The 72089-nt window shown below is 43.4% G+C and overlaps 1 protein-coding gene across 1 annotated transcript; it reads right to left on the reverse strand.

Moving 5' to 3' along the window:
* Positions 1 to 8777: 8777 nt before the first annotated feature.
* LOC309558739 (uncharacterized protein) lies at positions 8778 to 45027 on the reverse strand (the record flags this gene model as incomplete). The annotated part of the gene is made up of 3 exons (XM_082261786.1): positions 8778 to 8842; positions 14972 to 15503; positions 45010 to 45027. 3 exons carry the CDS (start codon positions 45025 to 45027, stop codon positions 8778 to 8780), a joined length of 615 nt encoding a protein of 204 aa, XP_082117912.1.
* Between the last annotated feature and the right edge of the window lie 27062 nt (positions 45028 to 72089).

Here is a 72089-nt window from a genome sequence, read left to right on the forward strand (position 1 = left end):
CCCAGAGGGCAGAATCTGCCTCAATGCATCCTTGGAGGTGATATAAGTCTGAGGGGAGCACATCTTTGGCGGGAAGCAGAGTCCCAGGAGGAGGGTGACAGCTGTCTCTCCTCCTGTCAGCAGGAGTGAAGGTTGAGCTGAGCTGCAGAGAGGGATCCAGCGTGCTGAGGACTGAGTGGAGCTGCTGGGGCAGAAGTTACCAGGAAAGCAGTGTCGTGAGTACTGTAAACTGCCCCGGGGTCTGCCTAGGATAGGGGCCCACTCCAGAAAGTCAGAGGGATCCAGGAGCCAGCTAACCAGTAGAGGGGGCTTGGAAAGGGGGTGCCAGTGCTTAAGCCCTGAAGATAAGTGTGTGTGAAAGAGGGTGCCGGCGCGGGCCCTGAAGTGTTAAGCAATGCAGCAGTCTTATAAGTAGCTAGCTCAGTGAAGAGGGGTAAAGGAAGCTTTAACTAGTACTTTGTGCCACATAAAAGTGTCAGAAGTCAGTTCAGCGTTAACAGACAGCAAGTCAGCGTTAACCAACCAGCGTCATCCGGTGTTGACCGGCATCCAGCCAGCGTCAAGTCAGCGCTAATAGGCGTTTTTCAGTTGCTCCACTAAAATTGTGCATAGTTGAGCCAGAGAAGTATCCCACTCATCCCTTCTCCCATCCAAGTTCCCAATAAACATAAAAAACCCAAAGATTCCGGACTGTTCCTTGTCTCAGTGCTCACACTTGGAGAACATACTTAAATGTGCTGTTGTTGTTAGCGGTAACCCTGGCGGACCCATAACCAGCAAAACGGCTGGGAATCTTGCTACATTTCTATTCATTATATTTTGATCAATGGGTATTCTTAAGATCTTGGACATGATCTTTATGTTTACAGACACAACTATGTGTTGTTTTTAACAAACCTTGCTTTTTTTTAATATATTTGTATAATATAGTTTTTTGATATTTGATTAATAATTTTTGGCTCATGGTGCCTTTAAAGTCCCATCCATAGTATGTTTCCCCTAATAACACATGTGCTTGTGTGCATTGTAATTGTGTGCTGCTGTTCACTGCAATATAGAGCTCCTATACCGAGCTCTATACCCACCATTGATCCAGAAGAAGGCAAATAACACCCTTAAAAAGCATGGTCCAGTTTGCTCCTGCAGGGGAATAAAAATCCTTTACAATCCGGTATGGCAATTAGATATTCGCTGGATCAACACAATGTAATTCTAAGTGCTGCATAGTAAAGAAATGCATCATGTCTAAATTTTCCCCAGAACACACCAACACAAAAGAAATATAGAAGAAAGTGACCGCACTCCGAAAGTTCAAATCAAAATAGCCATATGGCTATGAGTAAGCGACCCCTTTTGTCGTGAAATGCGTCAACCTCCTTTGTCCCATGTCTCACTTGTCTAATCTTTGATGTACGTGATGAAGAATAAAAAGAATAAAATTACTCCTATTTTGATTTGAACTTTCGGAGTGCGGTCACTTTCTTCTATATTTCATTATCTAACCGGATGATGGATCCGACCTGCACCTGAATTATACCTCACCTGGAAGCGGTCTCACCCATGTTTGGATTCCAACACCAACACGATGCTTTGGTGTGAACCTGGCACATAGACATTGAGCCTACATTGATCAATGGAGATCAATGTACCTAAACGTATATAGCTTTATGAGTCCTTAGTTTGCTCTCTTTCAGTGCTGAGTGGTCTATGCTCCATGTGCCATAACTGTCTTATACTCCGCTGCTTTTTCCGCTTCCTAATTTTCATTACACGGCCATCTTGGCAACTACTGATAATATTATTCATGCTTTTGTGCCCTGGAGTTACATTGCTCCCGCACCAGGTTCCATTTTCAGCACCTTACATGCTCCATTCTCAGCATCTTACAGATTCCATCCTCAGCATCTGACGAGCTTCATTCTCAGCATCTTACAGGCTCCATTCTTGAAATTTTACTGATTTCATCCTCAGAATTTAACAGGATCCATTCACAACATACAGTACTATGGTCTCCATTTTCAGCACCTTACATGCTCCATTCTCAGCGTCTTACAGATTCCATCCTCAGCATCTGACAAGCTTCACTCTCAGCGTCTTACAGATTCCATCCTCAGCATCTGACAAGCTTCATTCTCAGCATCTTACAGGCTCCATTCTTGACATTTTACAGATTTCATCCTCAGCATTTAACTGGCTCCATTCGCAACATACAATACTACAGTCTCCATTTTCAGCATCTTATAGGTGCCATTCTCAGCATCTTAGAGTCTCCATTCTTGGCATCATATAGTCTCCATTCTCAGCATATTATAGCCTCCATTCTCTGCATCCTATAGGATACATTCTCGGCATTCTATAGGCTCCATTCTCAGCATCTTACAGGTTACATTCTCAGCATCTTACAGGCTTCATTCTTGACATCTTACAGATTTCATCCTCAACATCTAACAGGCTCTATTCTCAACATACAGTGCTAAAGTCTCCATTCTCAGCGTCTCCGTACAGTCTCCATTCTTTGCATTTTATAGGCTCCATTCTCAGCATCTTACAGTGTCTGTTATTGGCATCTTAAATGCTCAATTCTCAGGATCTCACAAGTTCAACTTTAAACATCGTACAGGCTCCATTTTCAGCATCTTATAGGCTCCATTCTTGACATCTTGCAGATTTCAACATCTAACAGGCTCTATTTTCAACAAACAATATTACAGTCTCTATTCTCAGCATCTTACAATCTCTATTCTCTGCATTCTATAGGCTCCATTCTCAGCATCTTACAGGCACCATTCTCAGCGTCTTAAGGCCACCATTCTCAACATCCTACAGTCTCTATCATTTGTATCCAGAGACAATTGAGTACTGTCCGTGATACTTTTTTTATTTGCGCTAACATACAATTTTTCAGGACAAGCTTTCGGGGTATGTCCCCTTCTTCAAGATCCAAGCAGTCCTAAATGCTAAATTCTCAGCATCTCACAGACTGAACTTTTAGCATCTTACAAGCTCCATTCTTGGGCTCTTATAGGCTGTATTCTTGGCATCTGACAGACTCCATTCTCACCATCTCACATGTGCTATTCTCAGCATCTTCCAGGCTCCATTTCCAGCATCTTACAAGCTACCTTCTCGGCATCCTACAGGCTCCATTTTGAGAATTTTACAGGTGGCTCCATTCTCAGCATCTTATAGGCTGTAATCTTGGCATCTGACAAACTCCATTTTTACCGTCTTTTACAGGTGGCTCCATTCTCAGCATTCTGCAGACTCTATTCTCTGCATCTTACACAATATATTTTCAGCATTTTATGGACTTCATTATCAGCATCTTATATTCTCCATTCACAGCATTTTACATGCTCCATTTTCAGCATTTTACAGGCTCTGTTCCTAGCATCTTACAGGTTGTATCTCAAAAGCTCCATTCTTGGTAGGCATCATAGTGTACACCATAAAAAAAAAAAAAAGGTGAAAGTAGAATGAGTGTTACTTTCACGGAAAGGGAGAAGAGTGAAGTTTTTATTGCTATGTCCCCTTTGGAGAGAATAATCCTAATTTCCTGCCAGGAAGTAAGAAGAAATCTCTCCAGTAGAGACTTAGATATCAAATTGTTAAAACTACCATTATGTCATTATTTCTGTCTGAGTCTCCTTTGGGAGAATTTCATCACTTCCTTCACAAACAAGAGAGGGTGATTTTTCCATCAGGGATAAAGACCACATACACAGAGTTACAGAAACTAATACTCCCTCACTCTATTCAAAGTTTAAAGAAACATCTCTTTTTCCAAAAAACTTTCACCATACTTCTAGCAGTTTTTCTCTTAGAATGTTCAATGTACAGCACATTCCCCTTGCAGCATACTGTATGTCCTTTTCCACCCTCAGCACACCAACAACAGGCCTGGGTGCCACAAATAATTCAACTCTGGCACATGGCGAAAACGTACACACGGTGGAATTTGATTAAACTTTATGGTCACACTTTTCCACAGGACAGAAATCTTAATTTATATGTTTCACTTAGAGCTCCATCAGCTGGTAAAATCCAGTATTGCAACATGACCATAACAAATAATAGTTCTTTTTGGAAACCATTGTATTTCACTAGTTAGATTATGTTAAGTCAGCTGGGAATCCAGCACTTCCAATCTTCTGGTTCCCAACAGCTCTCATTGGTATCTCCTGCTGAACTTCTCATTACTATTCTATTCTGTAATTATTTGAGATCAACAGGAGGAACCAGTGAGCTGTGAGGGCTGTGGAGGACCAGAGATCTACTTCCAGAGGTGTGAGATTTTTAGCAGGCTTCACATGAAGATTTTTTTCAGGATCAGAGAAGGGCAGGCAGCAGGAAGGTAAGTATTTACACTGTTCTTTTACAAGAATGGCTTTATTTTAAAGGTTTAGTATAGCCACAGGGTCACTTTATTACAGTTATTTATATTATAGCACCAACAGTTTACATTGCACGTTACATACAGTATATCGTACATTTGCATCCATCCCTGTTTTCAAGGGGTTTACAATCTAAGGCCCCAACTTCAAACGCATACATAAACTAGGGTCAATGTAGACAGAAGGCAGTGTTGTGGTAGTGCAGGTAGTGTTTCTGTTGGGTTTTGAACTGAAATGCAGAAATACTAACCACTAAGCCACTGTACTGCCATTGTATGACTTGGTATAAGTCTCTTGAAATCCCTGTACAGAAGCAATCACATGATAGAGGGTCAGCACTGAGAGCCAATCAGGTGTACTACATGCAAATGTGCTGAAAAGAAACAAGTTGATAGGATAAGAGGGCAGAGTGAAGGATGGGCTCATCAGCTTGCTACTGCTCCTTTACTTTCCCATCACATTTTTTAATAGAGTGGTGAGGTGTTACAGCCCATGTCAAGTTTTTATCGTGTCTGTACCCCTGCTGAGGAATTTTAATCTCTCCGTTTGTCCTGACAGCTATTCTGAAAGGAACTGAATGAGAAAGCAAATTTTGAGTTGTCCCCAAAATTTTGAGTTGTCACCAAAAAAACTAGCAAGAAAATCTTCCAACGGTGGTATTTTTCCCAGTTACATAGTTTACATATATAGTGAGGTTGAAAAAAGATACCAGTCTATCCAATTCAACCTATGATGAGTGTGTGTATAAGTGTTTATGTCAATAGTACATTGTATGAAAAACAAGGTATGCAGCGCTTGATACGAACAATCAACAGAAATTAAGTAATGGTGATAGTCACTCCATGCAAAGATGGCGTCATGTGTTAAAAATATAAAAGTCCAAAGACAGAGGGGCCTCCAAAACCATCCCATACACCAGGTATTGCAGTGATGTTGAAACCTCCACCAGACACCAGTATGTGTGGCCTCTTACCAGCTGAAGTTGATCCTCATTACAAGGATCCACAAACGCTTCTTATAGGTAATCCTCACTACTGCAGATAGGTGGATGGATGGATGGTCCCTCCTGCTGATCAGACCTCAATGACCTCCAGGATAACAGACCCTCATAGGTGATAGCACAAAGATGCCATAGGTGCAGAGAAAGGAAAAAGTCTCATAGTGTAGTAAGTTTTGAACATGAAACTTTTATTGAATAAAAAGCAGATTCAATACTCACATTTTGCAAAAGATGAAACAGGCATCAATGAATAGAGTCCACCAGGGGTCCTCCAGGGGTGCATTCAGGCAGGTTGTGTGGATGCAGCAGCCAACAGCATCAGTCCTTGAAGAGGGAGACGCTGGGGGAGATGTGTATAGTGCGAGTGATATCGGTCCCCTACCGGTTTCATCATACCGGTTTCATATATACATTGTATAGCCCTGTATGTTGTGGTCGTTAATGTGCCCATCTAATAGTTTTTTTAAACTATCGATGCTCCCTGCTGACACCAATGCTTGTGAAAGAGAATTCCACATCCTTACTGCTTTGACGGTGTAGAACCCTTTACGCAATTTAAGGTTAAGCTGCTTTTCTTCTCATTTTAGCGAATGGCCGCGAGTCCTTTTATATTCCCTTTCGCTGAATAGTTTGTTCCCTATGCTAGGGTCGCCAGTACGGTATTTGTACATTGATATCATATCCCCTCTCAAGCGTCTCTTCTCCAGAGAGAATAAGTTCAATGCTTGTAGTCTTTCCTCATAGCTGAGATCCTCCAGTCCCTGTATTAGCTTTGTTGCCCTTCTCTGGACTCTCTCCAGTTCCAGCACATCCTTCCTGAGGACCGGTGCCCAGAACTGGACAGGATATTCGAGATGCGGCCGGACCAGAGTCTTGTAGAGTGCGAGAATTATCATTTTATCTCTGAAGTGAATCCCCTTTTTAATACATGCCAATATTCTGTTGGCTTTGCTTGCAGCAGTTTGACATTGCATGCCATTGCAGAGCTTGTTGTCTAGTAGGACCCCAGGTTCTTTTCCATCTTAGATTCCCCCAAAGGTTCTCCCCCTGGTGAGTAACTTGCATTCGTATTTCTGGCACCCAAAAGCATTACCTTACATTTTTTTTAACATTAAACCTCATTTGCCAGTGACATCTGTCTAAGAGAAGAACTACATTCATTTGAAGTGATCTCCTCTAACATCCTGTGGAGTCTTTGAGATAGGAAGTGAAGAAAAGTCTCCCCAAAGGAACACAGACATCGAAGAGAAAACCTGACCCACGTATTACCATTCCATGCTCTATCCAAAACAGAAAAAGACAGTTTTGACTTTATATACTGTAATTTAACTGCAGCAGAAAACAATCAGGTATCCTTTCGTGCCAGACAGGGATGTGCTGTGTGTCAGAGCTGTGTAAATTTCAGAATTGAATGCACAGATACACCAACTGTCATTGACCTGATTGAGGTCAAAATTAAAAGAAGGCTTCCCTTACACCTCTTGTCCCATTTCCCCTGAGGTTGATGACAGGTTATAACAGGACACAGAGTGGCATGGGTGCCTTTAGGAGATCCAGGTCGGAGCAGAAGAGGTACTGGACAGCAGGCAGAAATCAAGGTCAGGTCACCAGCCAAAGTCAGCCACAAGGGTTCAGAAACAAGCAGGGTCAAGAAGCTGGGTCAGGATATGGATATACACATGGGATCAGGTCACAGGTGGAAGGAGCTGAGGACCACTTAGAAATCATCATAAGTCTTCTAGGGCTTTAACCACTTTGCCGCTGCTCACTAGAGCTCTACTGCGGCAAAGTGGCTCGATAACGTCTGGCGACGTAGACCTACGTCGCCAGACATTCCCCTCTCTCGGCGGCGCGCGCGCCGCCGGAGGCTCGCTCCCGCTGTATTCAGTCACAGCAGGAGTCGGGCCAGGGGAGGAGCGGTGGCGATCGCCGCTGCTCTTCCCCGATCGTCTGGGAATCGAGTGTGGAGATCCGCCTGCTTGTGTAAACACAAGCGGGCGGATCTCCTAAGTGACAGGCAGGGTCAGATTGCAGGGTTCAGCATAGCTGAACCTGCGATCTGTCCTTGTGTCACATAGTCCCCTCCCCCCACACACGTCAGTAAGCACCAGGCATACATTAACCCCTTGATCACCAATAAAAATTAACCCCTTCCCTGCCAGTGTCATTTTTACAGTAACAGTGCATATTTATAGCACTGATTACTGTAGTAATGTCACTGGTACCCCCAAAAGTGTCAAAAATGTCAGTCAAGGGTCCGATCTGTTCGCCGCAATGTCGCAGTCCCGCAAAAAAAATTGCAGATCGCCGCCATTACTCGTTAAAAAAAAAAACACCAAAAATGACAGAAATCGTTCCCTTAGTTAGTAAACGCAATAACTTTTGCGCAAACCAATCAAAATACGCTTATTGCGATTTTTTTACCAAACATAGGTAGCAGAAAACAAAATTGGCCAAAAATTTAAAAAGATTTTGATTTTTACATTTTTTGGGGGAATTTCATATAAAAAATGTGAAAAATATTGTTATTTTTTCAAAATTTACGCTTTTTTTTTTGTTTATAGCGCAAAAAGTAAAAATCGCACAGGTGATCAAATACCACCAAATGAAAGCTGTGTTTGTGGGAAAAAAAGGACGTAAATTTCGTTTGGGTACGGCGTCGTACGACCACGCAATTGTCAGTTAAAGTCTCACAGTGCAGAATCACAAAAAGTGGCCCAGACGTAAGACAGCAAAATCCTCCAGTGGTAAAGTGGTTAAACAAACCACTGGGCACAAAAATCTATGCAAACATGCATGCTCCCATTTATGCTCATGAGCACGAGCTCATAATGCTCGTGTAGATGCAAGCAAGGTCCTATTTCTGTGCACAGTTCTGTGGACTGTTCTGCAAGCATGCAAATTTCTTTGATCACAGGTATGAGCTTGGTTTTCTTGACACAAATCCTTTGTCAGGTAAAACCTCCCATATACAGTATATATCTCACCTGTGTATTTCATGGTTTGTCTGGAGTTTAGCTTTATATATTGAAACTTTACTTTAAAAGTATTTTCTCTTAAATAAATCTTCCTAATGCCTATGATGCAAAACAATTAATACATCCTAGTGTGTGAAAGTATTTCAGAATAAACAGGAAAGCTGGTCAGAGTTAAGAAGTGATGATGGAACAGTATTTTGAATTTGATTTGGAAAATATTGAACATTCTTTACACGTATGCATTATTTTTCCAAGACAACAGTTTCTTTCCTATTCAGCAACTTCAGCATCAACGCAAACCTCTCTTCAGACTGCAAATATAGCAATTATACCAAGTTATGCTTTTCTCCCTGTTACCACAGGCAAGTAGCCACGGTGCATCAGCAGTCAAAATAACCCAGCAAGTTAACAAGTTTCCTGTTGATTCTGCAGAGCCATAAAGACAAAAGAATCAAACCTCCTCGGAGAAACTAAAAAAAAAAAACGAAATTAAAATATTGTTAGAGGGACTTTTTTTTCAATAGAGAAGTGGACCACAGGGCACCTGCATTCAGAATCCACTGATTAGTGTAAGGTGAGTGTGGTTGGTAAAGTATTCGTAAATCCAATTAATAAAATCTAATGTAAATGTAATTTAGGATATTTTCAAAGCTGAAGCTTTAATACCAGCCATAAAGGTATCTTTCATGTACTTCATCTTGAAGGCTTGCTTCTCAGCTCCCATAGTGTCAGTAGTCACACTCCCAGTGACTTCAGGGCTCTTCCAAATGTAAAGTGGTCAGAAACCAAAAATTGCAGCTTATGAAATTCTCTTCAAACAAAGGTACAGTCATTGGGAAACTCCTTTCCCTAGGAAAAGCCATCACAGACAATAAGCTGACTTCTTCTGGTTTCACTAAAATTACAGGACACCGGGACCCTAGACACCAAGCCACTTGCTTAGTTGCACAAAAGGGCTCACGCAAGGCAAAAATGTCCTTTTTACTGGGTAACTCAAGTGTTCTATTCGTTTTTCTGGTAGAGGAAACATTTAACCTGCCGGACTCTCCCAAAAAACTCTTTCTCCCATGTGGAGGACATCTTCTCCTAAGAGAGTACTGACATGTAGTTGTTTTGTGTATCAGGCAGGGGGCCAAAACCCAACACCAGTTCCATCAGTCCCAAAGTACATATACTGTACTATACAGGTTCCATTTCTATCCTATCATATCCTTTCATATCCTAGGCCTGGACGAGAATATCAGTACTTGTCATTACAAGGGCCTCTTAATACTGTGGTTACATGTACAGATCCCGTGAGGTCCCTACTCATTATTGTGGCCAGTGTAACATGGATGGCCAGATATCATGGCCCATGCACAAAATAAAACCTTTCCTGTCACCGCCGCCAACAAGCCACCATAATCAGCCACCACTACTCCTATTCTGAACTGGCTGCTATTCACTTTTATTCCACCAGATAGTGGCTGAACTAAGGTGTCCAATCAGTATGGCATAACTGCAGTATCTGACTGCCTGCTGTCTCTACACAATCGTCAAAACTTAAGCCCCGTACACACGCACAGATTGTTGGCCAACCGATCGGCCGTCTTTTGTCCAGTGTTGTTTGTTGGTTAAAATGTGCTCTAGACTTGCAGTGGACTTTTGTTGGCCAACAAAAACCAACTTCAGAAGTGATGTCATGTGATGGTTGACTTTCCGTGTGTTTTTTCTTCTCTGAGCATGCCCAGTCTTGCTCATCTGATTTTTGTCTGCCGAAATCTGTACTGACTGAGGAACAATCGGCCATTCTTTGTAGGCCAACAAAAATTTTATAGCATGCACACCAGATTTTTTTTGGCCGAAAATTGGCAGTTGGTTGTCGAAAGCATCATACTAACAAGCCTACAATCGGCAGATCGGAAGTTGGCCGACAATTTACGGCCAACAATCTGTGCGTGTGTACGGGCTTTACACCGAACATTAAAAGACAGTGAGGGTTGTTTTCTTCAACTGCTTTATGAAACAGTTTTAAGAAAACATGCTACAAAAAGAACATGGTGCAACACTCCATATTACAATCCATATAAATGGTTCATTCCAAATGATTGCTTATTTACAGTTCCAGAAAAGGATTATTCTTCAAAACTAACTTTAGACAGTTTGTTTGCACTTCGTCCCCAGTGACAGGTATCAGGATAGGGTGCTGCAGTGTATTGGTTCATACCAAGTCATGACAGTTAAGATTCCTCTGAGGGGTATGCTCCTTCTGCCGTACCTCTCCATCCTCTCTCCCCCCCCAAGCTCTCTGTATAGACTCAAGAAGATTCTCCCACCAATTGAGCATAAAAACCCCAAATGCACAGTAACCCCTTGCTACACATGAAACATTTTGCAGTCCCTTTTCAAACCCATTTCAACTGAGAACTCCTCTCCGCTCACTGTGCAGGTCAAACTCACCTGCCTTAGTTTCACGCACCTGTCTATTTATCTCCTCCAGGACCTAAAGTGACAAGCATGTTATCTGGCAACAAAAAAAAATGGGACTCCCCTAAAAGGGTCCTATACTCATAAAGCTATGACCCGTCTCCCAATTGTGCTGCGTTGTCACCCTGTTACATGGGCTTCCAAGGGGCACCATAGCTGTTTCAACAGGCATAGTGCACTGTTGTCACCTTCAGGAAACCCACCCTGAAAAGTATTATGCAGTCATCACTGGAATTGAAGTAGATGGGATGTCACTGCAAAATTGCTGCAGGTGATCAGATACAAGAAAGTGGGGAAAAAAGTGAAAACAAGTAGTTTATTCAAAATAAAACGCCAATACAAACTAAAAACTATAGTAGGAGATAACAGATGAAACATATACAAAATTGAAAGGAAACACCTGATCTGCAAGATGACAATATGCTGTGCCTGTCTTCTAATTGTCACCTTCTCACACATCTTCCAACAGGGACTACAAGTGACCCTTTTAACACACATTACACAGGCATGGTCTACTGTTGTCATCATCAGCAAACCCATACTGAGAAATGCCATAGGCCCATTAGTGGAGTGCATGTAGACTGCAAGTGGCATCAAAGCAGTAGTAATACCTACTGCTAAATGTTTTACTTCCCGCTGTAGCTGGGGGTCTGGTCTGTGATGAAATAAGGTGTCAAATTCTGACCAATCTGGTTGGGTTGTCTTCTCCTCGGTTTTCTCCTAGATAACCCTATGTAGCAGGATTTCCAGCCGTTTTACTGGATATGGGTCCTCCTGGGCCACCGGGTGCAACAAAAGTACCCTTGTGCATATTCCTCCAAGTGTGAGCACTGAGACAATGATCAGTCCAGTATCTTTGGGTTTTTAGGTTTATTTGAATGAGTGGGAAACTCCTTTGGCTCATCTATGCACAATTTGCCAGGGACAACTGAAAACGCTTCTTGGAGCTGACTTGACGCTGGCTAAATGCCAGGCAACGCCGGTTGATGCTGGTTAACGCTGGCTTGCTGCCTGTTAACTCCAAATTGACCATGGACTGCTCTCTTACATAACAAAGTCCTTTCTTTAGCTCCCTTAAGCACTCTTTGCTGAGGTAGCTACTTGTACTGCTGCTGCGCTGCTAAACACGTCAGGGCCCACCTGGCACCCTCTTTCTCTCACTTATCTTCAGGGCTTAAACATTGGCACCCCCTTTTGTCTACACCTTCTCCACAGGTTAGCTGGCTCTTGGATCCCCTTGACCTTCTGGAGTGGCCCCCTCTCCTAGGAAGACCCCTGGGCAGTCTCAAGTACGCACAATACTGTTTTCTCTGAAACCTCTGCCCAGCAGCTCCACTCGGTAAACAGCACTCTGGATCCCTCCTCTGCAGCTCAGCTCAACCTCCGTCCTGTAGGCCGACCACCCAGGACACTCTCACTTGTGCTGAAAGGAGGAGAGACAGCCATCACCCTCCTACTGGTACTCTGCTTCCCGCCAAAGACGCTTTGTCACATGCTCCCCTCAGACTTATAGCTCATCCCAGGGTGCATTGCAGCAAACTCCGCTCACTGAGATAGCCATAAGCCCTGGTGTGCTATTGGCTAGGTTTCCTCCACTGTCCAATAAGAGCCCTCATTGGAAACAGTGGGGAGACTCCCTAGACACAACAGGTCACACCTGGAAACATGTGACAGCCTAACTAAATGATAAGGCCCCCCTGATATGCAGACAGGGCCACCTATATACTTTTTCCTAGCACCTACCTAGGAGGGTGCTACACCTAGATAGTAGTGTTCAATCACTAGTCCCTTTGGCCGATCCTCATTGAAATCAAAGTATCTATGAACAACATTTTATGTGTACTTGATATGGTTATTGGAAGATCTTAACTATACTACATCTGTACTTTCTTTAGGCTCGGTTTCCACTAGTGCGACTTGCGGTGCGACTTGACACATGTCAAGTCGCATGACAAGTCAAAACCCATTGTTTTCAATATGGACCGTTTCCACTGCTGCGACTCAAGACGCAGCGTCTTCAAAATTGCTTCTTGCACTACTTTGGGCCGACTTTAGTGCGATATGTCCCTCATAGAAGGTAATGTAAGTCGCAACGAAGTCGCAGTACACGGTTTTGAACGCGACTTCGTTGCGATTTGCACGGAAGTTTACAGTAAATTTTTTTTATTGTTATGTTCCGCCCCAAATCACATGATCTCTGCACCTCCCAAGAACATCACTTCCCATAGTTAGCAGAGGAGAGGAGAGTGTTATATACAGCAAGCATGCCAAGATCCAGGAAGAATAAAAGAACTTCTCATGATAATGAGGAGATCATTCGTCTGGTCAGAGCTCGCCCCTCAATATACGACACCCGAGACCCCTTATATAAGGACCATGTGAGGAAGGAGAGAGCATGGCTGGAGATTGCAAGGATCTATTTTGAAAATTGGGACTGTCTTACAAGTACAGAATGGACTGAAAAATGTAAGTGTTTCATATATGCAATTTATCACATTGCTGCTTGCCCCCATATGTACAGTAAAGTACCGTTATTTTCTTTTTTTCAGTGCACTCCTTACAAACCAGATGGAGAAGCATAAAGGACTGCTATAACCGCTATCTCAGAAAATTACGAGAAGCAAGGAGTGGTTCTGGGTCCTCCAGAATTGTCCCTTATGCGCATGCCCAGGAGCTGGAATTTTTAAGGCCGGTGTTGGAGATGCGAGAGTAAGTTGTCAGCATTTTTTTAGATACTGTAGTTGACATATAAAATATATTAATATTCCTAAAATTTGAAATGTATTCATTATATTTCAGAACCCAAGCAAGCTGGCAAGACTCCTCACTTGGTTCTGAACAGCAGGAGGGGTCACAGGAGGCGGCAGCGGAGGAGGAGGAGGAGGAGGAGGAGGAGGGATGCCAAGACCCTGGTGACCCTGACCCTGATGGTGAGGAATCAGAGGGAGTAATATCAAGACCATTGTCCATTATTGATTCTCCTGCTGCGGTGGAGGCTGAACCAGGGCCTAGTACAGAACAAAGGCCTTCACGAAGATCTTCCTCAAGGTCTTCATCAAGGGCGAATCCTAGGGGTGGTAAACCCATGGAGGAGGTTCTGAAGGTGGTGAAGGAAATGAACGCACACATGAAGGAAAGCATGTGTGATGACACTGCTTTCATGACCGTGCTGTTGGGTATGTGCAAGCAGGTCCCCCCTGAGAAAAAGTATGCACTAAGGATGGCTCTCATGTCAACCGCCCAATCTTTTGTGGTTGGGGAGGCAAGCTCTACAGCATGTATGGAAACCCCTCCCCCCACCACACATATCCCCCCAATTACCAGTACCCACCACCACCACCACCACCAAGTTCACAGTATGGGCACCAAGTTAATCGCCCATACTACGATGAGTATGGCAACATGCCGAATATCTCCAGGCCCCGCATGTTGCACCCAATACCGCCCCCTATTGCCTCCACCCTTGGCACACCAAGACCTTACCAACCTGCTCCCATGCAGGTTACGCCTTTCCCGGAAAGGCAATACCGTCAGGGATCTGCAAGTGATTACCCAAGCCCATCTGGCCCATCAAATATTTCTCATTCTGGGTCCACTGAATCTCCAATTATATACCAGGATTTGTAATTTTTTTTGTTTTTGGTGTTGTTAACGTTTTACCTGTTAATTTATTTTTTCATTGTTTTGGTGCTGGTATCTCCAAAACATTGGTGATGTTGTTATAAAAAGTTTATTTTTTTCTAAATTTTGAAAAAAAAAAAAAATAAAAAAATTACCTTGTTACTCTACTCTGTGGTTTTTGTTTGGATTATTTTTGCTTCTATAGTACTGTCAATAATGTGTGTGTGCTATATAATTATATCTACAGTAGAAAACAGCAAAACAGAAGGTTAAGCAATGTATTTTTATTATAGCTAGAACTGGAACAATATGCAGACTTTGGTTATAATTGCACAGAAATATAAGGAAAACATAACAGAATTTTATTCAAAATTGGACTGTGTTGGAACGTGTGATACATTATGAAATAGCGTCCAGCTGCCAGGGGACAGAACCAGCAGCAGACATGAAAAAGGATGTGAATCCCTCACGCACAGTAGCACCATTGCTTGTGCCCCTACTGGCACTCAAACTTGCACCCTCCATGTCATTCATGCCACAATCTTCATGATTGTACCCATCACGAAGTGCAACATAGTTGTGAAGAACACATGCTGCTTTGACTGCACATATTGCATTATCCATTTTTAAATTGATAGATGTGTGCAGGAACCTCCACTTGTTAGCTAAAATTCCAAAGGCGCATTCAACAACTCGTCTTGCCCTGGTTAAGCGGTAGTTGAAAACTCTTTTTTCCACAGTCAGAGACCGATTTGAATAGGGCCTTAAGAGATGATGACTGAGAGCGAAAGCCTCATCTCCAACAAAAACAAATGGCTGTGGTGGTCCGTTTGTCCCTGGTAGTGGACAGTCCGGTGGCAGCTGAAGTCCATCTTCCCTCAACATTCTTCCGAATGTGGATCTCGCAAATATGCTCGAGTCTGAGCTGCTTCCATACGAACCTATGTCTACATAGCTAAAACAGTATTTGGCATCAGCCACTGCTAGTAAGACAAAAGAAAAGTATTTTTTGTAGTTGAAGAATTTACTTCCACTGCCAATGGGCTTCAATATTCTAATGTGTTTTCCGTCAATTGCACCAACACAATTTGGAAAATTGCAGTGGTCCCAGAAATATTCTGCTATCTTGCACCAGTCTTCTGTAGTGGGTTTCTTCAGGACCAAATCCTTAAGAACATTCCAGATGGCTCTGCAGGTATCATGGATAATATAGCTGGCAGTAGTTTTGCCAACCAAGAACTCATAATGTAAACTTGTAAAGGTATGTCCAGTTGCCAGGTACCTAAAAATAAAAAAATAATGTTAGAATGATGCATAAACTGGCTTGGACGAAGGTACCTGAGGAAATGAAGGAAGAAGATAGGCAGGAGAAAGACACTGTTGAAAAAAACATGGCAAACATAATCACAACCACTACTACATATATGTTACATGATAATTACATGATAATGTGTCTCTCCAAATGCCTCAGGAGGTAAGTAGGTTGGAAAATTTACCTCAATGTGATAATCAGTCTTTCTATGGGCGGAATACTCCTTCTGAATCTAGTGTTTTGTCTCTCTAGATGTGTGGAGAGCAGAGCCAACAATTCATCAAAACTGTAAAAAAAAAACATATATGGCATTTATCAACATTATCCATGTAAAAAATAACATACATAGAGACATATTTGAGTTGACATGAACATATGTTCTGACCTTTTAATTGACATCCCTGTGTAATTAAAGAATTTGTCTTCATGAGCACGGAGGTCATGATAAAGGATCCTGAACTGGCCTCTCTCTTCCCTTTGGGAGATGACAGGATGGATCCAGAAGCGATGCCTTCTCCTTCTCCGGTCCTCTTCTTCCTCATCAATAACAGCTGCTACAGCAGCCATAATTACTGCTGCTCCAACATACTGCATAGCCAACATGTTTCCTGCAACATACACTACTATTCCAAAACAGGAAATTACATCACTTGCAGGAAAAGGAATTACATCACTAGCAGGAAAAGGAATCTTTTATGTGCAAGTCGCATACATCAAAGTCGCAACAAGTCGTAGCCGCAACAAGTCGTTGTAAATTCGTACACAAGTCGCGCGTTTATCAAAGTACAAAGTCGCTATTGAAGACACGCGACTTTGAAGTCGCACTAGTGGAAACCCAGCCTAATACTCTGTACTTTGTACTATCTCCTATTATACAAACTTAAATAAAACACCTGAACCAAATAACGTGTCAAATAAAAACACATTTATGTTTTAAATACTGCAAAAAAGGAACAAATGAGTTATTTAAAGCATGTTTTTTGACTATTTCTACATTGGTCGGATAAATTAGTTATTTTGCCAAGTTAATTGACCCCACAGTGCATTATAAATTAAATATCATTCAACTATCGTTTACATCTATTTTACCGACATTTTTGGGGTCCCTTTCAACTGATTGGATATTTTAAAGGACTGGTCTAAATGGTGAGTATTTTCCAGGAAAAAATTACACTTACTGTACTTAATATGTACAAAATATAGCACTGTAATGCAATAAGAACTCCTGGGGTTGTTTTCTTGCTGACGTTACCCCAGAAGAATTGTAGATAATAAACAGTTGGAGATAATGAAGAAATCCCATCTCACCACTCTACAATCAGTAAAGCAATATCATAAACTGTATGTTCTTACAGAATAACTGTATATTCTAAACAAATTAGCTTTTTTAATATATCTAGAGCACCAAAAAAGTTTGAAAAGATATCCCATCACCCCTTTCCCTTTGTTTTGTTTTTTTCTTGTTGTGTGTAAGAACTACTATGAGATGACCAGAGTGAGCGTTGTTTTATATACATTTAAGGCTTGTACACACGTAGCGATTGTCGGCCGTAAATATTCGGCCACCGACCGATCGGCCGATTGTCGGCTTGTTAGTATGATGCTTCCGACAACCGACTGCGACTTTTCGGCCGAACAGAATCTGGCGTGCAGACTTTAAAATTTTTGTTGGCCAACACCAGAACGGCCGATTGTTCCCCAGTCAGTACAGAAATCGGCCGACAAACAGCAGATGAGCAAGACTGGGCATGCTCAGAGAAGAAAAAACACACGGAAAGTTAACCATCACATGACATCACTTCTGCAGTCGGCTGTTGTTGGCCGACAAAATTCGTGTGCAGTCTTTAGCACTTTTCAACCGACAGGACAGCACCGGACAAAAGACGGCCGATCGTACGGCCGACAATCGCTACATGTGTACGGGCCTTTAGCCTGTCTTCTGTCTGCACTAATCAGACGTACAGTGTAAAGTGCCACATGTCTGCAGAACAACATGCTAGGAATCTGCCCCACAGATCTGTGGGAGGGTGCTGTGTGTGCAGCTGCTGAGCGGAAAAATTGCTCTGGCAGGTGAAACCACAGAAAGTGAGGCAGCGATTTGCAGATCACCCGCTTACTTCCTGGTTAACTGCTTGAATAAATCACATGATCGCTGCTTACCTCTGGCACTAGGAGAACCTTGCAGAGGCCTGACGTGTTCTTTGCACTGGGCTCCAGATGGTTTTCTTAATCCCTCCCAATATTGGGGGCCATCATAAACTCAGTGAGTCTATATAGTCCCTGCTGGGTCATTTTGGTTTGATCTGCAGTGTAGAGAGTACACAGGCAGGAAGAAGATGCACACCAGCCAGGGAGAGACAGGCCTAGTGTATGGAAAGATTCATAAGGAGAAGGGACAGAATAGGGATGGTCCAAAAAAAGACCCTAGAGACTTCTTTAGTGTGGGGACGGACCTTTTTGCCCAACCTGTCACCTGGATTGGCCCCTCCTTGTGCTGTATACTGCCAAAAAATCACCCAACCCAAGAGGCCTGCTGTAACGGCTAGGGGAAATGTTTAAAGGTGTAATTCTCTAGAACACTACTGCATTAAGTTCTGCATAATTCAACTGAAACTGTGAAAGTGCCTTGTTGTCAATAATTTTACTTTGGAACACATTGTTTTACCATTTACTTTTTATTACATAAATAGGAATGTTCCTAAAGGACATCTTGCCTGGTCCCTTTAAATTACCAGCATAAAGTCAATGATTACATGGCGCTCTCTGATGGTGGGTGGCATACCATGTGGTAAAGAGGTAAAAATATAGAAAGTAAAAAAATGGGTAGAAAAATATAAAAGCTAGCAACGCCCATCTTTCCCTCCACCTCACAGGAAGTGATGTCGGGCTGACAGGAAGTAGGAAGTGGAGCCCCACAAAGAGTCCTCCACCACCACAGCAGCACCAGACAGGCTGCCAGACAACAGCCTCCACGCACCACCGGCACCCTGCACCCCTCCTTTCTGCAACTGTATCCAGGACAAGAAGACGGATGATCCCATTCACCTACCGTACCGGCCTTTACTTAACTAAGAGTAAGTCACTATGTGTTTTTTGTATTAATAAACCTTATGTTTCACTAAGCTGGCGCTGCTTTCTTTTTGTTGATTCCCTTTAAATTACTGCAGCACAGTTGCCCTGCCCGCATACCTGAATGATTCAATTGGGTTAATTAGATCTACATTAACCCATGTTAACCTTGAGCACCTAATCATGGGCAAAAGTAAAAAAAAATGCAATTTTCTTTGTATACATTTGGATGCAGTTTCAATGAGGTAAGAAGAGAAAAATGGTAAATGATCCTCAATGTCTTCATTACCTAGAACCATGGAGGTAAATAGGGGGCTTCTTCTGTATGAATGGAACCTCTGGATATCCTGGTTCTCTAGGCTACCATCGAAATGGACTAAGAACAACTGGAGGATGCACAGAGGGCCCTTAAGGAGCACTCAAAGAAGAAGAAGTAAACGCTAGAGAAATATAAATAGAAAGAGAGGCACTTCTAAGTGCAGTAGCACTAGTATTTATTAAATTAGCGTGGGGACGGACCTTTTTGCCCAACCTGTCACCTGGATTGGCACCTCCTTGTGCTGTATACTGCCAAAAAAGCGCCCAACCCAAGAGGCCTTCTGTAACAGCTAGGGGAAATGTTAAAAGGTGTAATTCTTGAGAACACTACTGCATGTAAGTTCTGCATAATTCAACTGAAACTGTGAAAGTGCCTTGTTGTCAATATTTTAATTTGGAACACATTGTTTTACCATTTACTATTCATTACATAAATAGGAATGTTCTTAAAGGACATCTTGCCTGGTCCCTTTAAATTACCACCACACAGTTGCCCTGCCCGCATACCTGAATGATTCAATTGGGTTAATTAGATCTACATTAACCCATGTTAACCTTGAGCACCTAATCATGGGCAAAGGTAAGAAAAATTGCAATTTTCTTTGTATACATTTGGATGCAGTTTCAATGAGGTAAGAAGAGAAAAATGGTAAATGAGCCTCAATGTCTTTATTACCTAGAACCATGGAGGTAAATAGGGGGCTTCTTCTGTATGAATGGAACCTCTGGATATCCTGGTTCTCTGGGCTACCATCCAAAGGGACTAAGAACAACTGGAGGATGCACAGAGGGCCCTTGAGGAGCACTCAAAGAAGAAGAAGTAAACTCTACAGAAATATAAATAGAAAGAGAGGCACTTGTAAGTGCAGTAGCACTAGTATTTATTAAATTAGCATGGGGACGGACCTTTTTGCCCAACCTGTCACCTGGATTGGCACCTCCTTGTGCTGTATACTGCCAAAAAAAGCACCCAACCCAAGAGGCCTGCTGAAACGGCTACGGGTAATGTTAAAAGGTGTAATTCTCTAGAACACTACTGTATGTAAGTTCTGCATAATTCAACTGAAACTGTGAGACCCCGTTCACACTGGGGCGACGCTACTTGTCGGGGCGACCTCACCTATAACAAAAACTTTAAAAAAGCAAGGTGCATGGAAACTCTGTTACAGGGCATTAGTAACAATTATATGTGAGCCAGCATTCTCCAGAAGGTAACAACACTGTAGGCCTGTGGTAAATTTACTGTCAGGGCTAGGTTGATATGCACTCTGCGAAGAAAGATTATCAGTGTTGTTACCACTAATAAGCTCCTCACTTCAAATTGGTGCTGTTCATGCACTTGGGGAAATGATGGTGGATGCTATCTTCAATCCCTCCATGCTCTGACAGACTGAGAACCTCAATGGCTCGTGTGATAAACTCACATGGGCAAAGAAGTGGAATTCTTTACGCGTGTGACAAGGAGATAAAAAAACAGGATATCATAAGAGAAGGGGGACAGGGCAATGCTATAAAAAGGTTTGCCGAGAGAGGGATTGCCTAATACGTGCCCTTGTGGACTCCCAAGTGATCTGGGTCACATAAGCCAAACACATCCATATGGCCTGAGTAACGGTCCAAACTGGCCATATTCTTGGCCTAGGTTGGATCTATTCAAATTTAGGATTGGGAAAGGGGGGTACCTGGAAACCAAAAAATTGGGTTTGTAAACAAAAACTTGTTCTCTTTGCAATTATAGCGCAGGCATGGAGTCAAAGGGGATTATATACTAAACTTATATAGGCTGTTCACTCTGCAAAGAAGTTTTCTCTATTTTCAAGGGAATTTTCCCTTAGCTGAGTAAATCAGATGAAGGTCTGCAGACTTCCCTTATCCAATCATGTGCTGACAAAAATATTGTTTTAGTTTTTTTCTTGCACATGGTTAAGTATTCTTTGCAAAGTGAATCATCACTGCATTCAGTAAGCTAAAGGGAAATTCCTTGCAAAAAGAACAACCTATTAGCCTTTAGTAAATCAACCCCTGTGAATTCACCTGAGCTTGGAGGTTATCATCAGCTATTTTAAAAAGGCAGTATTATTTCTGAATATTTTTTAAAAAGACTCACGGAATAGAATTATCATTTTATTATTTATGAATTATTTGAAATCAACTTACACTTTAAAAAAACCCTCTTTAAATAATAACATTTTTTTCCCTGTGTTACATAGGCCTTTAGACAAAATCCGTAACTCATCTGATAATTCCAAGGGAGGAAAGACAACACTAATCAAGCAGACAAAAGACATAGAAACTCATTAAGTGAAATCTAAAAAAGAATTTCAAGCAAATCATTTTTCCCCCGACTAGATGTATCAGACTTAATTAGGTGAGTGGTGTTGATGGGGTGCAAAAGCAAAAACAAAAAAAAAAAAAAATCTCTTCAGCAGAAAAGGTTTAGGTCCCATATAGGCTGCATTCTTTCTCTCTGTGGCATGGCCAGTAATTGAGCATTTTAAGGGCATGAAAATAGAAGAATAGAAACTGAGCCTTAGACAAAAGCTTTCAACTAAAATTTATTTTCCTCTCTCACCAGGTGCTTTTTTTTTTTTTTTTTTCTAAAATCATACGAGATATAAAGAAAAGAGAAAAAGAATCACAGCGATACAGAATATAAAGCAAGCCTAACAGGCTGCATCATTGCATGACACTAATCAGATGTATTTAGACAAGATTTAAAAAAAAAAAAAAAAAGATAATCAATAGCTACACTTAAAACAATAATTCCTCTGCAATGAAAATAGTTTTGCACAGCATGACTCCTTAACCGCACAGTTTAAAACAAGATAATACTTTAATGCTTTCATTTTTTTCTATGTTCAGTTGCTTCTTACTGTTGTGTATTTATTTGTTTAATAAAAAAGTACATCAATTTTGATTAATTCTTACTAATTGCAGTTAACACCTGGACTGCCTCTGTAACGGAAGGCTTTTGCTGTTTGGATGAAAGTAACATTTAACTTTAAAAAAAAAAAATCCCATTTACAAATGAATGCCATATATTTTCATGCAATGAGGGTGCTATGGGTACAATAAGAGCACAATTTGCATTTCAACTGTTTTATACTACAATAGAGCCCCCGCCCACACACACACATCCTTTTTTAGGATAATCCTTCTGCCCAGGGGAGGTTAAGCTCACTTGTCATAAATTTGTAAAGTTGAGTGGTTAGTTGCAAAGTTTCATTTTTTTTTTTTTAAAGTACTAGTCTTCGTATCTATAAGAATAATAATAAAGAGTTAAAGCTTATTCTGCATAAATTAGTTATAGATTAGTATGGTATTATTATTATTAGTATTATTATTATTAATATTATTATTATCAGTATTATTATTAGTATTATTATTATTATTATTAGTATTATTATTATTATTATTAATAATACTAATAATAATAATGTTTATTATTATTCCTAGAACCCTATAATATGACAGACACCAGAAGCCCATGGTAAATTGCTATAGTCAATAACTAAAAAAAATAAAATAAAAACCTACACAGGGTTTTTTTCCTTTTTTGTTTTATATTAAATAATAATGAATGTTAAATGCTAAAGTGTATATGGATGTTTGCTATCTGACTGCAATCATAGTTACATAGTTACATAGTTACATAGTTACATAGTAGGTGAGGTTGAATAAAGACAATAATCCATCCAGTTCAACCTATGTAGGTGTGTGTGGCCGTAATCATCTCTGATACCCCTGAATGTTCTGATACTTGAGATGTAAGTCTAAGAGTCTTTTGAAAGTCACCATACTACCCGCAGAAACCACCTCTTGTGGTAGAGAATTCCACAATCTTGTAGCCCTAACAGTAAAGAACCCCCCACGTTGCCTGAGGTTAAAACGCTTCTCCTCTAATCGCATCGTATGCCTTCAAGTCCTCATGCAATCCTTTCGACTGAATAGATTTTTTTCTATGCTGAGATCACCATTGAGATATTTATAAATTGCTATCATGTCCCCTCTCAGGCATCTCTTCTCCAGGGAGAATAAATCAAGTGATTGCTGACGCTCTTTATAATTAAGGTCCTCCAATACCCTAATTAGTTTAGTTGCCCTTCTCTGGACTCTCTCCAGCTCCAACACATCCCTCCTGAGGACTGGCGACCAGAACTGGACAGAATACTCCAGGTGCGGTCGGACCAGAGTTTTATAAAGTGGAAGGATTATAGTCTTATCTCTGGAATATATCCCCTTTCTTTATGCATGCTAATATTCTGCCGGCTTTGGCAGCTGCCGCTTGACATTGCATGCTATTGCTTAGTCTATCCTCTACCAAGACTCCCAGATCTTTCTCCATTTTTTGATTCCCCCAAAGGTTCCCCTCCTAACGTGTATTGTGCTTTTATGTTTTTAGTCCCCAAGTGCAAAACCTTACACTTCTCCACATTAACCACTTGCCGACTGAGTACGGTAGTACTACTGCGGCAAAGTGGTTCGTTATCGTCTGACGACGTAGTATTAACGTCGTCAGACACTCCCCCTTCTGGGCGGTGCTTGCGCGCCGCCGGAGGCTCGCTCCCGCTGTTTTCATTCACAGCGGGAGTCGGGCCAGGGGAGGAGCAGCGGCGATCGCCGAGGATCTAGTGTGGAGATCCGCCCGCCTGTGTAAACACAAGCGGGCGGATCTCCATAGTGACAGGGAGTGACAGATCGGACTTTTCAGCATAGCTGGACATCCGATCTGTCCATGACTCACACAGTCACCTCCCCCCCTACACGTCAGTAAGCACCAGGCATACATTAACCCCTCCCTCTCCAATAAAATTAACCCCTTCCCTGCCAGTGTCATTTTTACAGTAACAGTGCATATATATAGCACTGATTACTGCAGTAATGTCACTGGTACCCCCAAAAGTGTCAAAAATGTCAGTCAAGGGTCCGATCTGTCCGCCGCAATGTCGCAGTCCCACAAAAAAAATCGCAGATCGCCGCCATTACGCGTTAAAAAAAAAAACACCAAAAATGACAGAAATCTTTCCCTTTGTTAGTAAATGCAATAACTTTTGCGCAAACCAATCAAAATACGCTTATTGCGATTTTTTTTTTACCAAACATAGGTAGCAGAAAACAAATTGGCCAAAAATGTTTTAAAAAATTGGTTTTTACATCTTTTTTGGGGGGAATTTCATATAAAAAAATGTTAAAAATATTGTTATTTTTTCAAAATAAACGCTCTTTTTTTGTTTATAGCGCAAAAAGTAAAAATCGCACAGGTGATCAAATACCCCCAAAAGAAAGCTCTGTTTGTGGGAAAAAAAGGACGTAAATTTCGTTTGGGTACGGCGTCGCACGACCGCGCAATTGTCAGTTGAAGTCGCACAGCGCCGAATCGCAAAAAGTGGCCTGGACGGAAGACAGCAAAATCCTCCGGTGGTAAAGTGGTTAAACCTCATTTGCCATGTCGTTGCCCAGTTATGTTCAGCTTTGGTTTGTGTTCATAGGATGGCTATAAATGGTCCAGTCCTTCATTCACTAGCCAATTCAACACCTGGACTATTCTTGGCTATCCATGGGGGTGATGAAGGCAGGTTATGGCAGTCGCCAGCACTCAACAGAGAGTTTTCAATCTGTTTTATAATCCCAGTATGACCTAGCCAAAGTTTGCCCCTTCTCAGGTGTTAGCCACACATGTGCTGCCTAAAGTGACACAAATATGTAGGCCGCTATTGCTGACCTCTACTTTTGGGAATTTTGGTTCCCTGGCCGTCAGTTTGACACTTTGGGGTTTATTTACTAAAGGCAACTAGACTCTGCAGGTGCAATTGCTCCAAAGGTTAGTAAATGAGGTAAAGCTTCACTTTGCAAAAAATATCCAATCACATGCAAGGAAAATTAAACAAAACAGCATTTTTGCTTGCTCAGGATTGGATGATGGAAGTCAGCAGAGCTTCTCCTCATTTAATAAGCTCTGGAGCAACTGCTCTTGCAGAGCGCAACTGCACTTTGCAAAGCGCAGTCTATTTGCCTTTCCTAAATCAATCCCTTTGTCCTCAGTGACTTTGAACGAATAAAGGGAAATCAAACACTCCTTTAAAGCAAGCTTGTTCCAGGTTTGTGGCTTAAGTTTTGAAGCCCGACCCAACCAGGAAACTTTAATTTTCAGAAGGAATTCAGAAATTGTGCCCCCCATGCCTTTCTCAAGACAGGCTCCTGCGATGGGAAACATTGCAAGTTTGTCCAAAACTAAAAAAATAAAAAAGAATTGAATAAGGCTTTTTTTATGGTTGTGAGGAAGGGGCTTTGAATAAAGCAGGCTTTTCATTAAATGGAAAGGCTTTAAAGCTGACCAGAGACATTTAGAATCTCAGCTGGTTCAGCAGAACTGGCCAAGATTTACACCATATATGGGTAGGCTGATTGTACCCAACTTTATCGATCAATCAACTTGGGTACATCCAGCATGGGGAACTAGTCTCATTTCTCAATCAGGAGCCTTCCACTCAATGGCAAATACATTTCCAAATATGGGCGTTGCCATAGGTGGGTAATTACATCACCTGTATCTTTGGTCCCTTTGTTTACATTTAGCTTTGAGCCGGGGAATTCCTGAATAAATTGCCCAAATTTGAGCTGTAGGTGGCCATAAAAGGAACACTCGGCTTGACAAAAGTCAATTTAAAAATTAACTTATCAGTTGAACAGCGACTGCTTTATATAAGGCAGCCATGAGTCCCACAAGCTTCTTTTGTATACTTGTCTTCTCCTTATTCCTCCACTGTTACCTTCAGTGAGTGAGAGTAATCCTTATGTAAGCTCTAAGCTCCATGTGGCTAGGTGCCTGAATGGGAAATAACTGAGCACAAGCACTGCCAAATGAGAGGGAGGGGAGAAATGTTCCCTCGTACCTGGAAGTCCTGGGTACCTTTTTTGCTCCTGGTGTTTGAACAGATCAGCAGAGGAGTTTAAAAAGCCGAGTATTTGCAGGTGGGGCTGCCATCAATATGAACCAATTGCTTGTCCAACTTTAGCAAAGCAGAGGTGTGCTGTCAGTTATTGAATGCTCCTCTTAACCGCTTGCCGACCGCCGCAAGTACATATACTTCAGCGGTCAGCCCCGGCCAGGCAAAGTGGCTTATGGGTACGTCACTCGCCTGCGAGCCAATAGGGGGCGAGCGCGCGCCGCCGGAGGCGCGCTCCCGCCCCCGCTCGCTCACTGTGATCCCCGTTCGTGTGACCGGCAAACCCGATGTCCGCCGGTCACTCGCGATCGTCGGGTGGAGAGGGAGAAAGGCAGGCGGCTAATGTAAACAAAGCCCCCTTTCATTCTCCCTTGTGTAACAGCAGAGATCATAGGGTCCTTCTATGTAGGATCGTAGATCTCTGCTGTTACATGAAAAGCCACATCCCTGCACAGTAAGAAGCACGCCCCTAGGGACACACTTAGCCACTGCATCACTATTAAAGTTAACCCCTTCCCTGCCAGTGTCATTTTTACAGTAACAGTGCGTATGTATAGCACTGATTACTATAGTAATGTCACTGGTACCCCCAAAAGTGTCAAAAATGTCAGTAAAGGGTCCGATCTGTCCGCCGCAATGTCGCAGTCCCACAAAAAAAATTGCAGATCGCTGCCATTACTCGTTAAAAAAAAAAACAATAAAAATGACAAAAATCTTTCCCTTTGTTAGTAAATGCAATAACTTTTGCGCAAACCAATCAAAACACGCTTATTGCGATTTTTTTTACCAAACATATGTAGCAGAAAACAAATTGGCCTATAATGTTAAAAAAAATTAGATTTTTACATTTTTGGGGGAATTTCATGTAAAAAAATGTGAAAAATATTGTTATTTTTGCAAAATTGTCTCTCTTTTTATGTTTATAGCGCATGATCAAAAAATCGCACAGGTGATCAAATACCACCAAAAGAAAGCTCTGTTTGTGGGAAAAAATGGACGTCAATTTCATTTGGGTACAGTGTTGAATGACCGCACAATTGTCCATTAAAATCACGCAGTGCCGAATCGCAAAATACCTCCTGGTCAGGAAGGGGGTAAAATCGTCCGGGGCTTAAGTGGTTAATATATGTGTATTTCTATTATTTGAGGCCTAGCTTTTACAATATCTAGCACTTTAGCTTGTGTATTTTGCAAATATATGGTCTTTTTAGAGAAACTAACAAGTTATAGAAAGACCACCAATGCAAACTCTTTATACGATAGTCAAAAAGTCATTATAATCAGAAATGGATAGGTACAAAACAACCAGTCCTCATGATATGGCTGATATACTACAGTATATTGTGGCTACATAAAGGTTACATGGGTTTGAAAAACTTTTTGCAATCAACAAATCTAACTTTTTCAAACAACGGCCTCTTTATGAGAATGGAAAACCCAACTTATGGTTTGATAATTAGATGAAGGGTCATTTGGTCTACATGAAAAGTAGAGGTAACTAATACTTCTGTCTCATGACCCCTGGATTGACCCTTCTGATCTTAATTCAAGAATGCTTTCTGTTCCCCCTCATTGCACCAATGAGATCATAATGTTTTTATCAGCTGGAAAAGGCTTTTCTGCTCTCGAGATTTAGGTTAAAAACCAATTTATTAGTAAATGTCAGGGTGATAAACCTAATGGTTTCATATATGTTTTTTGGACACCAGTTCTAAGATTTCTGCACATTCTTCCAAGATCTACCTGCCATGACTTCTAAGAAAAGGTCTTCTGCAGTTTCTTAGATCTTCAGTTTCATTTTAATATTTTGAATCCCAAGTAGGAGTGAGTGGGAAAATAAAAGATATGGGGGGGGGGGGACAGAACCAGGATTTGTCACAATAAAATCATACCGTTGGAGTCGCCAAGAAACATATGAAGCCATCAGAAAACCTAAAACACCACCCTTCGCCTATATATAAACTTTTGGGTGCACCAAAACGTTATTTGTGATTAGGGTCTCTGCTGCCCATTATACATTGGGAGTTAATTCAAACCTGATCATAGACAGGGCTTCCTGCTCGGTAGATTGTGGTGTGTCCTTTCTGGGAATTAGCAAAGTCCTTGGATGTATTATGTAACTGGCTAGAAATGTGTGTTCTGCAGCTTAGTCATTTTAGATAATCGCTATCATTTATTTATTTTTGTCGTTTTTGTTCTCCTAATAACATATACCTGAATTCCGCCTGAACTCACCCACCCACCCTGCCAATCCTCAATGCCAAAATCAAGAGTCTGTCATACCTGATATAGAGCAAACCTTCTAAAATAGACTGAAATTATTGTCTCTTGCTGGAGCTTTTTTTGTCTCCAGTGCAGGCACTCCATTTGGTTTGTTTTTTTAAGCAGGTATGTACAGGATTTTATTACAAAGTACAGGACAGTTACATATTTAAACACAGCACTAGCTAACAAAAAATTGTAATAATAATAATATTGTATTATATTTATAACATTTTTTCAACTGTAACAAATTTGCAGTTTTTTTTTTCTTTGTGGTACGAATTTTTTTTCTGCCTTTTGCAGCATCCATTTGACCCCATCCAGTTTTCAACATTTGATGGTTGTCACATTGACCTGTAAACATGCTGCATCCCCAGCATTGTTGTATACAGAATATAATAGCTGCTTTAAAGCGGAGTTCCAGCCCCAAAATCAACATAGTCGATTTTGGGCCATCTGCTTGCTTCTAGGTGACCTGAAAAGGAAATGGATAGTTACGATTTTTTTTTTTTTTACTTACCTTGTAATTTCAGAAAAATATACTCACCTCTCTTCCACTTCCTCCCTCGGCGGCCCGGGCCCGCGCCGTCACTTCCGCTTTGCAATGATTTCTGGGAGCTGAACGTCATCGCTCCCAGGAATCAATGCGCCGGCACCGGCCCCGATGTCAGTTCCGGTGCAGGCGCGTCATACCTTGCTAACAGCTTCTGGGCAGGGATGACGCTTCAGCTCCGGAAGTGACAGCAGGGCCGGCGCAGTACATCGTGGGACCGAAGAGGACGGAAGAGGACGCAGAAGAGGATCGCGCTGGCTTCAGCTGCCCACACCTGAGATGGCAGCACTGGAGAAGAAATTTTCAAGGTAAGTATTTCTTCTAAAAGATAAGTGCGAACCGGGACAGATCAGAGGCTATCCATTGTGGAATGGACTAGCCCTGACTGTCCCGGGGGTATTTTCATTGAAATTTTTATTTTGGTGGCCGGAACTCCGCTTTAAAGTTCCACTAAACTCACACTAATTCAACACAAAATGTTGAATTAATGGTGTATTACATGATGTTCATACTCACTCAGTGACTATGCGATTCATTTTCTGCATTCTGCAATAAACCTGGTAGATCTTGCTGTTCTCTATCTTCCCCTTCTGTTCATGTCCCAAATTCAGCTAGGGATTTTGCAGCTGTGGTGGAAGCTCTGCACATGCTCAGTTTTAAATGAGTTTCTATGCTGAGCATTTCCTCTCTATCACATCTGAGCTGCCTATGTGACTATAGAGCAGTGATGGCGAAACTTGGCACCCCAGATGTATTGGAACTACATTTCCCATGAAGCTCCACTACACTGCAGAGAGCAGGAGCATCATGGGAAATGGGGTGCCAAGGTTCACCATCACTGCTATAGAGTCACACATGTGGGCGTATACACAGGGGTAAATGACAGCCCACGCCCTCCCTCCTCCTCCTTGCTCCATGACACAGCCTGTGACTGGCAGAAATCTGACCACATTATGTTATTGCCAAAAGATTTGTTTTCAAATATATATTTGTATGGCAATTTAAGCGCCGGTTCACATTACCGCGACGCTACTCGCAGGGGCGACCTCCGAGATCGCGGTGCGAGCAGCGGGCCGCGACCTCGGAGCGGCCGCCACAGACTTCATAACATTGAAGTCTATGGCGGTCGCCTCCTGGTCGCCCCAAAGAAGCTCCGGACCCTTTTTCTAGGTCGGAGCGACTTGTGTCGCTCCTATTAGAACGGGTCCGCAGCTTCCCTATGGGAGGCGACCTGCGGCGACCTGTGAGGCGACCAGGTCGCCTCACAGGTCGCCCCAGTGTGAACCGGCACTAAAACAGTTTATTGATATTATATATTTATTTTTACTCTGTATTCCAAAGACTGTTTTTTTTTTTGAACATGTGACCAGGAGGAGAGTACTAGATGCTCCTGCTTATGTTTCCCTGCAGACAGGCTGGGAAAGATCTGGGTCATGTGACAGCTGTATATCAATTACGAAAAAGGTGCTTAGATATATATACATTTTTTGTTTTGATAAAATTATTACAATGCTATTACACACATACAGAAAGAGAAGGGATAATGTAAATTAAACAGGGTGTATATAGTATAACTTTAACCCCTTCATGCCTAAGCCTTTTTCTGACATTTGTTGCTTACAAGTTAAAATCTGTATTTTTTGCTAGAAAATTACTTAAAACCCCCAAACATTATATATATATATATATATTATTTTGCAGAGACCCTAGAGAAAAAAAATGGCGATTGTTGCAATACTTTATGCCACACTGTATTTGCGCAGCTATCTTTCAAATGCAATTTTTTGAAAGAAATACACTTTCATGAATTAAAAAAAAAAAAAACAGTAAAGTGAGCCCAATTTTTGGTATAATGTGAAATATGATGTTACGCTGAGTAAATAGATACCTAACATGTCATGCTTTAATTGCACACACTTGTGGAATGGTGACAAACTATGGTACTTAAAAATCTCCATAGGTGATGCTTTAAAAATGTAAATGGTTACCTTTAAAGAGTTGCAGATGAGGTCTTGTGATAGAATTATTGCTCTCACTCTAACAATCGTGGCAATATCTCACATGTGTGTTTTTTTAACACCGTTTACATATGCGGGTGCAACTTACATATGCATTCGCTTCTGCGCGCGAGCACGGAGGGGTGGGGCGCAGGGGGACAGATGCAGCCTTAAAACCGATGCTGCATCCACCTAGGTAAGAACGATTCTGGAAAAAACAGAAACCCATACATCTCTTTTAACTCCACTTTTGTTGAGAACAAAAACAAATCCCTCTGGGTGATCTATGTATATATTGCAAGGACTTTAACAAACTTTGTAGCAAAGTCTTAGCTAGTTCTCTTCCTAAGAAAAAAAAATGTATGTTTAACTATTTCCTTGGAAGTCTGGCTCCTGAATGGAACTGACTGTGTTCAAGCATCAGCCGATGTACTTGCAGAGTCCTATTGAGAAAAGTTGCAGTGTCTGCATCCCTTAAAGAGGAAGTAAAGTCTGCTCTTTTTTTATTCTTTTTTTCTTACCTGCAAAGTAAATGCATAATATGCTAGTATGCATCGCATACTAGCATATTATGTGACACTTACCTGCAAACGAAGCCCGCATTGTCCCCGCTGGAAGCCGTCTTCCTTCCGGGTCTGCGGACTTCTGTTGTACTAATAGCCAGAGCCGTGTGACGTCACTCCCGCACATGCGCGTGGCAGCCGTCGGTCATGGAACAGGGCTCTGAAGACACGGCACGGGCGGCCGTTCCTTCAGAGCGCATGCGCCGATGACGTCATCGGCTGCATGCAATGTAAATATCTCCAAAACGCTGCAAGTTTAGGAGATTTTTACAGTACCTATAGGCAGGGCCGGTGCTAGACTATATGGACCTAGGCAAGACCAGCTACTTGTGCCCCCCCCCCAAAAAAGGGAAGGGGTTAAAAACTCCTCTATGTGACCCTGATCTGATGGTTCCTCCATGTTATGCTGTCATACCCAGTGACCCCCATATTCCTCCATTTCACACCGGGGGACCCTTGTGTCCCTCCATGTCACACCAAGGGACTTTGATGTTTTTCCATGTCACACCCTGGGACCCCAATATTACTCCATGTCATGCTGTCATACCCACTGACCCCGATGTACCTCTATGTCAGATCCTGATGTTTTTCCATGTCACATTTGGGGACCCTGATGTTCCTCCGTGTCACACCTGGGGACCCCAATCCCCCATGGCACACCCAGGGACCCCTATTCCTCATGGTACACCTGGTGACCCCGAACCCCTGTTAAACGCGGTGGCTCCTGGTGGAGGGAAAAGCAGCAGTCAGAGAGCTCCACACGTCCTTCATCACCAACCTTCTCAGACCATTCTGGTGCCTCGTCGCTTCTGCCCCAGTAAAGGTTCTGCCCTCCATTGCCGAGCTCTGGCTCAGGTTCAGCTCTCCTCCGCTCCCTGCTTAATACCGACCCAGGAAAATAAACGGCTGCCCACCACCTCAGTGCAGAGAGTCACTTGCTGCTGCTCAGCTCCACCTGAAGAGGATCATCATGCAGGATGCACTCTGGGGGGCTCCCTTCTTGCCTTTTGGGGCCCCTCCAACAATGGTGGAAAGCCAGGGCCTGGTAGTTCTACCACTTCCTAAGACACTTGGCATCTTCCGCTGTCCCTTCTTTCTCCCTACCTTTGCCCCTCGCCTCAGCTCACAATAATCATTCATGATGGAGAATTCATGATGGAGAGAGGGTGCTGACTCCTGGCTGCGCCCCTAGGTGGCAATGCGCCCTAGGCGGCTGCCTAGTTTGCCTAGTGGAAGCACCGGCCCTGCCTATAGGTAAGCTTTATTATAGGCCTACCTATAGGTACAAATTATAAAAGGTAGGTTTACAACCACTTTAAGATGTGCTCAATTAGGGAATATCTCACCAAAATTATAATTCCTATTGCAGAGGATGCCTAAAATTCCTTACCTGCATCTTAGTGCAGACTTCTGGAAAAATGAGTGAGCCAATCACTCAAGCAGGGAATTACATTTCTGGGGAAATTCTGTACACCACCTTTGTACAGAAGGCCTTCGGTTGTCCAGATTACATTGAATTGTACAGAAAAGCAGCTGCAGATGTAAAAGGAAAGGTAATTGTTAATGACATTCAATTATAATATGGCTTGTGTAGCAAATGTATATGCTAATTTTTTTTGCTTTATTTTTTCTATTGCTCACTAAGAAAGAAACCTAAAACTTTTCTGAATGTATCAACAATATACGTATACTGATACCATATATACTGTACAATTGCTTGGTGTTCAGTTCTAATAAATCATTCCCTGAAGGTTCAGAATAGCCCTGAGCCGCCCATTCCGGTGTGCCGTTCCCTTGGCCTGCGCACGTTGCGTCCTATTTCAGGCCGCGGTTAGAAAGTTGGTAAAGTGAGACATGGCTGGACATCGGTATTTACCGAGTAAACCTGTTATTGCCAGCGCGCCTGTAATGAAATGATCAGGTTTCTGCCTGTCTTTTGCAAGAATGCAGTTATGTAAAACCACACTTACACATCCTCCGTATTTAAGGTTTTTCCAAATTTGGTTTAGCTACCGCAAGGGAAACCTGCATTTTTCTAGATGTGAGAGAAGGCGAGATAATGCAAGACGGCTCTTGACACTTTTTTATCTGAATCCCTGACAGTTTGGTTTGTTAAACATGGTTACACTGACCTGGGGAATAGATGTCAGGACACAGTTAAAACAAACAGGCGGAAAAAAAAAAAACTCCTGGTTTAAATTAAAATTTTAAGATAAAGGAGGAAAACAATGTTCTACCTAGTACCAATTTCGTGTTTACAAGATATATGCCAGAGACGCGTGCCTAGCTAAAGAAAAAAAAAAATGAATTCCAAACAAAATAGAAATCAGGACTTGATATACATGGAGGAGACACAGCCTACCTGTTCATCAGCCAGGTTCATTAAACTGCCTCAATGCTTAAAGTAGAACACCAGACATATTTATCTAGTATTGGACAGAGTTTGGGAGGGGTTAGAATCCCTGCCAGGCTTTTATTGTGTTATGTATCCCTGTTTCGGACATTCACTCTCACTATATTTCCACTTTTAATTTCCAGTGTTGTCACTATGACCATAAAGTAATGGGATATGTCCCAATAAGAATTACGTGCCTTCTTTCCTTCCTTCATTTTATCCTCCCTTCCCTCTTTCCTTCCTTCCCCCCTCCTTCTTTTCTCCCATAGCACAGATCCTATTGCTGGTCCTGTTATCTTGTCCCTCGTTTTCTTTCCCACCAGTGTAATGGCAGCCAGGCACACAGCAGCATCCACAGGGCCGACCTTAGGTGTTCAGGCGCCCTGTGCAAGCTAATCTTGTGGCGGCCCCCCCCCATCTTCACCCCTCGCGTCTCACCCTCTGGTCACCGAAACATACACAAAGAGGAAAAAAATATTTGTAACAAAGAGAGATAGATGTAGGGGCTGTGGGCATAGTGCAGGAGATGCAGAGGCTGCAGGCATGATGTAGGGGCTGCAGGCATAATGCAGGAGATGCAGGGGCTGCAGGCATGGTGCAGGAAATGCAGGGGCTGTGGACATGGAACAGGAGATGCAGGTGCTGCGGGCATTGTGCAGGAGATGCAGAGGCTGTGGGCATGATGCAGGGGCTGCGGGCATGGTGCAAGAGATGCAGGGGCCACGGGAGATGCAGGGGCCATGGGCAGGAAATGCAGGGGCTGCAGGCATGGTGTAGGAGATGCAGGGCTGCGGGCATGATGCAGGGCTGTGGGCATGGTACATGCAGGGCTGTGGGCATGGTACAGGAGAAGCAGTGCTGCGGGCATAGTACAGAAGATGCAGAGGCTGTGGGCATGGTGCAGGAAATGCAGGGGCTGTGGGCATGGTACAGGAGATGCAGGAGCTGCGGGCATGATGCATGGCTGTGGGCATGGTACATGCAGGGCTGTGAGCATGATACAAGAGAGGCAGTGCTGCAGGCATAGTACAGAAGATGCAGTGCTATGGGCATGGTACATGGTATATTTTTTCAGGTGCGTTGATATTCAGCCAGCCCCATCTTCAGACAGTCCTGCTGTGACTCGTCCTGGCTGTCAGTAACTGACTGCTGCAGGCTGTGATGGCCGCATGGAGCCCCTGTTGCCCATGGCGCCCTGTGCGGCCGCACAGCTTGCACACCCCAAAGGCCAGCCCTGAGCATCCACACTTTGAGCTCAATGAATAGTCCGGGGATTGCCTTTTTTTAGTTTAATACTGGATAACTTGGGTAAGGCAGAGGGAGCTGTGGGATACTGCAAAATGTTGAACAGTAATAAGAGGACACTCTTTCTTTTTCAGCTATTCCTTAGAAAATCTGTTAGTAATAGCTCAGGAGATGGACAGCACTGAGACATAAACAATGTGCCAGGCAAGATAAGCCTGAGTCTTTGTGCAAAAGGGTGTTAACAACAGCAACAATCACCCATATCCTGCCCTCAGGCCTATACTCACTTGTACTTGGGTACTTGGTACTTGGATGCCTCCCCCAAAATCAGGCAAACAGTCTATCAGAAAGTAGGGCTCCCTGCCTTAGCTTAGCTGGGACCTTGCTAAACTCAGGGTGGTGGGATGCCTGAGAGGGTGGTTGTCCTCAAGGATGGGTGCTTCTTCTACTAGACAAGAACACAGACTGTTCCAGCCCCCGACTCTGTATGTGCTCTGCAATCACCAACTGGGCACACCCCCCCCCAGGGATTGGATGAGAACCCCATACATTTTCAGGCTGCTCACTGACCTGCTCCACTCCTGCTATGGCACTTTCCAGAAAGCAAGGGGAAGCAATCAAGTCTGCAGCTTGTGAGACCCTGATCAGTAATCTCTTGCCGACCTAAGCAGAAACACGGATCTCTGCCTTCCCACAGTACAAGAACCTCCCCCACACAGTTAGCAAGCACTCCCTAGAAAATCCCTAGGAAAACATTTAATGTTTTGATTGCCCCTGATGTTAACCCCTTCCCTGCCAGTGTCCTTAGTACAGTGACAGTGCATTTTCTTTAGCACTGATCACTGTATTACTGACACTTGTTCCAAAAAAAGTGTCAAAAGTGTCAGTAAGGTGTCCGATTTATCAACCGCAATATTGCAGTCCTGCTTTAAATCACTAAAATAAATAAATAAAAATTCCATAAATGTATCCCATTGTTTGTAGATGCTATAAATTTTGTGCAAACCAATATACATCTATTCTGATTTTTTTTTTTTTTTACCAAAAATATGTAGCAGAATACATTTTGGCCTAAATTGATGAAGAAATTTGATTTTTTGCATTTCTTTTATTGGATATGCTTTATAGCAGAAAGTTGAAAATATTGTTTTTCTTTTTTCACAATTGTCTGTCTTTTTTGTTTATAGCACAAAAAATAAAAAACGCATTTAATAATCACTTTTAAAATTTCTTCTCCAGCGTTGCCATCTCTGTTGTGGGCAGCTGAAGCCAGCGCGATCCTCTTCTGCGTCCTCTTCCGTGTCTTCTTCTCCCAGAATGCGCCGCATTCCTACACAGCTTCTGGGCATGCCCAGAAGCTGTTTAGCAAAGAATGCGGCGTCGCACCGGAAGTGACGAGCGGGGCCGGTGCCGTCGCATTGATTCCTGGGAGCGATGACGTTCAGCTCCCAGGAATCATTGCAAACCGGAAGTGACGGCGCGGGCCGCGGCCGCCGAGGGAGGAAGTGGAAGATAGGTGAATATTTCTTTCTACAATTACAAGGTAAGTAAAAAAAAAATCGGTAATGCCGATTTTGTGGCCGGAACTCCGCTTTAAAGTAACGCAGTGCCCTAGGGCAAAAAAATAGCCTGGTCTTTAACCACTTTATGGATGCCCACCGCAGATATACTGTGGCAGGCAGCCGCTCCTGGGCAAAGCGATGTAGGTATACGTCTCTCGCTCTCAGGAGGCTAGGGGGCGAGCGCAGGCTCACAGCAGGCTAACGTGTGCGTCAAGCGGCTACGATTCCCGTCTGACACCTGCGTTCGTTCCCCGCTGAGAGAGAAGAACGGTCGGCTGTTGTAAACACAGCTGACCGTTCTTCTCCCTGGATTGATCACAGAGCCCCTGTGATCCTTCTATATATCACATGTCTTTATGCTCATTTCAGAAGCCCCCCCCACAGTTAGAATCACTCCCCTAGGCTCACATTTAACCCCTTTATCACCCATAAAGTTAACCCCTTCCCTGCCAGTGTCATTATTACCATAACAGTGCATATTTTTTGCACTGATTACTGTATTAATGTCACTGGTACCCCCAAAAGTGTCAAAAATATCAGTCAGGGGTCCAATCTGTCTGCCACAGTGCAGTCCTGCAAAAAATTGCAGAGTAAAAAAAATAAAAAAATAAATAAAAATTACAAAATTTACAAAAAAACATTACATAACTCTTTCCCGTAGTTAGTAGATGCGATAAATTTTGCGCAAACCAATCAAAATACGCTTACTGCGATTTTTTTTACCAAAAATATGTAGCAGAAAACAAATTGGCCTAAAATGTTAAAAAGTTTCGATTTTTTATTCATTTATTTTTTTTTTGAGAATGTCATATAGCAGAATGTGAAAAATATTGCTTTTTTTTTTTTTTTTCAAAATTGTCGCTCTTTTTTTGTTTATAGCGCGAAAAATAAAAATCGCACAGGTGATCAAATACCACCAAAAGAAAGCTCTATTTTTGGGAAAAAGAGGACATCAATTGTATTTGGGTACAGCGTCGCACGACTGCGCAATTGTCCGCTAAAGTAACGCAGTGCCGAATCGCAAAATAGGGCCTGGTCATTAAGGGGGCAAATTCTTCCGGTCTTAAAGTGGTTAAGGGGGGGTAAACCTTCTGGAGAATAAATGGCTAACGTTAGACCATGGGTGTCCAACCTTTTGGCTTCTCTGGGCCACATTGAGTGTAGAGAAATGTTCTCGGGCCGCATATTAAATATATACTATAGTTAAGGTATATAAGTAATAAAATGCCTTCGCGCCCCTTCCCGCGCCGCCGCGCCCCCCCCCCCCCCCCGCACTAATTTAACACAACTAGAGGATGATCAAATGAAATGGAATCAGTATACAGAGGTTTACTTCTTCTGAGCGATAATAAAGGAACACTCTAACCACCATAAACAACTTCAGTGATTTGAAGTGGTCATGGTGGTAGGAGTCAGAAACACTGCACATGCTCCGCTTTCCCCCTCTGAGGCAGCCTCTGCCTACCGTTAGTTGGAAGCCGCTGTGGCCGTGCCCCTGACCTTACTTCCTTCCTCCCCAGCAAAAAAAAAATTGTCAGGGGGCAGTGGGCCGCATTGCCTGAGGTTCCGGGCCGCAGGTTGGGCATGCCTGCGTTCGACGCTGATTGGTTCCCATGCACAGCTGCACCAGATTTTGCACTCTCAAGTTTTAGTAAATCAGCCCCAATATCATTCTATCCAAGATCAACAGCTTCTCCTTTTTATGGTATGATTACTATTGCTAGGACCTGTTAGGAAAAACTCTAGTGCAAATACTGGTGCAGAACATAATAAAAGAGACGGATTACAGAACAGTAATAATGTGATGTCATAATGGTTTTATCCAGAGTTCTCCTTTAACACCGGTAGGGCTGCAGGTTGCTTGTCTTGATGTACACAGTCCCCATCGCTGAGCGGTCTAGCAGGGAACAATGCAGCGCCTGGCCGCTACAGTAATTTAAAACTTTCTTCTTTGTAACACGCTAAACCGTCATAACCTGTCTCTTCCCATTTAGTTTAACCTACAACCACCACATACTGATTTGGCTGTGTGTGGCTTTCTCCGTTGCCATTTATTACTCCGCTCGACTCCTGAAATTCTGTTTGCAATTTAAGGCCACAAATTAGAAGCGTAAGTCATCTGTTTCATATAATCCCTTGTCAGGAATGAAAACACATTTTAAAGTTGTTCACCAAGCAGCCCTGTGCAGCCTCGCAGATAGATTAACCACTTCTTCTCTATGCAATGCGCTGCGTTCTCCACCTACAACGCGTCCTAAACGCCATTGTAAACAAATAAAAGCTGCTACATGCCAAATAAACATTTGAACTCAGATAAGATACGTTACCACTTTATTTTTATTATTATTTTTTTTTTTTAACCAATTCAGCTCCAGAAGGATTACCCTCCTTCATGACCAGGACATTTTCTCCGATTCAGCACTGCGTTACTTTGACTGACAATTGCGCGATCATGCGACGCTGTACCCAAATAAAATGTTTTTCCTTTTTTTCCAACAAGTGGTGCTTTCTTTAGGGGGCATTTGATCACGTCTGCGGTTTTTATTTTTTTTTGCGCTATAAACAAAAAAAGGGCGACATTTAAAAAATATAAAAAAACAATATTTTTACCTTTCCGCTATTAACCACTTAAGCCCCCGGAAGATTTTACCCCCCTTCCTGACCAGGGCCTATTTTGCGACTCGGCACTGCGTGAATTTAACGGACAACTGCGCGGTGGTGCGACGCTGTACCTAAACTAATTTAACGTCCTTTTTTTCCTACAAACAGAGCTTTCTTTTGGTGGTATTTGATCACCTGTGCAATTTTTTGATCATGCGCTATAAACAAAAAAAGAGCGTCAATTTTGCAAAAATAATAATATTTTTCACATTTTTTATATGAAAAAAAAGGAAAAATCTAAATTTTTTAACATTTTAGGCCAATTTGTTTTATGCTACATATTTTTGGTAAAATCACAAAGAGCGTATTTTGATTGGTTTGCGCGACAGTTATTGCGTTTACTAACTAAGGGAAAGATTTTTGTCATTTTTGTTGTTTTTTTTTTAACGCGTAATGGCGGTGATCTGCGATTTGTTTTGCGGGACTGCGACATTGCGGCGGACAGATCGGACCCTTGACTGATATTTTTGACACTTTTGGGGGTACCAGTGACATTACTACAGTAATCAGTGCTATACATATGCACTGTTACTGTAAAATGATACTGGCAGTGAAGGGGTTAACTTTTTTAGAGAGGGAGGGGTTGTGTGTGTCCCTAGGGGCGTGTTTCTAACTGTGATTGGCTGTGGCTTGATGTGTAGGAACAGTGATCAACGGTCCTACATAGAATAACCGTATGATCACTGTTCATACACAGGGGAGAATGACAGGCGACTTTGTTTACATCAGCCGCCTGCCTTTCTCCCGCTCTAATGAACGAACGCAAGTGCCCAGCGGACATCGGGTCTGCCGGGCACACGCGCGGGGGGGTCCGTGACCGCTCGGGAGTGCGCTCGCTCCCCAGAGCCTCACAGGCTAGTGATGTACCCCTACGTCACTTTGCCTGTAAGGGGCTGACCGCCGCAGTATATGTACTTGCGGCAGTGGGCAATCGGTTAACACAGCCCCCAAAAAAATTTAAAAAATCAAATATCTTCATCAGTTTAGGCCAATATGTATTTCTTTTTTATTTATAACAAAGTTGTTTATTTTTAATCTGTCAGGTGGTGGTCGTATTTTCTTGTATTATTGGCGTTATTTAATTTTTTCAATAAAATCTTTCTACCATTACCTTTGTGTCCCCTTGAGACAGTCTTAGAGTTCTGGTTCCCCCCCCCCCCTTTTTTGCATTCCAATATGTATTTTGCTACATATTTTTGGTAAAAAAAATCCAATAGGTGTAAATTGATTGGTTTGTGCAAAAGTTATAGCATCTACAAACCCTTTTTTTATTTTATTTTTTAACAAGTAATGGTGGGGATCAGCGACTTATAGCAGGACTGTGATATTGTGACAGACGAATCGGTCACCTAACTGACACTTTTGACACATTTGGGGGACCAGTGATACTAATACAGTGATCTGTGCTAAAAAAATATGCACTGTCACTGTCTAATGACACTGGCAGGGAAGGGGATAACATCAGGGGCGATCAAAGGGTTAAATGTATGCCTAGGTTGTTCTTACTCACTGTGGGGGAGGTGCGTTGACTAGAGGAAGGCAAAGATCCGTGTTCCTGCTTAGCAGAGACACAGGATCCATGCCTTCCCTTCTGACAGAGCGACAATCTGCCTTGTTTTCATAGGCTAATTGCCGTTCTGCCTGTGTCATGTGTACTCAGCGGGTGCCGGCTGACATCGAGTCCGCAGTACTTGTTGCTGGGCTCCCGCTGTGGTGGGACGCAGGCGGCACGCCCATCGCGCCCCAGACCCAGAAGTGTAAGATCTGCAGCTGGTGCATGGGGGGCGCAGGGGCGCCGCCCCCCCCATCCATGCATCTGGCCCCCTAATCTACATGCAGGGTGCCGGACGCATGAATTCCAATGTTTTTTTTTTTTTTTTAAGTATGTGTTTAGAGCCAGAGGCTCTAATAGGCTTAAAAAAAGGGTGGGCTCAGGGCGCAGAGCACTGCACCCTGAGCCCACCCAGTTGTGTGACAATAGCGAATGAATATTCACTATTGTCACACGGATCCTCCTCCTGGCCAATCATGAAGTGGGTCCTGAGACCCGTTTCCCGATTGTCCGAAAGGCGAAGCCATGCCATTGGCCAAGGTGGAGGAAGAGGAGGGAGGACTCGAGGAGATGCTGGAGACGGAATAGAAGGCGCCGCTGCCTGCCCTTCACAGTGAGTGAGCCGGCGACAGGGAGGTATGGTGTGTGTGCTGATGTGGTCGGGGGGGGGGTATGGTGTGGTCCGTCTGCCACCCCCACCAGCCCACGGAGCACCAGCCGCCACTGAGCTCATGTACTTTTTTGAGCTTTGGGCATTTTGTTTCAAGCGACAAAACGCTCAGATGTGAACAGGGGCCATTGAAATGAATGGGAATTTGCTTGTTGGGTGTTTTGAGACTTTAGAGAAAAGCGTTTTATGAGCTGAAAAACATCAGGTGTGAACAGGGCCTAATACAGGACGTGTGTTACTGGCCAGATCACCCGGTGAAAACAGAGGGTAAAATATAAAAAAAATAAAATAAATGCAGCCACCAAATCTAATGATTGGTAAGCTGCAATATATTACATATTTCATTTTGGGTTTATTACCATTTTAAGCCCCGCCTCTTACTTGTGACATAAAAAAGTGAAAATGATACAATTACATAGTGGGATAGCTTAGGCGGCCATTAACTTGGAACATCTTGCTCCATCCCCAGGTACTGTGACTCACAGCATATTCCACATTGCCTGGGTAAAAAAGCAGGTTACAAAATGGTAAACAGGGGAGTCCTACGCGTTATGGAAGGGACACGGGGCTTCATCTTCGAGCTCTCCTCTGAATCCGCAATGGCTCACTTTTCAGAGGGAGGTAGAGCAGTGGCTGCCAGGCATTTAGGAGGCTGCCACTTTAAAGTCCATTTTTTGGGTTATTTTATATAAATACTGCACTGCAAACACAAGTGAAGTGCTTGGTTTGCCATTTTTGGCACGGCCCCATTAACCTAAGTGGATTGCAAACTGATCACAATAGAGGGTATAATTTTTGCGTCAGATGCTGCATGTGTACAATCATGAGTGGCTGCATCCTATATTTTCAGGGGCGTATCTACTGCGAGGCAAACAAGGTGTTTGCCTGGGGCGGCATTTTTCAAGGGGGCGGCGTCTATGCCGGGATGATGGCTGGGATCACCCCGGTATCGTTATTTAGAGACGGCAGTCGGCTCTCTTGTGATAGCAGTCAGAGCAGCTCACTAGCCGCTCGATTGCTATTACAAGCAACAGGAAGAGATGGACACCCCCCCAGGCTCTCCCGTCCCACTGGAAGACCAGAGCAACCAGCCATTGCATCCGCCAGCTGGCAAGAAAGGCGAGCAAAGCCGACTCTTCGTAACAGTAAACCAGAAGTGATGACATGACATGACTTCCGGTTTACTCGGAAACCATTGGCCCCAGTTTTTATGAATCTATTGCATTCAAAAAGGCCAATCTCGGCGTGGTCCTGAAGACCCCAGATCTCTCCATAAAGAGTTCCTGTCACTGCCTATTGCTGTCAAAAGATGTTTACATTCCTTGTGAAAGCAATAAAAGTGATAAAAAAAAAAATAAGGCAACAGTGTAAAAAAAAAAAAATAAATAAATAAAAATAAATTTATAATTTAAAAAAAAATTTAAAGTGCCCCCGTCCTCCCAGGCTCGCACTCACGCACACAAACAGCGATCGTCCCACACATGTGAGGTATCACCACGAACGTCAGATCATGGGCAGTAATTCTCCATACCTTCTCTGTATATCAAAAGTGGTAACCTGTAAGGCTTTTAAAGCATCGCCTATGGATAGTAAGATTTACATTGTTTGTCGCCCTTGTACAGGAGTGCGCAATTTTAAAAGCCGCTGGGGTGGGAGGAATTTAGATGGGTGGGGTGGGGTGGGGGGGGGGGTGTTTTTAGTCTTGCCTAGGGCAGCACAAAACCTAAATACACCACTGTACATTTTTGGACAATGTCCAATCACAGATGTTAGGCTCAAGAGCGAGCCTGCTTGAGTGCCCCCACAGCAATTGCTATTGGGGGCATTCGACAGGGGGTAGCAGCCAGGGCCGCCAGCGGGGGGATCCAAAAATAAGGGGATCGGGGGTACTCTGTGCAAAACCATTACACATAGCAGGTAAGTATACAAATACTTACAAATATATAATACAACAACAATATAAAACAAATATAAAATACACCACTGTACATTTTTGGACAATGTCCATTCACAGAAGTGAGGCTCGAGAGTGAGCTTGCTTAAGTGTCCCCACAGCAAATGCTATTGGGGGCATTCGGGAGGGGGTAGCAGCCAGGGCCACCGGCGGGGCACCAAGAAAGAAGGGGATCGGGGCTACTCTGTGCAAAACCATTACACAAAGCAGGTAAGTATAACAGGTCAGTTTTTTTGTTTTTTTTCTAACCGTTAGAATTACTTTAGGGTTCTTCAGGCAGCTATATCCCTGCAATTTACCAAAGACCAATGGCACAGTGATGAACTCTCTTTGTTGTGGAGGGGGACTTTGTCTTTCATTTTAATTCTAGCAACCGCTCAGCGATGTTAGCTTCCATATTTATAGCTTCCCCGGTTCACTTTAAAGCTCCGCTATAGCAGATTTTTTTTTTTTTTAATTCCCAAAAAGATCTCCTTTAAATTGTGTTGGCACAACATCAGTGCTACATATAATAATATAATAGTATGTTGTGACTTTGCTACTTTTAGAATAGGATAATTAAATCCAACTCTTACTTGAAAAGAAGATCCAGGGCATTAAACCTGCTATCTAAATGAACAAACGTGAAACTTAGAAAATGGAAAGTCTGCACTGGCGCTCGGGGAACAGAGACACCGCTGCTTGTATGTGAAATAATCCCAACTAGCTTATTCTCTTAGTGCTGTTACAATATTGAAAGACTACCTGGAATTCCTTTCACTTTTCCCATGAGGGTGTCCTAATGTGTCAGGATTCCCTGCCGCATAAAGCTTTTAACCTTACTCCAGCAACAGATCTTCTTTTCATCTCCCTTATCCTTTCAGTTTTTTCTCATCTCCCCTCTAGGGATGATAATGAACTGCCAGCGTTGACTGCAGAAATAGGCGTCCATGGACGGAGGTTGTGCTTGCTCGTTAGATACCTGCGCTAAATGGCTCCTTTTTATCTCTTTCTCCGATGTTGATTGTACTCTTTAAAATTGCTGCTTAGAACCTTCGCCTGGATCCTTTCATTTAATGGATTGGCAAAATGCTGTTTGTGTCTGTCGGTCATTAAGGCATTATTTAATTGCTTATTGAAAACATAATATTTGCGTTTTTTTTTTTTTTTTTTTTTTCATGAAAATAAAATTATCTTAAAATGAAGGCGTTCACGTCTGTGGATTTTAATTTAAAAGGATTTTCAATTTAGAGGAAAACTCCAAGATGCGTTACGGTACCTATAATGGACACAGTAATTAAAACCATTGTCCCCCAGTGACCCCCTCGATAGGTTAAAAGAATCGTATATAGACAAAAACTTTTTTTGTTTTTTGTGAGCACTGGGGAGCTACAGTTCATTGAGAGAACCATGAATGCCTTGTTGAACAAACTGGCCCCCTATGAACGGCTATGGCGACCCTGGATTGACCATTGCCTACCTCCTGGCCTTGACGACAGCCTTGTACTCACCTGATTGGGCGTCCTCATTACCGGCTCTCTTTTCCCACCCGGGGCCCCTAGGGGGGTTCGAGGCTCCCTCCGGGCACCTGCTGATACTTCCCCCCCACGACCCTCCCCTACTTACCCAACTTTCCTTCCAACCCTGCCAACCTAGCCCCCCCCCCCACTCGGCCCCTGGCGTGCCCACTTAAGAGCTATACCTTGGTTTTGGTTGAGACCCCTTCTGTGTGGGGGTCCATCCACGCAGCGTGGCCTCGGCCACACCTACAGTTTGAGCGTACCCTCATTGCATCCCAGACGGGACGCCGGGTCGATCCCATATACGTATTGCATTGCTACATGTTGTTTGAATGTTATATGCAGCAGTTTTGTATCTCAATGCACCTTGTTTTATCTAGGCATGTACCTAATATTTTCACTGCATATTGCTGTACCATGTTTCTTTTGCCTTCAATAAAAACCGTTTAAAAAGAAAAGAGAGAACCATGAATGCCAACATGTATGATCCCCTACCTTTGGAGACTGGGTATTCCAACAAGATACCAACCCCAAACACACCTCAAAGATGACCACTGCCTTGCTGAAGAAGCTGAGGGTAAAGGTGATGGACTGGCCAAGCATGTCTCCAGACCTAAACCCTATTGAGCATCTGTGGGGAATCCTCAAATGGAAGGTGGAGGAGCGCAAGGTCTCTAACATCCACCAGCTCCGTGATGTCATCATGGAGGAGTGTAAGAGGACCCCAGTGGCAACCTGTGAAGCTCTGGTGAACTCCATGCCCAAGAGCACATGTGTCAAACACTAGGCCCGCGGGCCGAATCTGGCCCTCCAGGCCGTTTCATGTGGCCCTCGTACCTCTCCTGCAGCTGCAGAAGAGCTCCAGCCCTCCTGCAGACCCTGTGCTTTCTGCTTTCCAGCAATGCCTCCAGCTTCTTCCCAGCAGCAGCACAAGGTAAGAGTAGTGTACTGTAATGTAAGGGAGGGTGGGGGGCTCAACCTCTGATGGTGGGGAGGCTCCTGACGTATTATGTAAGGCAGGCATGTCCAAAGTCCGGCCCACTGGCCATTTGCGGCCCCCAGGCCTCTTTAATATGGCCCCACAGATAATTTGGAAAAATCTATTGTTGTGGCCCCTGTGAATTCCAGAGTGCTGCTCAGGACCACTGGGATCTCTGGATCTTTCAACACCCATGTTACTTGTGAATACACTAAATGTTAACATCCACCACCCATCCCCACCAGCTTTATATCCCTTGCTCAATATGGCCTCAGACTTAAGGCCTGTACACACGATACGAAAATCGGAAGTAAAATTTCTGGTTCAAACATTTTATTGGAGAACAAAGTAAACAGGTAACAACAATTTGGTAAACAGAGTGACAAGATAAATACAAGCCAGATGCGCGTAACAAAATAACGGCTACAATAACCATGGGTCAAACTTAGGAGTAGGTGGAGAAGAGGCAACCAGGGGGGGCTGTGGTCAGGACCCTGCGACCAGCGTAGCCAACCCATAGGCACCCCATAAAGGGAACACTCTGTGCCCAGGTGGGAAGGCGCGGTCAAGCAGCAGACAAAGCAAGGGTGAACAAAGCCCAGTAGCACGTGAGAAGAAATAAATGGGTGCGATAATCCACATGGTAATGCAACTAGACGGGGGAAACAGAGGATACAATAAGTAAAACCAGGAAAAGCAGGCCAAACCAGGGAGCCTGCGGGGTGCACTTTGTAGTTCATGACAGGCTCAAACAGGTGTGTTGTTGGTACCAGAACAAATCACGTAGGGAGGTGGAGTAGGAAGAAAAAGGGGGGGGGGCGGAAGTAAAATTTCATCCGACGAACGATCTGCCGATTTTCGGATTGTTAGTATAGTGCTTTCAACAGCCAAAAACGAATTTTCAGACGACAAATCTGGATGTGCAGGTTATAACATTTTTATCGTACGTCAACACAACGTCCGATTTTCCTTTAATTAGTACAGTTATCATCCGAAAAAAATCGTAATAGCAAGACTAGGCATGCTCAGAAACAAAAGAACACATACAAAACAATTCAACACATGACATCACTTCTGATGTTGAATTCTGTCATACGGGAATTTTTGTATGAAAGTAACCTCTTCACTTTCGATATGAGACAAACATGCAACAAAAATCGGACGCAAGATCATTCGATAATCTGATCGTGTGTACGGGGCTATAGCCTGATAAGGGAGCACTAAAAAACACAAATTTGGCGCTAGTATGACAGGACCAGCGCTCTCTCCATGATAACTGGCATAACACCTGTTTAGATTTGTCATCCATGTGACGAAATGAAAAGTATGCTGTTTGCAATAAACTTTGCATAAAATAGTTAATTTGCATTTAATTTTAATGTTCCAAAGAATGTCAGGCAAAATGGTCGGCCCTCACGCATGTTCACTTCATCAAATCTGGCTCTCTTTGAAAAAAGTTTGGACACCACTGATGAAAGGGTATGGGATGCTCTGAACATCTGGTCTTACAGATACACCCAACCCTTTTAAGGGCAATCATATTGCTGATTCGGCCCTCGGTTAAATTGAGTTTGCCACCCCTGCCCAAGAGGGTTAAGGCAGTGCTGGAAAATAATGTTAGCCACACAAAATATTGGCACTTTGGGTCCAATTTGGACATTTTCACTTTGGGGTGTACTCACCTTTGTTGCCAGCGGTTTAGACATTAATGGCTGTGTGTTGAGTTATTTTGAGGGGACAGCAAATTTACACTGTTATACAAGCTGTGCACTCACTACTTTACATTGTAGCAAAGTGTCACAAAAATGTGAGGGTGTACTCACTTTTGTGAGATACTGTATACTGTATATCATGGGTGTCAAACTGAGTGTCATCAAGGGCCACATCAGCATTATGGTTGTGCTCAAAGGGCCAGTTGTATCTATAGGACTGGATGCCCAGAGCACTCCACCCCCCCCCCCCCATTGCTACAAATGTCAAGAGCCCTCCCCCCCACCATCAGAAGTCAAGAATCCCCCACCCTACCTTATATCACAGTGCACCCCCTTACCTTGTGCTGCTGCTGGGAAGAAGCTGAGGGCAAATCTGGGTAGCAGAAAGTGCAGGGTCTGGAGGAGGACAGAAGGAGGGCTGGATTAAGCTGTCAGAGACTGCTGAATGCTGAGACCTAGGGAGGCAGAGACAAGGAGTTGCTGTGGCTGCACAGAGAGGTGCAGAATCTGCGGAAGGAGTTCTGTTCACCCCTCTGCTTCCAACTGTTGAGACGAGGGGGGGGACAGAGACAAACCTCTCTGCAGCTGCACATGAGGGGTGCCACAGCAGCAGGAGAGGTGTGAGGGCCACATGAAATGGCCTGGCGGGCGTGATTTGGCCCTCAGGCCTTGTGTTTGACACGTTCTGTATATGCTTGGCCTCCTCAAGGCTATATTGGTTCCTCATGTAACTACAAAACCACTGGTATTATCATTAAATACACATCCCCTTATACATAGCCTAGTACTTTGTTTCAGATTCCTACCTTTTTTCATTCTGAAGAAATCACTGTGTTTGCCTGTGCCCATGTGCAGAAGTGAGTCTAATGGGAGTGGTTTCATTATTATAATCCAGCACCTGCACCTGCAGGGCTCTAATGAAGAAAATTGCAGGGTTTGCATCCCTTTAGATGTGCTTTTCTATTGAGAGTATCTTATCAAAAAAGACATTTTTGCTGTAGGGGATGCCAAAAATCTGACTTGTATCTTAGTGCAGACTTCTGGGAAAACCAGTGAGCCAATCACACAAGCAGGAAATTATGTTTCGGGGGTGTGGTCTGGCCAGTATACATTCTGTATACATTCCAGGTAGCCATATTGCATTGCATTTTCAGAAAATTACAGCGGCTGCAGATTGAAAACAAGGAAAGGTCATTTTAATAACATTCAATTACAATATGATTTGTGTCGCAATTGTATACGCTATATTTTTTTTTTTTAATTAGCTTTTTTTTCACAAAAGTGGAGTTACCCTTTAAAAATGCATTTACATTTAGCAAACACATGCAGCAAAATAAAAATTTGAGAGTGTGTTTCTTTACTGGACTTTTATACGTTTTATCTTCCCAAACAAAAATCTCCCACTGACAATCGCGCCCTAATCATGTAATCAGTTTTCAGCAGCACCTATATTTGTGAGCAACTATTTTCAAGAATGAAGCACACAAAGGGCAAAATTAGAATCAAAATATCTGATGAACACCTTGAGAATTCATTGAGAATTGCTACTCCATCCATCCAACCAAATATTGATGATTTAGGTTATCAAAAACCGTGTCAAATATCACACTAGTTTTATGTTGCCCTCTCTTACCTTTATAATAAAAAAAAATTACAAAAAATTAAGTTTTATTAATCAGATAGGTACATTATCTATATCAGTGATAGTTAAAGTGTTACTAAACCCAGGACCCTGCATTCACTATATTTGGTCTCCCGCAGTACACAGAACATGGAAATGCAATTATTATAAATATAAACTGATAAATACCTTTCTCATCAGCAGTTAGAGCCGTCTTGTGACTTCTATCAGTTCCTAGTAGTGATCGACCGATATCGTTTTTTCATTGCCGATACCGATATTTTGGTCATCGCGTATCGGTATCGGCCGATATGGGCAGATATTTTCGTACATTTAAAAGTATATTTATTTTTTTTGGCAGATGGGTACTTGACAGGTACTCTTGTGGAGAGATCTGGGGGTCTAACAGACCCCAAACCGCTTCTCTGCACTTAAAAGCATTCAAAACACCAAGTTTGGCTGTTTTGAATGCTGTCATTTTTTTTTTTAATCTGGCGCCAATACCCGGAAGTGATGTCATGATATCACTTCCGGGTTTTTGCACGGAGACACGATCAGAGCCGAATGCGGCTTTGATCGGACCTTCGGCGACCGTGCAGGTAGGATGCCCGGCGGGCTGCGGAAGGCGGCGGGGGGGGGGGGAAGTCCCCTCCCACTCCTTGTAATGACAGCCGACCATCGGCTATGGACGCCGTTACCGGGGTGATGCCTCTAGCTGCAGGTATCACTCCGGTACAAGCACTTTCAGAAATATCAGTAATATCGGCCACCTTGGTGGCTGATTCCGATATATCGGGGAAAGTGCATATCGGCCCTTAATATATTGGCTTTGCCGATAATCGGTTGATCCCTAGTTCCTACTAAAGCTTGTAGAAGGAGTATTCATTCTCCCCTGGTCCTCTGTCTAGAAATGTCTGGACAATGCTGATTGGCCCTGTGCTGATCACATGCACTCCAAGAAAAAAACCTCTCTAGCAATACACACCAAACTGAGCATGTGCAGCCCATCCCCTGGCTCTGTAAATATCAGGTTATTTTTTGGAGACGGTGAAAGAAGAAGAGACGCTGGACATCCATAGACCACACATTTAACATCTTCTTGTCTAACACCTTCTTAGTCATCTTCCTTAAAGAGGCCTTGTTACTACTTTGACAAATTGCAGATGAAAGCACAGAAAAAAACAAGTATTTTAAATGCTCACCTGCTGTTTTTTCTTTTTATAATCAATATTATTGACTTTATTTGACTACTGCAGGAAGAGTCAATTCCTTAGCACAGTCCTCTCCCCCATGGCACCTCATAGTTCTCTCCTTTTTTGCCAATGCCCAATTACTGTCTCTGCTGGCCCATCCCCTCTGTCCCTTTCTTCACCTCCCTAAACAATATTTTTGGGCGAGGAGCGAAGGAGAATGCTATAGAGTTTCACTTGAGTGACAGCTCTGAGTTTGCTGGGGCTGCCAACATCATATCCAAGTTGGTGGCACCCACAAGCAGTCTCAGGCCTTTTGGATGTCTAAACAAAGGAGGATTTTATGGGTAAATGACATGTATAAAATACAATGCATGCACATATATTATGGGTAGATTGTTGTTGACATTAATGATGGCAACAGGGTCCTTTTAGCATGTCGGATCTGAGTAACAGCATTCCTGCACTGAACATTGTCAACTGCTCCCTGTGTCCTCCTGAAAGGTAACACAATGTCCACATCACGCTCCTTCTGAATATGAACAGGTACATTACTTAAATTCTTCTCAGATTTGGCTAAGACCAGCAAGAGTAAGTATAGCTGACCATCGGGGATGTATAGCATGGATGGAGAAACTTGTTTGATTTTTTCATTGAGTCCAAAGGCTGAACAAAAAAAAGAATCTAAGATGCCATGGCCAGCTTAAGTTATTGTGGAAGCAATCATTCTTTGACTCAAAGCATACGTGGCAGAAGAACTGTTTCCATCAAAGTCTCCAGATTTTTGATTAACACATAGACCCAGCTTATGCTCATATAAGGGAATTTGGGATTGTAAAGTTAGAAAACCTTGTCCAGTTGTTTTTCTCATTATAAGTTGGCTCCAGAGGTGTCTGCAGCATGCTTCCCCTTCCCTGCTCCATAGGCAGAGTCCAAACACTCACCCAATGAGTATACCATCACCGGTACCATCAGGCCTGCATGTCTAATTGTTTTTAACTGCCAAGATTGACCTTGTTTTATGAACATATCATAAGGCTCCGTTCACATGTCAGCGTATGGATCGCGGGCAGAACCGCCGCGGTTCCGCCCGCGATCCGGAGATTATTGCAAATCGCGGGACGCCTGTGCGTTGCCCGTTGATTTGCAATAGCCCCCCAAACGCTGAGCGATGTTGCCGCGATTTCCGCCTGCCGAATTGCGGTAACATCGCGCAAAAAAAATCGCAGAACGCATTACGCCCCAAAAAGTACAAGAGCTTCTTTGGAGCGTATTGCGTCCCGCGATTGTTTTTGCGCGATGTTACCGCGATTCGGCAGGCGGAAATCGCGGCAACATCGCTCAGCATTTGGGGGGCTATTGCAAATCAACGGGCAACGCACAGGCGTCCCGCGATTTGCAATAATCTCCGGATCGCGGGCGGAACCGCGGCGGTTCTGCCCGCGATCCATACACTGACATGTGAACGGAGCCTAAACCTTGTGAGAACAAAGCAACAAGCATTGTAACATTTCATCAAATGCAGAATATGCATTTATAGCTTAACATGTTGAAACTAAATAACCAGACTCTTAGCATTCATGCACTGAACGCTGCCAACTGCTCCATGTGTCCTCCTGGAAGGTAACACGATGTCCCCATTTTCAATCAACATGACCTATATTTTGGAGCATACATAGCATACACTTCAACTTAGCTTTATGGCCCAGAGAGCTTCTAATCTGCCTACGACCTGGTCTCCTCTAAACAACTTATAATAGCTTATCTGCATTAGTACTCCTTATATATTGACTGGCCTGTATTTAATTTAGTTTAGTCCTTTAATTTTTAAACATGAAGGCACTTATGAATATGAACACAAACAATACCAACATCTTTCTCAGATTTGGCTAAACCAAAAACAGTAAACATAACTGACCATCAGGGATGAGCTCAGGCATGTGTAGCACCCTCCTAGGTAGGTACCAGAAGAGAGAGTATAGTTTTAGGTCTTTCTGCTTACCAGAGAGATTGCCAGGTAAATGTATATTGCTCTCTGCCTATCAGAGAGCAGGATCTGTTAGTGAGGTCTGCTTATGGTGCTCAGGTGCAGCTCAGCTTGTCTGAAATGTTTCACACTGGTCCAATAGGAAAGCATACTGGACAGTGGGAGGAAAACTGACAAGTTAGTGCACAGGCATTTACTACAGCCCTGGTGATTGGCCACGGAAGGGGCACCAGGGCATGCTGGGATACTGTATAAATGTCAAGGGCACATGTGCTTGGGGTCTTTCAGCTGGGGAGCGGGATTCAGGGGGAGGGGGCAGCTGCCCCTCCTCTTTAGAAGCTGCCATGCAGCCTCAGATGGTCAACCTGAGGGCCTGAGAGCAAGAGAGCAGCTGAACCCAGATGTCCCACAGAGATGACTGGAAAGGGAGACACTTGAAAGGATCTGATTCTGCCTACAGTGAGTTCAGATGTGTGTCGTGGGGCCTGTCCTGAAAGGGCCACCCCTTCTGCTAGAAGGGTCAGTGGATGAGTGTCAGTCAAGGGGATGCTAGAGAGTGCCCTGAAGATAATGTAGTTGCATCAAGTCTACTTCTATAGAGAGCAAGAGAACTTAATTCTTCCATACAAGTGGCAGTATGTTTAAAGCAGTGAGTCTGCTTCCACAAATAACCTGGTGAGGCGAAGTGAGAGTTTTCCTTATCTACTGTGAATAGTTCAAGTTGGAATATCCCACTATTCCCTTCTGCCATCCAAGTTCCACAATAAATATAAAAACCAAATCCCCTGGACTGTTTATTGAGTAACGATCAATTGGGAGTAAGAATGGATGTGTGAACTGTCCCTTAGTAACTGTCTGCAGGTAATCAGAGGAGATCCAAGAAATCATCACACAGCAAGCCCTATGGGTACAGTGCTACATTTAGGGGCATCGTCCGGGATTTCCTATTAGTTAAAGCAGTAGTTGCTAACGGCAAAAACCCAATATTTACCCAAGAAACACCATGTCTTCTCAAGTAAGGTGCTGGAGTGTCGGTGGAAGAAAGTAATGTCTGCTTTACAGTAATCACTGCAAGTGTGCTTTCAAGTTATGGTCAAGTAAGCAGCGACCCAGGATGTAGAAGAAAATGTCTGTCATGCAGGACAATTTCCAACAGCAGTGAGGGAGTTTGATTGGCTTGTGAATGAGAGAGTGCAACCGGAGCTCAAGTCCATCGGGTGTAGTTGAGGAGCAGACATGTGTGTGGAGGAGCAAGAAGGCGGATGCTCGAGTGAGCCAGAGCAGAAGGGCTATCCAACATGTTGGCAGAGAACCTGTAGAGCGGATTGAGATGCAGAATCTGACCCTGTTGGATACAAGGGTTTGATTAATGCCCAAGGGAAGTCTGACACAGATGCCTGAATGTGTCCGTGTGGCTGCGAGAGTGGGGCCAGTGCGGGCACTGCGGTGACATGTTGCTGAGGTTGGAGCATAGTGATTGCCAGCCCAGAAGACTGTAGGTGTACTGGGAAGTAGAAACCACCTCTGAACAGCTGACACCAGTAGTGGTTATTCCCTTTGGGAGAGGACGGGTAGTGCTGAGAACACAGCTGAAGTCGGGACCAGTGTTGCAGACCTGCATAACCATCTGCCAAACCAGAGACTTACATTTCAGAGATGCAATGCAGGTAAGTCGTGAGGGTCAAGCAGAGGTCACAGGGTGGATTTGTTGCAGTCACAGCAATGAAAACTCCAGCCCTTAAACAGGCAGAGGGGCTTCAATGGGCCAAGAAGCTAAAGTTCTCCAGTTTGTCTAGTGAGGGGGAGGCAGGGGTCATTGGCGTGGGGTCACCCAGCTTTGAGTATCGATATGGATCCCTGGAAGAGGGAATCATGACTGGGGATTAGAAGAAGAGGCTAAATAGGACTGGGGAACTGAAGGAAAAAGAAGTTTTGCAAGTTCCAGTTCACCTAGTGAAGAAACTGAAGCAGCAGTTGTTCGGATGAGGTGTGCAAGGAATCTTGGGTTCTGTGAGGCCTGTGCCACAAGGGTCCCTGACCCTTCCCCGCCCTGCACCTATGCTCGGGCTTGGGCACAGAACGATGCCTACTCTAAACTGATAACAAAAGTGGAGACCCCTTAGGCCCCACCTAGGAATGGAGGCAGGCAGTCAACGACTCATCCAAAGAAAGGTGGCTATGGAATATGGATACAATTATCCATATGCTCCCTGAGAGATAATGGAGGAAATTGAGAGCAAGAGGAGGGCTTGGTGTGAAGAGGCTGTTTGGGACTTCCTATATGTCCCTAAGCTGCATCGGAACCAGTCCGGTCCTCAGCTGTGGGGCACCGTCCTGTCCATCAAGGAGAACTGGAATCTGGGGAAGTCAATATACATTGATCGAGTGGAGGTCAACCGCCCAGATGGAAAAGGCCAAGCTTGGGCCATCATTATCCTGAGTCTTGATGGAAACATCATCTGTATACCTCATCCTGATCACTGCTACTGAGGTATACTTACTGAGTTCTGGATTCAGTTGCAAAAGTTTGAATTACAAAAGAGCTAGTGAGCCCAAATAGTTCTATTTGCTGAAATGTTGCTGTTAGGGCTAGGAGCCCTCTTCCGAAATCCCCTTTCTCTGCTATCCTTGCAAAAGAACATGGGAATCATCAAAACTGCTATAGTTTCATCGCATGGGAGAAAAGAACTTCTGCTACAGAGGACCTCTCCTGTTAAAGCCAGGGGCTGCTACCTGTAGGGGGTAAACCCCTAGTTCATGGAGACACCTTGCTAAAGGACACTTTGTGAAGATCTTTTGAGCCATGGGCCATTACTCTCGCTGAAAGACATACTGAGAAAGGACATTTGGCGAAGATACTTAATTTAAAAGGACACTTTGCAAAGATTCCTTTGGCCAGTGGGCCAGTAATGTTGAAGGGAAATTTGTGTGAGTTGCTACCTTGGGAGAAAAAGGTAGTGGCTCATTGTCTTATCAGGGAGATTGAAGGATCCCTTGAGGGGTTCTTACAGACACTCACAAGTAGGCAAGCTTGCTAAGGCTCCAGCAACAATAGCATGCCGCCAGGAGAAGATGTATTGCCTCGTGTTTCAGAGAGAAGGAAAATGTGAACACCAGTGTTATTTCATCAACAAAAACGTTTTCGTCAAAGTTTTCGTCAGTGACATTGTTACAGTGACGAAAACAAAATGAAAAGTACAGCACATTTTCGTCCACTGATGATAATTATGACAAAAATGAAATCTGTTTTAGTTAACGAATAAAAAACGAAACAAAAATGTGAGGCAGGGACGTTACCCTTTGTGAACTAACTTCTTGTTTTCACAGAGGTCCGCCCGTTTCCGCTCCCAACAAGCAAGTTAAAGCGACTGTGTGCACCTTGACGACTGCCAGAGACCAGACCAGTACTGTGCATTACAGCCAGGCCTCCCGAGGAGTCCCGACGAGAGTCCCAGGCCCGAGTCCCGACTCACGAGTCACGAGACGATCGCCCACGTCCAGAGCCAAGACAGGAGACAAAGCACCCACTGTGAGTGTAGTGTATATTACAACTACAGCAGGCCTGAGGCCTCCCCTCAGACCACTGTCGATCTAGAGCACTGTGTGTGCATTACAGGCCTTTCAGACCACCATCCAGATCACTGTGCAGCATTACAGGCCTCCTCAGACCACCATCCAGAGCACTATGCAGTATTACAGGCCTCTCAGACCACTGTCCAGAGCACTATGCAGCATTACAGGCCTACTCAGACCACCGTCCAGAGCACTATACAGCATTACAGGCCTCTCAGACCACCGTCCAGAGCACTATGCAGCATTACAGGCCTACTCAGACCACCATCCAGAGCACTATACAGCATTACATGCCTCCTCAGACCACCATCCAGAGCACTATTCAGCATCACAGGCCTCCTCAGACCACCGTCCACAGCACTATGCAGCCTTACAGGCCTCCTCAGACCACCGCCCAGAGCACTATGCAGCATTTCAGGCCTTCTCAGACCACAAAACAGAGCACTATGCAGTATTACAGGCCTCTTAAGACCACCATCCAGAGCACTATACAGCATTACAGGCATCCTCAGACCACCGTCCAGAGCACTCTGAAGCATTACAGGTCTCCTCACTATCCTCAGACCGTACAGAGCTGTGATGTTAAAGACAACAAACCCTTTGCAAACCACGTGGAGCGAAACTTGCTGGTAAAAATACAACAAACTTGAAGCGTCATTTACGGACATTCCGGACAACACATCCCGAAATTCATACAAAGGTAAGCAAAGTACACACTTAACTCCACTTTTGTTGAGAACAGTCTTATCTATGTACATTGCAGGAGTTTTTTTAATATACTTTCTTGCAGTCAGATTGCATACCTTTTGTTATTCTGAAGTAATAGCATTTTTTTTTTGTCTGTCATGTTGTGCACTTAGTCACTGAATCTTAATGGGAGTGATTTCATAATATCTCTAAGCTGCTGCCGTGCTGCTTTCCAAGAATTGAAGTATCTCACCAAAATATATATGGAGGGATGTAGTCACTGGGAGGGGCACTGTCAGAAATTTTGCACGGCCCAGGGCACCTTAAGGCCTAGTACATGTAGTTTATTATAGAGAGACAACTTAGAGCTGACTGTGTGGGGTGAGAGAGAAAGTGAAATCAGAATAACTTGATTTCCCCCCCTAATTTAATCCCACAGATACATAAAACCTTTTAAGGGTTTCAAAATACAAAATTGACTCTAAGGAACAACAGGCCACCGAGGCCAGTAAGAAGGGCATAGCAAAATGGATCCTGTGCACTGGACTACCAGTCAGACTGATCTGCTGCTATATGCTGCCTGTTTGGGGAGATGCTCTGCCTGGGTCTTCTGCAGCATTTTGAAAGAAACCGAAAGACTGGCTGCTTTGATGTGAATGGTGCTTCTTCCACTTCCTGTGATTTTTCAATATTCTCCTCTTCTTACACATCATCTTCAGAGTCAGACAGATCCTCATCCTGTAAGTGGGGCAATGTGGATTTTCCTATGGCATGGGCATACTCCTCTGCCTTCATGAGCAGTTCCAGTATATGGTCTGGAGCTGAGTGAAACTAGGAGAAGGGCCAGCATGACTGGGGCCTGCAGAAGAGGCGGAGTATTAGTGGGGTGATTTAGAATGATGCATTCTGTTTACCAGATTGAAGAGTTCAAGGCAGCGGGTAGAGAGGAGGGAGGATCGTGTCAGAGCTCAGTCGGAGCTCATCACAGTATTATACAGTTTTCTTCTGCTTTCCTGGACTTCACCTGTAGGAAGAACAAAAGATGTGTGACTTGGACAACATGCTGTCCCAGCTTAGAGCTGCAGCTGTGGCCAGAGACCCTGGGAGGCTACAAGGCAAACTATCACACTTTTTGCAGGAGCCCAGGCAGGTCTCTCCTGGGCCCTCTTCTAGTTGCCCACATGCTTGGAGGTCTAAGCCTTCTGAGTGCTTCAGTCCCGTGGCAACATCTTGGGTTCAGTGTTATTCTGGGAGCCCCTCAAGGGACCCTCAGAACCCACCAGCCAAGCGCACATCTGCTTTCCCTGGTGTGCGAGTCTGGAGGAATCCCTGTCTACGGCGAAACCTAGGGTGGGAGTTTTTTCATCTGCCACCCACTCCCCTGCCCTCTCACTTTGCAGTGTGGATGATGCGGCTGATTATACAGGCTCCCTGCCTGTGCTTAGTGAGGCCCGGTGTGGGAATGGCTGAGCGGCAGGTCCCGGCCAGGTTTCGGGGGGGGCCAGGGCCCCCAGTGACAGAAGATGCGGGCGGCACCTTTTACATAGTTATATAGTTACCTTTACTCTGTGTCTTGGCATCGCAGAACAGGTGCCATGCATGGAAGGAGTTGGGCGTCGGCTGGTGAGGCTTCCATCATCCCTCACAGAGCCCAGAATGGGAGTAGGACAAGGAGCGCCCAGGGTTCTGGTGTGGCGGTGGTTGCTGATGTCATCAGCGGCCACCCGATGGGCTCTGGAGCCAGCAACTGCATCATGGAGCCTTCTGAGGGAAGAGCAACAGCGTGGCTTGGTGAACAGACGCGGTCTGAAGGGGGTGCTCAGCAGCTCTGAAGATGGTGAACTCCTGCACGCTGAATGGGGCTCAGGATCTGCGGCTGGATGTCCTGAGGGACAGAGGCAGCCAGGTGAGCCTTCTGTTTCATATCCTATTTCTTGTTCTCATTCTCTCTCTGTTCAAGGGGGCTCCAGGGGCTTAGTTGACAGCTCAGCAGGGATTGGGGCAAGGGAGGGGTGGCTGGAGTTTTGGGGGGCAGTGCTAGGTCCTTAGTCCCTCCTTTGGTGGGGGCCCCTGGCACAGATGGTGTTGTATACACCCTGTTAGCAGGTCTTAGGAAGGTCCTCTCTGGTAGCTGCGTGGTCCACAGCACAAGCTGCCACCTCCAGTGTCAGTGGTCAGGTAGTCAGGGCTCCATCTGAGACCTTTAGCGTGCAGGGCGGGACCATCGGAATCCTCTGGTCAATGGCTGGTGGCATCTGTGGTAAATATGGCTGATAAGGCTTTGGATGACAAAGCGACTGAAAAAGGAGTTGCTGGGGTTGATGGGGTATGTCTGGCAAATGCTACAAAAATGTGAAGGGCATGTGTGTTTTAAAAGGGTCTTTGGGTGTGCATCTAAAAACGGAAGTCAAGGAGCATATATGGAAGGATGAGTATGGGGACATTTTTCTTTGTTGCCATTGGAGAAATTTAACCTTAAAGTTAAACCAGATGAAAGTAGAGAAGGAGAAAAAAATGGCAGAATCGGTTGATTTCCTATACGTTCACAAACTGGTTGTAGGCGTATGCAGTTTTAGCTAGTGTCATTTGGAAAAAGACCCCTGAGAATTGCTCCCCCCCTTTTTTCATTATCCGGACCCTATCAGCGAAGCCCAGCGATGGTGGGGTTGCTTGGTTTCGCTATGATGAGCAATTTCGTCAGCGTAAGGCAGTCCAGCCTTCCTTATGGTGGGACCACAAGAACATCAGTCTCTGGATTAAACTGATATAGTCTCCACTGAAGTTCGTTTCCTCCCTTTCAGAGTGGGGGTCAGGGGTGCAGCAGCCTCTTCACAACCAGCCACAAATTGCAGGGGGTTGTGTTGGCAATTCAATGCTAGATATTGCAAGCTTGGAATCACATGCTGTTTCCGTCATGAATGTTCAGAGTATGGAGGGTTTCATGCTCTGTCTTTAAGTAAGGAAAAGGAGGCGGCACTGGAAAGAGGGAAGGCGCCGGTGAGGGTAGAAAATATCATATGGCGCCTTTCCTAAAGTGTTATCCTAACAGGGAGGCAGCTTGTGTGTTGCAGCTGAGTTTCTTGTAGGTTTTTTCTGATACCCTGTCAGTTGCTGGTTGTTCCTCCTATGGTAGATAACTTGCAGTCATCTCCTTTACATCCAGCCATCTTTTTCAGGAAAACTTCAAAGAAGTTACCTTGGTTCGCATGGCTGTTTCTTTTGATTCACCACCAGTATTTCCTCTTTGGGTATTATCCCCAAAAAAGAACACAATAAGTTACGCCTCATTCATAACTTGTCGCATCCTAACGAGGGTTTAGTGAATGATGCAATTGATCTGGAGCTTTGAACGGTGTCCTATACTTATTTTGATATGGCAGTGTCGTGGGTTTGTAGGTATGATAAAAGTTTGTTGTTGGACAAGACTGATCCTAGTTGTTGCTATCTGCTGGGATGCAAATGGCATGGCAGAATTTTTGTTGCTAGATGCTTACCAAGAGACTGTGCCATTTCTTGTTTTTTGTTTGAAATGTTTAGTTCCTTTTTGAAATGGGTAGTTAGGGATGTTTCTGAGCTTAATTCAGTCATCCATTATTTAGATGATTTTTATGCATAAGGCCTGCTGGAAGTACTATCTGTACCTCACTTTTGGCCACGGTCCAACATGTTTTCGAGTTTTTTGGTGTGCTATTGGTCCGTGACAAGACGGAGGGCCATGCCACTGAGTTGCGGTTTCTAGGTATTTTCATAGACACCGTGGTGATGGAATGCAGTTTGCCTTTGGACAAACTTAAAGATCTGAAGAGAACAATTTCTGCCACCAGGCAATGACAAAAAAAAATAGGCAAGTTGAATTTTGCTTGGTGCAGTGTGCCCATGGGCCACATTTTTTTGTAGACCACTGATGGCCGCTACAGCTGCCACAGTTGGCATTAGGGCGCCACATCCTTATATTCGGGTGGGGCAGGATCAGCATGAGGACTTGCGAGTGTGGAATTAATTTCTGGTTTCTTACAATGTTCACTCGCTTTGGCAGGAGCAGGTGATTTTCAATTTTGATCTTGAACTGTTCACTGACGTGGCGGGCTCTGCTGGTTATGGAACTTACTGTCAGGGTCATTGAAGTGCTGTGAGTTTGCCAGTGGAGAGGATTGAAGTTGGTTTAGTGCGTAATTTAGCTGTTCCAGAACTTTTGTTTACCAATGGATGTCCATGAAATTGTACACATTCCAGGAGTTGATAAGTCAGTGGCTGATGCTTTGTCGCATTTCCAGTGGGACAGATTCTGTTGGTTGGCACTGTAAGCGGAGCAGCGCGGAATTCTATGCCCCAAGCATCTGTGGAGCATTGCATTGCCGCTTCCAGGTTCTCAATTCGTCATTCGGTACGTGCGTCAGTTTTGGTCCTCATACTACAGAGTGTGTCAGGAATAAAGCGATCTGGTGAATAAAGTTGGGGGGTATTCTCGTGAGGACAATGTGCACAGGTTACTTTATTTTATTGGCAGGAATTTTGAACGAGGTGTGTCTATCTCTGCTATGTCTCAAAAGTTGGCTGGTCTAGTTTTCATGTTTAAGTTGTCAGGCCACAGAGATGTTACTAAGGTTTTTTCTGCCCAGGCTGGCTATGCAGGATTATGGGAAGGGTCACTCTGTGGTGGACGATCGACGCCCGGTTTCATTTGAAGTTCTTGGTGCTGTAGTGGGTCACTTGGATAGGACTTGTTTTTCCGCCTATGAAGTTGCTTTGTTCCGAGCCGTCTTTGTGCTGGCCTTTTTGGGGCTTTTTGGGTGGGGGAATTGGTGAGCCGGAACAAACGTGGTGAGGGTGGTTTAAGCGTACAGGATATATGGTTATGGGACACTACACTGGGTATTCTGATACGAAAATCTAACACAGATCAGTAGGAGGGGTTCTTGGATTGAGCTGTGTGTGATTCCCTCTTCTCCAGTTTGCCCTGTCCGGGCTGTGGGGGTTTTTCACAGCTTCGGCCAAATCTTCCGGGGTTTTTCTTTATGCATGCGGATGGGACAGCAATGTCTTGATTCCAGTTTAAGGCAGTGTTCAGGAAATGCCTGTCGTCTGCTGGTTTGAGTGCAGACAACGATTCTTCTCATTACTTTCAGATTGGCGGGCCGCAATGGAAGCGGTCAGATGGGGACTTAATGACCAGATCGTTTAGCACATTGGGCGGCAGAAATCAGTCAAACATTGGTCATATGTGCACCCTCATTTATTGTGACTTCTAAGGTTGGTTATCTGTTGGGTCGGGCTAAGCTTTGTCATCTTATAGGGTACAACCTGGCTTCATTATTTATAGTTTTTCTTATCCTCTTGTTGTTGTTTGTTGATATGGTTAGGATTCTTGGGGATGTTGTATTTCTCCCTCCCCATTTTCGTTTCTCTTGCTGATTCAGGGGCATGCTTGGTGTGGATCCTGGGTCACACATATGTTTTTTGGGTGCCAGGAGGATGGAGGTTAGGTCAGAGGGTAGGCATTTAGGCTTGTCCAGGAGTGAGGTCAGAGTTTGCTGGCTGGACATTCCAGAAACCTTGTGGACATGCATATTTTTTCTAGATTGGACAGGCCCCCTGATGTGGTACTCTTGTATGTCGGGTGCAATGACCTTGGCTTGCGCTCCATGCACGAGCTAAAACGGATATTAAGTTAGATTTGTTTTACGACTTCAGTCATTTTTTCTCGGATACCATATTTGTGTGGTCCGATATAAGTGCCAGGTCTGAGGGCCATATGGCTCACTCTGTTGAAAATATCAACAAAGCCAGGATAAAGGTTAACAAGGAGGTACCAAGGTTTTTTTTTGCCCGAAATAGGGACGTGGCAATATATCATTGAGAGCTGGAGGATGAGTCCCTGCAATATCTGAGAAGAAATGGTGTGCATCTGAATGCCATCGGCATTGATTTGGGGCATCTGGAATTGCAGGAGGGTATTCAGCAGGCCTTCTGGGTTTGGGGGGGAAACACGTGCCTAAGGTGTCACGCTCGTTTCCTGTGGCAGGGGGTCTATTGGGTCTCTGAAGGTGGTGCCAGTTAAATAGTTGTGGAAAATTGTGGGTTGGGCCCATCTGAGGTATGGGTGTCCCTTCCTAACATTACGGTGGTAACATTGGTGTATTAATAAGGTTGTCTCTGGTAGTACGTAAGTAGTTAATTGTCCCTGAGCCGGTGTAGTTGCGGCTGAGGGCCTTTGATTGGGTGGCAGATACAACCAGTTAATCGTGAGTATATAGGCCGTCAAAGACCTTAGACTGGGCATAAGTTGAGGTTGGTTTATTTGGTATGCATTGACTGTATTATATGCACTAAACTTGTTTTCTTGTGAATGTTGTACTTAATGGATTGCAATAAAAAGGCTACTATGGCCATTCAACTCCAAATAAAATGTGTCGTCTGCTCATTTTGGAAGGGGGAATGGGTCAAGTGTTTAATGTTTTATAGATAACTGGAGCCTCTGCATTCTGCAGGTCCCTCAGTCATGAATATTCTCATCCTCTTAGGATCTTCCTCTTTAGTATGTCCCACCCATGCAAGCATTTGTCCACACAGTGATTTAATTGACTGTGCAGTGTGTGGGTTGGTTTTGGGCTACTTGTTCTCAACAACAGAAAGTAGCATGCACTTTTAGCAAGGAATGAAGCTGTGACTCAAAAAACATTTTTGTAACGAAACTTGGTTTTACAGAGTAAAGGCGTTACATAACGGCTAAATCTGTGTCTGTGTAGTTTGTTAAAACCATAAATAATAACATGATATTAGGTGCTTTTTTTTCTCGAGGACTGTATATAAAATTTAAAATTCTAGAGAAATGCCAAAATAATGCATTATTTAACTAAACACATTCGACTTCAGTAGGACATTTTAGTCGACTAAAATTTACTGGAGATTTAGTCGACTAAATACGACTAAAATTAAAACACTTGCAGAAGACTAAAATGGGACCAAAACTAAAATGCCGTTTTAGTCCTAAGACTAAAACTACATCAAAATTTGCTGCCACAATTAACACTGGTGAACACCAGACGGGTGGACTCCACAGTTCTTAATCTTAATTTGTGGGTCTGACTAGGATCAGAAAGAGTTAGTGCCCTGGTGATTGAGAGGGACTGTGCCTATTGCTTGTCATATGGTTCCCAAATGGAACAAGTACAGAATTGTTTAGTTAGTTAGATTGGCAGGTTCTTCTGCTCGTCTATTACAGGAACACAACAGGACGACGAGTCAAGTGTACCCGTAGATGGCCAATTTCATGAGATGAGAAGAACCTAGTGTTAGAGATTCTTTAAGTGAGAAGGTTGCCTCTGCAGAGGGGACAGTCTCACTGTGAGCATATAGGATGCAAAGTTATTACATGCTCACCCTTTGCAGGCTTGTAGGGGATCCTCATGTCTTTGAGAGATTGCCTTTTGCCTATTTTGTGTATATGTGTACAGATGCTATTTGTAGTATAGCTAGTCAGGATGTTTAACCTTTTCCTGTCAGACAGATTTTTGTTTGGCGGGAGGAGGGGGGGTGCGTATTAATATAATGCACCTTGTGAAAGCCCCTGTGTATATTTGTAAATTTTGTACAGCAGATGTCTATATTTTTTTCATGTAAATTATTGTATTTACTGGCCACATATGGGGTATGCCCCATGGCCCTGTACATAGAGTATGTTATTTCCCTCTTTTCCAAGTTTGTGGGATACTCCTTGTAAATTTTTGTACAAGTATTTTTGTAGGGGCGGATGTCCTGAGCCAGTAAGGACATGGCTCAGTTTGGTGGGGGGTGGATGTAGCACCCTCCTAGGTAGGTGCTCTAAGAGAGAGTATAGTTTTGGGTCTTTCTGCTTACCAGAGAGATTGCCAGGTACATTTATAATGCTCTCTGCCTACCAGAGAGCAGGATCTGTTAGTGAGGTCTGCTTTTGGTGCTCAGGTGCAGCTCAGCTTGTCTGAAATGTTTCACACTGGTCCAATAGGGAGGCATATTGGACAGTGGTAGGAAACCTGACAAGTGAGTGCTCCGGTGTTTACTACAGCCCTGATGATTGGCAATGGAAGGAGCCTCGGTGCATGCTGGAATACTGTATAAATGTCAAGGGCACATGTGCTCGGGTCATTCACCTGGAGAGTGGGGTCCCAGGGGGAGGGGGCGGCTGCCCCTTCTCCTTAGGAGCTGCCAAGCGGCCTCAGGTGGTCAATCTTTTTAATGAATAAATTATACTGTTTAATGTTTTCTATATTTAGTGTTTTATGGTACTCCAAAACAGTACGACAACAGTGGACCTTTGTCTAGGGGTGGGGGTCTGCATTGCACCCACAATGCCTTGATTGCAGTTGCAATGCTTTGCAGGCTCCAATGCGAATATTAATAAATGAAAAATGTTCTTTATTATGGTGGGTGCATTTGTTATTTTTTGGGAAATTTTTGAAAATGCCTTTAAATTATTTAGCCACAGCCATCTTTTCCTGAATGCTGAATTCTTCTTTGTAAAATGTGTATGTTTTACTGTAAGAAAATGGATTGATGTAAACAGGCCCTAAAAGTTCTCTATGAGAGGAGATTACCGACATCTCCCCTTACATAATGAAGAGAGGAAACAATGGAGTACCTGAGGCCTAAATGGCTCCCTTTAAAGATGTGGCAATCTGATTTGCTCAGGCAGGACTCTTGGTGAAATCAAAAAAATGCTTTCATATTTCCATTTTGTGTGGCCACATTGTCAGCCAGGTCTCTTGTGGTGAAAATGTATCTTACCGATGATCTACACCAGATGTGAGGTAAACAAGAAGAAACAAGCCACTCAGACCTAACCACAAGAAATAAAAGTGTGTGATGAAAAAAAGGAGGAATCTGCTTAATATGCTACATAGTATAGGACAGTGATGGCGAACCTTGGCACCCCAGATGTTTTGGAACTACATTTCCCATGATGCTTAACTATACTCAACTACACTGCAGAGTGCCTGAGCATCATGGAAAATGTAGTTCCAAAACATCTGGGGTGCCAAGGTTTGCCATCACTGGTATAGGAGATCCTTTGACAAATCCCACTTCATAGGGTATAGAGTCCACTCACTGGTGACTCTCAATAAAGTCTTTCAAAGAGGCTGTTTAAAGACTATGTCCAGGCATTTTTTTTAACTTTGATATTATGTAGAACATTTACAATTTCTATCAGGCTTTTATTTCTGTTTGTAGCCCCAATGGGAAGATTTCCCCCAACTTACCTTTTCTGTGACACCCATACAAGAAATAGGGGGTACCCTTGTCACAGGGAAAGGAAGGTATGGTCATCAATTAAAGCATTCCCAGAAATTATAACCCTTCCCAACTCCACTAAAAATGTGTTTTTGTCTGTGTCTCTATCAGAGGGATTTACCATCACATCATGTCCTGACAGGAAGTGAAGGGAAATCTCCTGAGTGGAAATACAGACAGCAATAAAAGCTTGGTTGAGGTTTTAAGCCTCCTCCACTTTATTCACAACAAAATAAAATGTTTTGACTGTACGTTGGCTTTACCTTTCTGTTGATATAACTCTGAAAGGTAGTGAACATTTCTGGGTGGAGTATACTGTACTTTATGGAGTGGACCATGTCAGAGGCCTTGCAGTGGTATACAAACAGGTCTGTTCCATAAAGCGGTGGAAAATTACAATAGTTGAATGTAAAGTACAGCCACGCATAGCCACCAATTAAATGGCAATTCACTGAACTCAACGAAAGGTCGATAACTGTTTGCTTGGTATAGTTCACTGAAGTTTCCATGTCATCATTGAGTCGGCTTAAGGGAGCCTGACCTTTATCTGAGTACCCCTTAGAAACCAGGTAAATCCTTCCAAGTTCCAATCTGCCATAATAGTCACATATGGAAGCTGGTATAAAATACGCCTAAAGTGTACAAAGCTGCACTCACCTAAAGTGCACTAAGTGCTTATTAAATATATTGAAATTTATAAATTCTTGTGTATAAAGTGCATAATCAAATATAAAGTGCATCAACAAATGAATGAGGGGATCATAAGCCCCCGTTCACACTGGGGCGACCTGTGAGGCGACCTGGTCGCCTCACAGGTCGCCGCAGGTTGCCTCCCATAGGGAAGCTGCGGACCCGTTCTGATAGGAGCGACACAAGTCGCTCCGACTCAGAAAAAGGGTCCGGAGCTTCTTTGGGGCGACCAGGAGGCGACCGCCATAGACTTCAATGTTACGAAGTCCGTGGCGGCCGCTCCGAGGTAGCGGCGCGCTGCTCGCACCGCGACCTCGGAGGTCGCGGTGCGAAGTAGCGTCGCCCCAGTGTGAATGGGGGCTTAATCTCATACAAAGTGCATTATCAAATAAAGTGCATCAACAATAAATAAATAGGTGAAGTATGAGTGCATCAATAATAATAAATAAATAAGTCAGTAATAGATAAAGTCCCATACACCAACGGAAAATTAAATGGTGCAATATCCAAAAGGGTAATTCTTCCACATAAAGCAAATCTTCACTCCCTTCACCACATAGACACCCAGTGTGTGGGAATGCTTACCAGAGGGCACCGACCCCTTAATTATAGGGGGGTCAATGCAAGCAGAATTGTGACACAATAGAATCCAGAGTGAGTCTGAGCCCTCCTGAAGGATCCACCTTACAATCGCCAGCACATCAGAATTTATTTCACACTCCTCCGCCAACCCCCACGCTCCTCAGCGGTATATAAATGAAGGAATGGCCAAAATGGTGAAGTACGTTCAAGCAATTTAATAGAAATAAGGTAGATACACTTACAATTAAGTAAAAACGGGCATTCAGTTAAACAGGATCCGGAGATACCACAAGCAAGTGCCGCTTCCGCGTCTCTCAATGAGAATCATCCAATCCCGGAAATGGCGTAACAGCGTGATTGCGTTCCAATAGTCCCGACCGGTTTCGTCAGCGCGCAGGCCGTCGTTGTCAAGGGTCATATCCACTTTGATTATGCACTTTATATACAAGAATTTATAAATTTCAATATATTTAATAAGCACTTAGTGCACTTTAGGTGAGCGCAGCTTTGTACACTTTAGGTGTATTTTATACCAATTTTACGTTTTTACGATTCAGCTGCAGCTCCTTTATTTGGTTCACACCAATACACAAATATTGTGTTATAAATGCACTTTATATTTATTTATTTGGTCTATACCAATATATAAATTTGTGTTATATATGCACCTTGGACTTTATGGATTTATAACACTCACACTTGATTATTATTATTTATATTCTTTACCATTTGCGCAGGTACTATTGGCGCATAACGCCAATTCATTTCAACATATGGAAGCTAGCTGGATGATATGGACAACAAAGACTCTTCCCTTAGAAGGAATCAGGCCCAATGAGTACTTTGGTCCCTTTAAAGTGTGAAGCAAAAACTCACATCATCATCGGCCACCCAATGAACAAATAGAAATTATCTTGGATGCAGATGTCATTTCAAAGACAATGACAGCAACATTAACAAAGCTGCGATAGTGAGCTCATTGCTGCCATTACTGGAGGAGGGCAAGCTGTAAGGTAGGTCTGTCATGATGTACAAGCATTGTGTTGCCTATTTACACATTATGGCAAGTGCTCCAGTGACCCCTCAAACCCCACCAGCCTCACACGGGGGACCCCTTAGCACTGCACTTGCTGAGAAGGCAACCACAGCAGGGAGATGTGGGCAGCACCAGCAGGGGACTTCCAGTAGAGGAGGTAAGGGACTGACCTGTGCAATATTGTTGCAAAGTGCAGGTAAGTATAACCTATTTTTTACTTTCATTTAAAAAAAAAAGGTTTTAATATCACTTTAAGTTTTTTTAAATTGGCTCTCAGGTTTTGGAGGGTGCTTTTTTTTGCTAGTTTCATCTATCAGTATGAAATATTTGAACATTTAATGGTCCATAAATACATTTTCAATAAGGATATCAAGTGCAAGGTTGTTTGTAATAAATCTCATCCAAATCTCGGAATGCGAAGCAAACCTTTAGAAAAATACATTTGCAGGCATAAATGAAAATGTTTTAATGCTCATACGATTTCTCTTGCATGGAAGTTGTAAAATATCCCACAATGATTCTTCGTTGTGCAGTAATTCAGCTTCTTTAGAGCATCGTATGAAATATTACTGTCGGAGACACGTGTTGATTTTTTTTTTTTTTAAATGAATGCGATGTTGAAGAGATTGTAAGCGCAAATTGACCTACAAGAAAACTGACAGCTTTATAGAGTCTTGCCTATGATTGAAATGTTGGGAAATCTTTTGGCAATTTTCCCAGACATCCAGGTAGAACAGTGAGTTCACTGATTATGCTAACGAAAACAATCTGCCTTTACACAGACGCACCTCAGGCTTACCCAAGTGTGAAGGCCCCATCCAAGTGCCAGATGAAGAGAGAGACCTACTTAACACAGAGTGGCTAAGTGACAAGACTTCATAAGCTTCCAGCGGCCAAAGGCAGCTAACACATCACACCCAGAAAAGGATTTAAGATTTAAGGATATATATATATATATATATATATATATATACAGTGCCTTGCAAAAGTATTCGGCCCCCTTGAACTTTGTGACCTTTTACCACATTTCAGGCTTCAAACATAAAGATATAAAACTGTATTTTTTTGTGAAGAATCAACAAGTGGGACACAGTCATGAAGTGGAATGAAATTTATTGGATATTTCAAACTTTGTTAACAAATAAAAAACTGAAAAATTGGGCATGCAAAATTATTTAGCCCCTTTACTTTTAGTGCAGCAAACTCTCTCCAGAAGTTCAGTGAGGATCTCTGAATGATCCAATGTTAACCTAAATGAATAATGATGATAAATAGAATCCACCTGTGTGTAATCAAGTCTCCGTATAAATGCAACTGCACTGTAATTAGTCTCAGAGGTCCGTTTAAAGCGCAGAGAGCATCATGAAGAACAAGGAACACACCAGGCAGGTCCGAGATACTGTTGTGGAGAAGTTTAAAGCCAGATTTGGATATAAAAAGATTTCCCAAGCTTTAAACGTCCCAAGGATCACTGTGCAAGCGATAATATTGAAATGGAAGGAGTATCAGACCACTGCAAATCTACGAAGACCTGGCTGTCCCTCTAAACTTTCAGCTCATACAAGGAGAAGACTGATCAGAGATCAAGCCAAGAGGCCCATGATCACTCTGGATGAACTGCAGAGATCTACAGCTGAGGTGGGAGACTCTGTCCATAGGACAACAATCAGTTGTATACTGCACAAATCTGGCCTTTATGGAAGAGTGGCAAGAAGAAAGCCATTTCTTAAATATATCCATAAAAAAGTGTAATTTAAAGTTTGCCACAAGCCACCTGGGAGACACACCAAACATGTGGAAGAAGGTGCTCTGGTCAGATGAAACCAAAATCAAACTTTTTGGCAACAATGCAAAATGTTATGTTTGGCGTAAAAGCAACACAGCTCATCACCCTGAACACACCATCCCCACTGTCAAACATGGTGGTGGCAGCATCATGGTTTGGGCCTGCTTTTCTTCAGCAGGGACAGGGAAGATGGTTAAAATTGATGGGAAGATGGATGGAGCCAAATACAGGACCATTCTGGAAGAAAACCTGATGGAGCCTGCAAAAGACCTGAGACTGGGATGGAGATTTGTCTTGCAACAAGACAATGATCCAAAACATAAAGCAAAATCTACAATGGAATGGTTCACAAATAAACATATCCAGGTGTTAGAATGGCCAAGTCAAAGTCCAGACCTGAATCCAATCAAGAATCTGTGGAAAGAACTGAAAACTGCTGTTCACAAACACTCTCCATCCAACCTCACTGAGCTCGAGCTGTTTTGCAAGGAGGAATGGGCAAAAATTTCAGTCTCTCGATGTGAAAAACTGATAGAGACATACCCCAAGCGACTTACAGCTGTAATCACAGCAAAAGGTGGCGCTACAAAGTATTAACTTAAGGGGGATGAATAAATTTGCACCCCCAATTTTTCAGTTTTTTATTTGTTAAAAAAGTTTGAAATATCCAATAAATTTTGTTCCACTTCATGATTGTGTCCCACTTGTTGTTGATTCTTCACAAAAAATTACAGTTTTATATCTTTATGTTTGAAGCCTGAAATGTGGCAAAAGGTCGAAAAGTTCAAGGGGGCCGAATACTTTCACAAGGCACTGTATATATATATATATATATATATATATATATATATATATATATATATATTAAGGTCCTCACACTCAAAACCACTCAACTCATGGTATATGAAGCATCCAAAAATAAGATAGAGTTTACGTCAGATATTTTTTTTTTTAAGAGTAGATCTAAGCTGGTATTTTACTGCATTATTTATTCTATTTAGTCTGTTGGGAATTATTTAAAGTTTTATTTCTCCCAAAATTATATAGAAAATCTCCAGATTTTTTAAAAAATGTATCACGTTATCAGAAAAGTGGAAATGAAGGTGGTTTCAATGGACTTTAAATGGCTCTTAAAAGGTTCAGAAGTTTATATCAACTATTCTGTTTTTGTTTTTCTACAATACAACAGTCAACCATAGCCCTACTATTTTCAAAAAGAAAAAAACGGTATAGCTAAAAAATAAAAGAGCACATTTAAAGGAACTGCTCACAAATTAAATATGGAGGAAAAAGGAAAAAGAGGACTGGTGCTCAAATCCCGAGGTAGACACATGGGATATTACTGGAGTGTGGAGTGATAGGCTCATTTTAATATTAAACTTTATTCTTCTGCTTTTTGATACAGTGGCGAGGGTTAGAGCACCTGTAAAATGTATTGCTGTCTGTGCTCCTGATGGTTAGATCCACCCTCATTGTCCTGGTGACCAAGTCAGTGGAATAAAAAGGGAAGGGAAATGCAAAATATTAGCTGTCACTAGAGCAAGTGGTAAGCAGAAACATTCCAATAGGTACCCCTGTTTGAGTGACAACTCAATTGCCCTAATGTTGGAGACATTATCTGCTACTTCCTGTTGTGTCTTTGGGATAGAAAGTATAGGGACATCTCTCCAACTAATGGGGAAGGGGGAACTAATGGTATTGTCAGAAGACCTAATCTGCACTGTTTGTTATTGGTAAGTAATTTAAAAAATTAAGGCAAGAGGACCAGCATGATAACCAGGCAACTACCACTCATAGAATTTGGGGTTAGAATCCATGATACATATAGGAAAGGTTTTCTTTATTTATACATATCATTCACATAAATGTCTCACAGACTATAGATACCTGCTAGTCTGGAGTTTAGTCTATCTAAAAAACGCAATGGATTGGTGCTTTGATGAATGAAAGGAGGCCAACAG

This window comes from Pelophylax lessonae, assembly GCF_965119305.1.
Source record: "Pelophylax lessonae genome assembly, chromosome: 6".
Taxonomy (NCBI): domain Eukaryota; kingdom Metazoa; phylum Chordata; class Amphibia; order Anura; family Ranidae; genus Pelophylax; species Pelophylax lessonae.